The 54,500-nt window shown below is 48.1% G+C and overlaps 1 protein-coding gene across 1 annotated transcript; it reads left to right on the top strand.

Annotated features, from left to right (window-relative positions):
* The first annotated feature begins 10,727 nt into the window (after positions 1–10,727).
* Positions 10,728–36,426, top strand: LOC119941887 (zinc finger protein 485-like). The gene is given in 7 exon segments (XM_038762417.1): positions 10,728–11,137; positions 14,763–14,859; positions 23,512–23,603; positions 23,908–24,034; positions 25,953–26,072; positions 34,819–36,070; positions 36,072–36,426. Coding segments are annotated over 7 exon segments (2,154 nt in total). The 5' UTR covers positions 10,728–10,765; the 3' UTR covers positions 36,166–36,426.
* The last annotated feature ends 18,074 nt before the right edge of the window (positions 36,427–54,500 follow it).

The raw sequence follows: 54,500 nt of genomic DNA, 5'->3' as shown, positions 1-54,500 counted from the left end.
TAGTTGCTTAGGCCAGTGATCTGCCTGATGCAGCATTCATTCAGTCGTATTTATTGAGTGCTTACGGTGTGCGGAGCACTGTACTAAGCGCTTGGGAAGCACAAGTCGGCAACAGATAGAGACGGTCCCTCATCCTCATCAGCAACAGTTTTCCAAGAACAGCATTGCCTCTTTGCTCTTCAGCTCCGTGGCTGGGAACTACAAAGTGAACTTTCCAAACTATTTCTAATTTCTCTATTTTATTTGTACATATTTATTCTATTTATTTTATTTTGTTAGTATGTTTCGTTTCGTTCTCTGTCTCCCCCTTCTAGACTGTGAGCCCGCTGTCGGGGAGGGACCGTCTCTATAGCAATCGTATTTATTGAGCGCTTACTGTGTGCAGAGCACTGTACTAAGCGCTTGGGAAATACAAGTTGGCAACATATAGAGACAGTCCCTTCCCAACAGTGGGCTCACAGTCTGTTGCCAACTTGGACTTCCCAAGCGCTTAGTACAGTGCTCTGCACACAGTAAGCGCTCAATAGATACGATTGAATGAATGAATGAATGAACTAGTGAACATTTAACAGAACAAATCTTCCCTCTGGTAACGCATTATTAATAATGATGGCATTTATTAAGCGCTTATGATGTGCAAAGCACTGTACTAAGCGCTGGGGAGGTTACAAGGTGATCAGGTTGTTCCATGGTGGGGCTCACAGCCTTAATCCCCATTTTACAGATGCGGTAACTGAGGCCCAGAGAATAATAATAATAATGATGATGACATTTCTTAAGCGCTTACTATGTGCAAAGCACTGTTCTAAGCGCTGGGGAGGTTCCAAGGTGATCAGGTTGTCCCACGGGGGGTTTACAGTCTTAATCCCCATTTTACAGATGCGGTAACTGAGGCACACAGGCCTCCAGGAGGCCTTCCCACACTGAGCCCCCTTTTTCCTCTCCTCCTCCCCATCCCCCCGGCCCTATTATTATTATTATAATGGCATTTATTAAGCGCTTACTATGTGCAAAGCCCTGTTCTAAGCGCTGGGGAGGTTACAAGGTGATCAGGTTGTCCCACGGGGGGCCTCACAATCTTAATCCCCATTTTACAGATGAGGGAACTGAGGCCCAGAGAAGTGAAGTCTTACCTCCTTCCCTTCCCCACAGCACCTGTATGTATGTACATATGTTTGTACATATTTATTACTCTATTTATTTATTTTACTTGTACATGTCTATTCTATTTATTTTATTTTGTTAGTATGTTTGGTTTTGTTCTCTGTCTCCCCCTTTTAGACTGGGAGCCCACTGTTGGGTAGGGACTGTCTCTAGATGTTGCCAACTTGTACTTCCCAAGCGCTTAGTACAGTGCTCGGCACACAGTAAGCGCTCAATAAATACGATTGATTGATTGATTGATTGAAGTGGCCCTACCTCCTTCCCCTCCCCACAGCACCTAGGTATGCGTTTGTACAGATTTATTACTCTATTTATTTTACTTGTACATATTTACTATTCTATTTCTTTTGTTAATGACGTGCATTTAGCTTTAATTCTATTTGTTCTGACGATTTTGACACCTGTCTACATGTGTTGTTTTGTTGTCTGTACTCTAGTTATTTATTTATTTATTTATTTTACTTGTACATTTCTATCCTATTTATTTTATTTTGTTGGTATGTTTGGTTCTGTTCTCCGTCTCCCCCTTTTAGACTGTGAGCCCACTGGTGGGTAGGGACTGTATGTGTTGCCAATTTGTACTTCCCAAGCGCTTAGTACAGTGCTCTGCACATAGTAAGCGCTCAATAAATACGATTGATTGATTCATTCATTCATTCGATCGTATTTATTGAGCGCTTACGGTGTGCAGAGCACTGTACTAAGCGCTTGGGAAGTCCAAGTCGGCAACATAGAGAGACGGTTTTCCAAGAACAGCATTGGCTCTTTGGTATTCAACTCCTCGGCTGGAAACTACAAAGTGAACTTTCTAAACTATTTCTGATTTCTTTATTTTATTTGTACATATTTATTCTATTTATTTTATTTTGTTAATATGTTTCGTACCGTTCCCTGTCTCCCCCTTCTAGACGGTGAGCCCGTTGCCGGGTAGGGACCGTCTCTACACGTCGCAGCGTGGCTCAGTGGAAAGAGCCCGGGCTTTGGAGTCGGGGGTCCTGGGTTCAAATCCCGGCTCTGCCACTCGTCAGCTGGGTGACTTTGGGCGAGTCGCTTCACTTCTCTGGGCCTCAGTGACCTCACCTGGAAAATGGGGATTAAAACCGTGAGCCCCCCGTGGGACAACCTGATCACCTTGTAATCTCCCCGGCGCTTAGAACAGTGCTTTGCACAGAGTAAGCACTTCTAGACTGTGTTTTATTTATTTTATTTTACTTTTACATATCTATTCTATTTATTTTATTTTGTTAATATGTTTTGTTTTGTTCTCTGTCTCCCCCTTCTAGACTGTGAGCCCGCTGTTGGGTGGGGACCGGCTCTCTATGTTGCCAACTTGGACTTCCCAAGCGCTTAGTACAGTGCTCTGCACACAGTAAGCGCTCAGTAAATAGGACTGAACGAATGAATGGAGGTTGAAGCTGCTGTGAGGAAAAGGCGCTTGCGCATGCGCAGCTTGAGGGCGGGTGTGGGGGGGGGCAGGCACATAGTAATCAATCAATCAAGCGTATTTATTGAGCGCTTACTGTGCGCAGAGCACTGTACTAAGCGCTTGGGAAGTCCAAGTTGGCAACATATAGAGACAGTCCCTACCCAACAGTGGGCTTACAGTCTAAAAGGGGGAGACAGAGAACAAAACCAAACATACTAACAAAATAAAATAAATAGAATAGATATGTACAAGTAAAGTAAGTTATATAGTTAAGTAATCGCTTATCTATCATTATTATTGTTGTTAATTATTTGTAGTATTATTGCGCAGTACTTCCCAAGCGCTTAGTACAGTGCTCTGCACACAGTAAGCGCTCAGTAAATACGACTGAACGAATGAATGGAGGCCGAAGCTGCTGTGAGGGAAAGGCGCGTGCGCATGCGCAGATTGAGGGCGGGTGGGGGGGCAGGCACATAGTAATCGCTTTATTATCATTATTATTATTGTCATAATTAGTAGTGCTATTGCGCAGTACTTCCCAAGCGCTTAGTACAGTGCTCTGCACACAGTAAGCGTTCAGTAAATAGGACTGAACGAATGAAGGGGGGTTGAAGCCGTGAGGGAAAGGCGCTTGCGCATGCGCAGATTGAGGGCGGGTGTGGGGGGGCAGGCACATAGTAATCAATCAATCAATCGTGTTTATTGAGCGCTTACTGTGCGCAGAGCACTGTACTAAGCGCTTGGGAAGTCCAAGTTGGCAACATATAGAGACAGTCCCTACCCAACAGTGGGCTCACAGTCTAAAAGGGGGAGACGAAGAACAAAACCATACTAACAAAAATAAATAGAATAGATAAGTACAAGTAAAGTAAGTTAGATAAAGTCATCGCTTAACTATCATTATTATTGTCGTTATAATTAGTAGTACTACTGCGCAGTACTTTCCAAGCGCTTAGTACAGCGCTCTGCACACAGTAAGCGCTCAGTAAATACGACTGAACGAATGAATGGAGGCCGAAGCTGCTGTGAGGGAAAGGCGCTTGCGCATGCGCAGATTGAGGGCGGGTGTGGGGGGGGCAGGCACATAGTAATCTATTAACTATCATTATTATTGTTGTTATAATTAGTAGTACTATTGCGCAGTACTTCCCAAGCGCTTAGTACAGCGCTCTGCACACAGTAAACGTTCAGTAAATACGACTGAACGAATGAATGAAGGTTGAGGCTGCTGTGAGGAAAAGGCACTTGCGCATGCGCAGATTGAGGGCGGGTGGGGGGGGCAGGCGCAGCCGGGACATGCGCAGGGAGAGGGAGGTTGGGAGGGGGGCCGGGCGCAGCCGGGTCATGCGCAGAGAGAGGGCGGGCGTGGGAGGGGCCGGGAGCAGCCGGGACATGCGCAGAGAGAGGGCGGGCATGGGAGGGGCCGGGAGCAGCCGGGACATGCGCAGAGAGAAGGCGAGTGGGTGGGGGGGGCCGGGAGGAGCCGGGACATGCGCAGAGAGAGCGCGGGTGGGGGGGGGGCGAGCGCAGCCGGGACATGCGCAGAGAGAGCGCGGGTGGACGGGGCCGGGCGCAGACGGGACATGCGCAGAGACAGAGCGTGTGTGGAAGGGGCCGGACGCAGACGGGACATGCGCAGAGAGAAGGCGAGTGGAGGGGGGGGGGGCCGGGAGCAGCCGGGACATGCGCAGAGAGAGCGCGGGTGGGGGGGGGCGGGCGCAGACGGGACATGCGCAGGGAGAGCGCGGTGGGGGGGGGCGGGCGCAGACGGGACATGCGCAGAGAGAGGACGGGTGGGGAGGCGGGACATGCGCAGAGAGAGGACGGGTGGGGGGGCCGGGCATGCGCAGAGAGAGGACGGGGGGGGGCGGGACATGCGCAGAGAGAGGACGGGTGGGGAGCGGGACATGCGCAGAGAGGGCGTGTCCCTCCTCCCCATAATAATAATAATAATGGCATTTGTTAAGCGCTTACTATGTGCAAAGCAGTGCTCTAAGCGCTGGGGGGGGATATAGGGATTATGACCGTGAGCCCCATGCGGGGCAGGGGCTGTGTTCAACCCGATTTGCTTCGATCCATCCCAGCGCTTAGTACGGTGCCTGGCACGCAGTCAACACTTACGCTTTTGGGGAGGGACCGTCTCTATATGTTGCCAACTGGCACTTCCCAAGCGCTTAGTACAATGCTCTGCACACAGTAAAAGCCCGATAAATACGATTGAATGAATGAATGGGGGGGCGGGAGCATCCGGGACATGCGCAGAGAGAGGGCGGGTTCCTCTTCCCATCCCCCCCGCCCTACCTCCTAGCCCCTCCCCATAGCACCTGTATTTATGTTTATACAGATTAATTGCTCTATTTTATTTGTACATATTTACTATTCTATTCATTTTATTTCGTTAATGATGTGCATCTAGCTTTACTTCTATTTATGCTGATGATTTGTTTTGTTGTCTGTCTCCCCTTCCTAGACTGTGAGCCCGTTGTCGGGTAGGAACCGTCTCTCTATGTTGCCGACTTGGACTTCCCAAGCGCTTAGTACAGTGCTGTGCACACAGTAAGCGCCCAATAAGTACGAATGAATGAATGAATGCGGGGGGGGGGGCGGGCGTAGCCGGGACATGCGCAGAGAGGGGGCGGGTGTGGGTGGGGCCGGGCTCAGCAGGAGCATGCGCAGAAAGAGGGAGGGGGGGCTCATCCGGAGCATGCGCAGAGACACGGCGGGTGTGGGAGGGGCCGGGCACAGCGGGGACATGCGCAGAGAGAGGGCGGGTGGGGGGGGGCCGGGCTCAGCAGGTGCATGCGCAGAGAGAGAGGGAGGTTGGGGGGGCGGGCTCAGCAGGAGCATGCGCAGAGAGAAGGCGGGTGTGGGAGGGGCCGGGCGCAGCCGGGACATGCGCAGAGAGAGGGCGGGTGTGGGAGGGGCCGGGCTCAGCAGGAGCATGCGCAGAGAGAGAGGGAGGTTGGGGGGGGCGGGCTCAGCAGGAGCATGCGCAGAGAGAAGGCGGGTGTGGGAGGGGCCGGGCGCAGCAGGGACATGCGCAGAGAGAGGGCGGGTGTGGGAGGGGCCGGGCTCAGCAGGAGCATGCGCAGAGAGAGGGAGGTGGGGGGCTCATCTGGAGCATGCGCAGAGACAAGGCGGGTGGGGGGGGGGGCCGGGCGCAGCCGGGACATGCGCAGAGAGAGGGAGGTGGGGGGGGCGGGCTCAGCAGGAGCATGCGCAGAGAGAGGGCATGTGTGGGTGGGGCCGGGCGTAGCCGGGCATGCGCAGAAAGAGGGCGGCCGTGAGGAGAGCGAGTACCACCGAGTGGGCGAACCCTCCGGCCGCCTAGAGAGACCCCGGAAGTGGCGGGCGGGGCTGCCTTCCGGTGGCCAGCGAGAGTCTGCGAGTCGCCTCAGGCCGGGGGTCTCCAAACAATAGCCCCCTGTTTGTCTTTTTTTTTTCTATTTCCCGGTAGTAAGCGCCTCCTCAGGCACTGTACTAAGCGTTGGGGGGGACACAAGCTTATTCAGTCGTATTTATTGAGCGCTGTACTATATATATATATATATATATGTACTGTATATATGTTAGTACATATTTATTACTCTAATGATTGATTTATTTTACTTATACATATCTATTCTATTTATTTTATTTTGTTAGTATTTTTGGTTTTGTTGTCTGTCTCCCCCTTTTAGACTGTAAGCCCACTGTTGGGTAGGGACTGTCTCTTTATTCTATTTATTTTATTTTATTAATAATGTTTTGTTGTCTGTCTCCCTCTTTTAGACTGTAAGCCCACTGTTGGGTAGGGACCCTTTATTCTATTTATTTTATTTTGTTAATAATGTTTTGTTTTGTTCTCTATCTCCCCCTTTTAGACTGTAAGCCCACTGTTGGGTAGGGACTGTCTCTTTATTCTATTTATTTTATTTTATTAATAATGTTTTGTTGTCTGTCTCCCTCTTTTAGACTGTAAGCCCACTGTTGGGTAGGGGCTGTCTCTTTATTCTATTTATTTTATTAATAATGTTTTGTTGTCTGTCTCCCTCTTTTAGACTGTAAGCCCACTGTTGGGTAGGGACTCTTTATTCTATTTATTTTATTTTGTTAATAATGTTTTGTTTTGTTCTCTATCTCCCCCTTTTAGACTGTAAGCCCACTGTTGGGTAGGGACTGTCTCTTTATTCTATTTGTTTTATTTTATTAATAATGTTTTGTCTGTCTCCCTCTTTTAGACTGTGAGCACACTGTTGGGTAGGGACTGTCTCTTTATTCTATTTGTTTTATTTTATTAATAATGTTTTGTTGTCTGTCTCCCTCTTTTAGACTGTAAGCCCACTGTTGGGTAGGGACTGTCTCTCTATTCTATTTATTTTATTTTGTTAATAATATTTTGTTTTGTTCTCTATCTCCCCCTTTTAGACTGTAAGCCCACTGTTGGGTAGGGACTCTTTATTCTATTTATTTTATTTTGTTAATAATGTTTTATTCTCTGTCTCCCCCTTTTAGACTGTAAGCCCACTGTTGGGTAGGGACTCTTTATTCTATTTATTTTATTTTGTTAGTATGTTTGGTTTTGTTGTCTGTCTCCCCCTTCTAGACTGTGAGCCCGCTGTTGGGTAGGGACCGTCTCTATAGGTTGCCAACTTGGACTTCCCAAGCGCTTAGTACAGTGCTCTGCACACAGTGAGCGCCCAATAAATACGATTGATTGATTGTACTAAGCGCCAATCAGGTCGGACCCAGTCCCCTGCCCCCCATGGGCCTCAACAGTCTCAATCCCAGCGTTTAGAACAGTGCTTGGCCCGTAGTAAGCGCTTAGCAAATACCACTATTACTATTAATCCCCATTTGACAGCCGAGGCAGCCCAGAGAGGGGAAGTGACCTGCCTCAGGTCACACAGCAGGCAGGCGTCCACTACAGCCTCCCACGGTGGCCCAGAGCGTGCGATTCCAGGCCTTTTTGGGGGGGCCGAAGACCGGCCTCGGCGGGAAATTGGGGTTCGTTGGCTTTCCTGTACCTGGGGTTGCATGCCTGACACCGACACCCCTTCTGCATGGGGGGCTCTCCCCATCCCATCGTTTTTAATAATAAATAAAAATAATGATGGCATTTGGTAAGCACTTATGTGCAGAGCACTGTCCTAAGCACTGGGCGGATGCAAGGTGATCAGGTTGTTCCATGTGGGGCTCACAGTCTTCATCCCCATTTTACAGATGAGGTCACTGAGGCTCAGAGAAATTAAGTGACTTGCCCGAGGTCACACAGCAGACATCATCATAATAATAATGATTGCATTTATTAAGCACTTACTGCGTGCAAAGCACTGTTCTAAGCGCTGGGCGGATGCAAGGTGATCAGGTTGTTCCACGTGGGGCTCACAGTCTTAATCCCCATTTTACAGATGAGGTCACTGAGGCTTGGAGACATTAAGTGACTTGCCTGAGGTCACGCAGCAGACATAATAATAATAGTGATGGCATTTATTTTCCCCATCCATTGTTTTTAATAATAAATAATGATGCCATTTGGTAAGCGTTTACTATGTGCAGAGCACTGTTCTAAGCGCTGGGCGGATGCAAGGTGATCAGGTGGTTCCACGTGGGGCTCACAGTCTTCATCCCCATTTTACAGATGAGGTCACTGAGGCTCAGAGAAGTGACTAGTCCGAGGTCACGCAGCAGACATAATAATAATAATAATAGTGATGGCATTTATTAAGTGCTTCCTATGCGCAAAGCACTGTTCTAAGCACTGGGTGGATACAAGGTGATCAAGTTGTTCCACGTGGGGCTCACAGTCTTCATCCCCATTTTACAGAGGAGGTCACTGAGGCTTGGAGACATTAAGTGACTTGCCCGAGGTCACGCAGCAGACATAATAATAATAATAATAATAATAATGATGGCATTTATTAAGCGCTTACTATGTGTGTGTGTGTGTGTATATATATGTATATATATATATGTATATATATATGCCAACGACGTTGGTAGGTATGTTCCCTGTCCAAAACGAACTTATAGTCCAGAAGACAAGTGTACACCAGCCTCGTTGAGGCACCCTAGACCCTGGATTACCCTTTCCAATTATCCCGGATTATCCTGAGAAGCCGCGTGGCTCAGCGGAAAGAGCCCGGGCTTTGGAGCCAACGGTCGTGGGTTCAAACCCCGGCCCCGCCACTTGTCCGCCGGGTGACTTTGGGCAAGTCACTTTAACTTCCCTGGGCCTCAGTGACCTCATCTTTAAAATGGGGGTGAAGACTGTGAGCCCCCCCGTGGGCCAACCCGATCACCTTGTAATCAGCTTAGTCCAGTGCTCTGCACACAGTAAGCGCTCAATAAATACGATTGATTGATTGTAACCCCCCCAGCCTCTTAGAACAGGGCTTTGCCCATAGTAAGTGCTGAATCAGTGCCATTACTATTATTGTTATTTCCGTCAATCAATCAATCGTATTTACTGAGCGCTTACTGTGTGCAGAGCACTGGACTAAGCGCTTGGGAAGTCCATCATCATCATCATCATCATCAATCGTATTTACTGAGCGCTTACTATGTGCAGAGCACTGGACTAAGCGCTTGGGAAGTCCATCATCATCATCATCATCATCAATCGTATTTACTGAGCGCTTACTATGTGCAGAGCACTGGACTAAGCGCTTGGGAAGTCCAAGTTGGCAACATCTAGAGACGGTCCCTACCCGACAGCGGGCTCACGGTCTAAAAGGAAATGTTTTGGATCGGAGCTAGACAGTCTAAATCATCCGCGATTGCCGTCCGGCTCCTCTCTGCTTCAAGTCCATCCTCTCTGCGGCGCCGGAAGCGCGGATGCCCACGAGGCCCCGTGGCGTTTGCGGAAAACCGCCTCCCGACGGGGACGGGGATCCTGTCGTCGCACCCGGAAGAGAATTCCCACTTTTGGAACGCCAACATGGTGTAAAGGAGAGGGGCCGCCGTGGGGACGGGCCAGGAGCAGCACGGGTCTCGGGTTCTAATCCCGGCCCTACCACTCATCTGCTGGGCGCCCCTGGGCGAGTCACTTCCCTGCTGTGGGCCTCGGTTCCCTCATCTATAAAATGGGGATAGGGACCGTGTCCAACCTGATTACCGTCTATCTACCCCGGCGTGGCTCAGCGGCAACAGCCCCGGCTTGGGAGTCCGAGGCCGTGGGTTCTAATCCGGCTCCGCCACTCGCCCGCTGGGTGACTTTGGGCAAGTCGCTTCGCTTCTCGGCGCCTCAGTGGCCTCATCTGGAAAATGGGGATTAAGACTGTGAGCCCACCGTTGGGTAGGGACTGTCTCTATATGTTGCCAACTTGGACTTCCCAAGCGCTTAGTACAGCGCTCTGCACACAGTAAGCGCTCGATAAATACGATTGATTGATTGATCACCTTGTATCCCCCCCACCAGTGCGTAGAACAGTGCTTTGCACATAGTAAGAGCTTAATACCTTCATTATTATTATTACCCCAGTGCTTAGTACAGTGCCTGGCACATAGTAAGCACTTAACAAATGCCATTACAAACAAACAAACTGGGGATGGAGGATGTAACTGATTGGGGGGGGGGGGCTCTGTCAATCAATCAGTGGTATAAATAGAGCACTTACCCCAGTGCTTAGTACAGTGCCTGGCACATAGTAAGCACTTAACAAATGCCATTACAAACAAACAAACTGGGGATGGAGGATGTAACTGATTGTGGGGGGGGGGCTCTGTCAATCAATCAGTGGTATAAATAGAGCACTTACCCCAGTGCTTAGTACAGTGCCTGGCACATAGTAAGCACTTAACAAATGCCATTACAAACAAACAAACTGGGGATGGAGGATGTAACTGATTGGGGGGGGGGGGGGCTCTGTCAATCAATCAGTGGTATAAATAGAGCACTTACTGTGTGCAAAATACTAAGTGCTTTGGAAAATAATCATATTATTTTCACAGCGGACCGCGAGCCCACTGTTGGGTAGGGACCGTCTCTATATGTTGCCAACTCGTACTCCCCAAGCGCTTAGTACAGTGCTCTGCACACAGTAAGCGCTCGATAAAGACGACTGATTGATTGATTGACGGGTGTCGCGAGCGGTCATCCTCCTCGGCCGTCTCTGGTTCCCGAAAAAGAGTTTCCATTCTCCCCTCAGCTCCTCGAAGGGAATCTCCAGCGACCCGAGCAGCGGCCCGTGGACCATGAGCGCGGAATCGAGGTGGACGGCGGCCCCGGTCCAGACTCCCAAGACGGAGGGCCGGATCCGGGAGGGCCAACCCGGCCGGGACGAGGACGGCGAGCTTCCCGCCCGGCGCTTCCGCCGGTTCCGCTACCGGGAGGCTCCCGGCCCCCACGAGGCCCTGGGCCGGCTCCGGGAGCTGTGCCGCCGGTGGCTGAGGCCGGAGGAGCGCACCAAGGAGCAGATCCTGGAGCTGCTCGTGCTGGACCGGTTCCTGGCCATCCTGCCCGGGGAGATCCAGGCCTGGGTGCGGCTCCAGGAACCGGAGAGCGGAGAGGAAGCGGCGACCCTGGTGGAGGACTTGGAGCGCGAGCTGGATGCGTCGGAGCGGCCGGTAAAGCGGGCGAACCTCCGAAGCGAGGCGCGTGTGGGAAGCGTCGGGTACGGAAAGGCCATTTCGGGCCCCGCCTTTCGTTCTCCGTCTCCCCCTTCTAGACTGCGAGCCCACCGTTGGGTCGGGACCGTCTCTAGACGTTGCCAACTTGGACTTCCCAGGCGCTTAGTACAGTGCGCTGCCCACAGGAAGCGCTCAGTAAATACGATTGATTGATTGACCGGGCTGTAACTGGGCCCGTGGATCGTGGGAGTCGTTCTGCGAGCCATGGCTAGTAGGCCGGGACGGTGTCCCGGTGCTCTCACCTCCTCTGCGGGGAGGAGTAACCCAGGGATAGGCTCAGGATCTGTGTTGCCCTGTAGATGATTCTGGAAGGAAATCCAGAGATAATAATAATAATAATTAATAATAATAATGGCATTTGTTAAGCACTTACTATGTGCAAAGCACTGTCTAAGCGCTGGGGAGGTTACAAGGTGATCAGGTTGGCCCACGGGGGGCTCACAGAGAATAATAATAATAATAATGGCATTTGTTAAGCGCTTACTCCGTGCAAAGCACTGTCTAAGCACTGGGGAGGTTACAAGGTGATGAGGTGGTCCCACGGGGGGCTCACAGTCTTCATCCCCGTTTTACAGATGAGGTAAATGAGGCTCAGAGAATAATAATAATAATAATCATGATGGTGTTTGTTAAGCACTTACTATGTGCAAAGCACCGTTCTAAGTGCTGGGGAGGTTACAAGGTGATCAGGTGGTCCCACGGGGGGCTCACAGTCTTCATCCCTGTTTTACAGATGAGGTAAATGAGGCTCAGAGAATAATAATACTAATAATAATGGCATTTGTTAAGCACTTACTATGTGCAAAGCACTGTTCTAAGCACTGGGGGTTACAAGATGATCAGGTTGTCCTACGGGGGGCTCACAGAGAATAATAATAATAATAATGGCATTTGTTAAGCACTTACTATGTGCAAAGCACTGTTCTAAGTGCTGGGGAGGTTACAAGGTGATCAGGTTGTCCCACGGGGGGCTCACAGTCTTCATCCCCGTTTTACAGAGGAGGTAAATGAGGCTCAGAGAATAATAATAATAATAATAATGGCATTTGTTAAGTACTTACTATGTGCAAAGCACTGTTCTAAGCACTGGGGGTTACAAGATGATCAGGTTGTCCCACGGGGGGCTCACAGAGAATAATAATAATAATAATAATAATGGCATTTGTTAAGCACTTACTATGTGCAAAGCACTGTTCTAAGCGCTGGGGAGGTTACAAGGTGATCAGGTTGTCCCACGGGGGGCTCACAGTCTTCATCCCCGTTTTACAGAGGAGGTAGATGAGGCTCAGAGAATAATAATAATAATAATAATGGCATTTGTTAAGCACTTACTATGTGCAAAGCACTGTTCTAAGCGCTGGGGAGGTTACAAGGTGATCAGGTTGTCCCACGGGGGGCTCACAGAGAATAATAATAACAATAATAATGGCATTTGTTAAGCACTTACTATGTGCAAAGCACTGTTGTAAGCGCTGGGGAGGTTACAAGGTGAACAGGTTGTCCCACGGGGGGCTCACAGTCTTCATCCCCATTTTACAGAGGAGGTAAATGAGGCTCAGAGAATAATAATAATAATAATGATGGCATTTTTTAAGCGCTTACTATGTGCAAAGCACTGTTCTAAGCGCTGGGGAGGTTACAGGGTGATCAGGTTGTCCCACGGGGGGCTCACAGAGAATAATAATAATAATAATAATAATAATGGCATTTGTTAAGCACTTCCTATGTGCAAAGCACAGTTCTAAGTGCCGGGGTGGTTACAAGGTGATCAGGTTGTCCCACGGGGGGCTCACAGTCTTCACCCCCGTTTTACAGATGAGATGAATGAGGCTCAGAGAATAATAATAATAATAATAATAATAATAATGATGGCATTTGTTAAGTGCTTACTATGTGCAAAGCACTGTTTTAAGCGCGGGAGGGGGGGGATACAGTGGGATCAAGTTGTCCCACGTGGGGCTCACAGTCTTAATCCCCATTTTACAGATGAGGTAAATCAATCAATCAATCGTATTTAATGAGTGCTTACTGTGTGCAGAGCACTGTACTAAGCGCTTGGGAAGTACAAGCTGGCAACATATAGAGACGGCCCCTACCCAACAGCGGGCTCACAGTCTAGAAGGGGGAGACAGAGAACAGAACCAAACATACTAACAAAATAAAATAAATAGAATAGATAGGCTCAGAGAAGTGAAGTGACTTGCCCAGGGTCACACAGCAGACACGTGGCGGAGCTGGGATTCGAACCCGTGACCTCCGACTCCAAAGCCCGGGGCTCTTTCCACTGAGCCTCTCAGGTCAACATCAGTGGGGAGTCTTTGCTCAGAGAAAGTCCCGGAGGGGGAAGAGATGGACGAGGGAGCGGGAGAAGAGTAGATAAGGGCCAAGAGCCGGGTTCGTTTCCAAGGAGTCGGTCTTTGGTCTGTAGAGTTGTCTCTCTTTGGCCTCCCGAAGCCCTGCTCCTTGCTCCCAGAATAATAATGATGGCATTAATTAAGCACTTACTATGTGCCAAGCACTGTTCTAAGCGCTGAGGGGTGGTTACAAGGTGATCAGGTTGTCCCACGGGGGGCTCACAGACTTAATCCCCATTTGACAGATGAGGGAACTGAGGCCCGGAGAAGTGAAGCGACTTGCCCCAAGTCACCCAGCTGACAGTCGGCGAAGCTGGGATTTGAACCCATCATCATCATCAATCGTATTTATTGAGCGCTTACTGTGTGCAGAGCACTGGACTAAGCGCTTGGGAAGTACAAATTGGCAACCTATAGAGACAGTCCCTACCCAGCAGTGGGCTCCCAGTCTCAAAGGGGGAGACAGAGAACAAAACCAAACATACTAACAAAAGAAAATAAATAGAATAGATATGGACAAGTAAAATAAATAGAGTAATAAATATCATCATCATCATCAATCGCATTTATTGAGCGCTTACTGTGTGCAGAGCACTGGACTAAGCGCTTGGGAAGTCCAAGTTGGCAACATCTAGAGACAGTCCCTACCCAGCAGTGGGCTCACAGTCTAAAAGGGGGAGACAGAGAACAAAACCAAACATACTAACAAAATAAAATAAATAGAATAGATATGTACAAGTAAAATAGAGTATCTAAAAGGGGAACAAAACCAAACATACTAACAAAATAAAATGAATAGATATGTACAAGTAAAATAAATAAATAAATAGAGTAATAAATATGTACAAACATATACACAGGTGCTATGGGGAAGGGAAGGAGGGAAGATGGGGGGGGATGGAGAGGGGGAGAGGAAGGAAGGGGCTCAGTCTGGGAAGGCCTCCTGGAGGAGGTGAGCTCTCAGTAGGGTGAAGCGACTTGCCCCAAGTCACCCAGCTGACAATCGGTGAAGCTGGGATTTGAACCCATGACCTCTGTCTCCAAAGCCCGGGCTCTTTCCCCGGAGCCACGCTGCTTCTCCGGAGTGACTGGGGCTCGGGATCTCCCTCCTGCAGCCGATCTCCCGTCTCTGAGGTCTTAAATTTGATGGCCGGGGGACTTCTCTCACCGTGCCAACCCTTCTTCGCCGTGATGTTCTCCGTCCCCAGGTTCCCACCGGAGAGGAAATGCTGCGGGAAGATTCAATAACCTCGGGAGCAGCCCAAGAGTCACTTGGTATTCCTCACGCCGGCTCTTCCCCGCAAGGTATACAGTCGGATCCCCTTCGGCTCGAGGAGCCACCCCGCTGCCCTCAATCTCACCCATTTCTCTGCCCTTATTTATTCTACTTATACCTATCTATTCGATTTATTTTATTTTGTTGGTACGTTTGGTTTTGTTCTCCGTCTCCCCCTTTTAGACTGGGAGCCCACTGTTGGGTAGGGACTGTCTCAACTTGGACTTCCCAAGCGCTTAGTCCAGTGCTCTGCACACAGTAAGCGCTCAATAAATACGACTGATTGATTGATTGGGAAGGTACAACAGAACAGACTGCCTACCCATGTTCATTACTCTATTTATTTTACTTGTACATATTTATTCTATTTATTTCATCTTGTTTACATGTTTGGTTTTGTTCTCTGTCTCCCCCTTTTAGACTGGGAGCCCACCGTTGGGTAGGGACCGTCTCTACATGTTGCCAACTTGGACTTCCCAAGCGCTTAGTCCAGTGCTCTGCACACAGTAAGCGCTCAATAAATACGATTGATTGATTGATCTATTTTATTTATTTCATCTTGTTTATATGTTTGGTTTTGTTGTCTGTCTCCCCCTTTTAGACTGTGAGCCCGCCGTTGGGTAGGGACTGTCTCTAGATGTTGCCAACTTGGACTTCCCAAGCGCTTAGTCCAGTGCTCTGCACACAGTAAGCGCTCAAGAAATACGACTGATTGATTGATTGGGAAGGTACAACAGAACAGACTGCCTACCCATGTTTATTACTCTATTTATTTTACTTGTACATATTTATTCTATTTATTTCATCTTGTTTATATGTTTGGTTTTGTTCTCTGTCTCCCCCTTTTAGACTGTGAGCCCGCTGTTGGGTAGGGACCGTCTCTAGATGTTGCCAACTTGGACTTCCCAAGCGCTTAGCCCAGTGCTCTGCACACAGTAAGCGCTCAATAAATACGATTGATTGATTGATCTATTCTATTTATTTCATCTTGTTTATATGTTTGGTTTTGTTCTCTGTCTCCCCCTTTTAGACTGTGAGCCCGCCGTTGGGTAGGGACTGTCTCTAGATGTTGCCAACTTGGACTTCCCAAGCGCTTAGTCCAGTGCTCTGCACACAGTAAGCGCTCAATAAATACGACTGATTGATTGATTGATTGGGAAGGTACAACAGAACAGACTGCCTACCCATGTTCATTACTCTATTTATTTTACTTGTACATATTTATTCTATTTATTTCATCTTGTTTATATGTTTGGTTTTGTTGTCTGTCTCCCCCTTTTAGACTGTGAGCCCGCCGTTGGGTAGGGACCGTCTCTATAGGTTGCCAACTTGGACTTCCCAAGCGCTTAGTCCAGTGCTTTGCACACAGTAAGCGCTCAATAAATATGATTGATTGATCTATTCTATTTATTTCATCTTGTTTATATGTTTGGTTTTGTTCTCTGTCTCCCCCTTCTAGACTGTGAGCCCGTTTGTTGGGTAGGGACCGTCTCTATAGGTTGCCAACTTGGACTTCCCAAGTGCTTAGTCCAGTGCCCTGCACACAGTAAGCGCTCAGTAAATACGATTGATTGATTGATTGATTGATTGATTCTCTCCAGTCCCCAGAATCTGCTCTCACTCACGTCACCAGTGGACATTTAGCCAAATCGAATGGTGTCGTCTCTGCCCTTTCGACCGTGCTGCTGCTTTGAACCTTGTTGACGACGCTCCCCGGCCACTGGTTCTCTCCTGGCCCCGCTTACGTGTCTTTTTTTACCGGCCTCAGTTTCCTTTTCACTGGCCGTCCTTCCCTGGCCCATTAAGTAGGTGGGGGAAATCCCAAGCTTCATCCCGGCCCCTCCCTGCGTATTTCCTCACTCGCCGGGGAATCCGTCATCCCCCAAGACGTCCGCTGCCACCTGTAAAAGCCTACAACCCCCAGAGTCCCGTCTCTGATCGTGACTTCTCTCCCTCTCTCTGGTTCCGTAGTTCAATCAATCAATCAGTCATATTTATTGAGCGCTTACTGTGTGCAGAGCACTGTACTATGCGCTTGGGAAGAACAAGATGGCAACATATAGAGACAGTCCCTACCCAACAGTGGGCTCCCAGTCTAGAAGGGGGAGACAGACAACCAAACATAGTAACAAAAGAAAATAAATAGAATAAATATGTACAAATAAAATGAATAAATTCATTCATTCATTCAATCGTATTTATTGAGCGCTTACTGCGTGCAGAGCACTGTATTAAGCGCTTGGGAAGTCCAAGTTGGCCACATATAGAGGCAGTCCCGACCCAACGGTGGGCTCACAGTCTAAAAGGGGGAGACGGAGAACAGAACCAAACATACTAACAAAATAAAATAAATAGAATAGATATGTACAAGTAAAATAAATAAATAAATAGAGTAATAAATATGTACAGACATATATACATATATACAACATATGTACATAGTTCTCCCTGCCCTCTGGTTGTCATCATCATCAATCGTATTTATTGAGCGCTTACTATGTGCAGAGCACTGTACTAAGCGCTTGGGAAGTACAAATTGGCAACATCTAGAGACAGTCCCTACCCAACAGTGGGCTCACAGTCTAAAAGGGGGAGACAGAGAACAAAACCAAACATACTAACAAAATAAAATAAATAGAATAGATATGTACAAGTAAAATAAATAGATAAATAGAGTAATAAATATGTACAGACATATATACATATATACAACATATATACATAGTTCTCCCTGCCCTGTGGTTGTCATCATCATCAATCGTATTTATTGAGCGCTTACTATGTGCAGAGCACTGTACTAAGCGCTTGGGAAGTACAAATTGGCAACATAATTGTCCCTCTCTGCCACCTTGATGGAAACCCATCCTAAGGAGGTGGGAAATCCTAGGCCCGATTACAAGGGAATTAAGAGGAGTACTGGTAATAATAATAATAATGATGGCATTTATTAAGCGCTTACTAGGTGCAAAGCACTGTTCTAAGCGCTGGGGAGGTTACAGGGTGATCAGGTTGGCCCACGGGGGGCTCACAGTCTTCATCCCCATTTTCCAGATGAGGGAACTGAGGCCTAGAGAAGTGAAATGACTCGCCCAAAGTCACACAGCTGACAAGTGGTGGAGCCGGGATTCGAACCCATGACCTCTGACTCCAAAGCCCGGGCTCCTTCCACTGAGCCACGCTGCTTCTCTAGTAATAATAATAATGATGGTATACGTTAAGCGCTCACTATGTGTCAGGCTCTGTACTAAGTACTGGGGTTGGAACAAGATAATCAAGTTGGACACAGTCCACGTTGCACATGGGGCTTACCTTAGATGAGGCACTTGAAGCACAGAGACCTTAAGTGACTTGCCCAAGGTCACACAGCAGAGAAGTGGCAGAGCCGGGTTTGGAACCCAGGTCCCCTGACTCCCTCTTTATTCTGATGCGGTAGACAGACATTTGGAGATACAGTTGAACAATCCTACATACGTAATAATAATAATAATGTCATTTATTAAGCGCTTACTAGGTGCAAAGCACCGTTCTAAGCGCTGGGGAGGTTACAAGGTGATCAGGTTGTCCCACGGCGGGGGCTCACAGTCTTCATCCCCATTTTACAGGTGGGGGAACTGAGGCCCAGAGAAGGGAAGTGACTTGCCCAAAGTCACCCAGCTGACAAGTGGCGGAGCCGGGATTCGAACCCATGACCTCTGACGCCAAAGCCCGGGCTCTTTCCACTGAGCCACGCTGTGGGCGGGGACCATGTCTGCCGACTCTGTTATTTTGTCCTCTCCCAAGCGCTTCATACAGTGCTCTGCGCTCAGGAAGTGCTCAATAAATGCTACTGATGGATTGATACGGGTAGAAATAAATGCATAATGATAGCTAATTAAGCTCCTTGCGCTGGGCTAAATGCGGAGGGGTGGATAAAAGGTTGTCAGATCCCACACGAGACTCACAATCTATTGTAGTCCCATTTGACAGGTGAGGAACTGAGGCTCAGAGAGGTCAGAGTCTCTATATGTTGCCAACTTGTACTGCCCAAGCGCTTAGTACAGTGCTCTGCACACAGGAAGTGCTCAATAAATGCTACTGATGGATTGCTACGGGTAGAAATTAATGCATAATGATCGCTAATTAAGCTCCTTGCTCTGGGCTAAATGCGGAGGGGTGGATAAAAGGTTGTCAGATCCCACACGAAACTCACAATCTATTGTAGTCCCATTTGACAGGTGAGGAACTGAGGCTCAGAGAGGTTAGAGTCTCTATATGTTGCCAACTTGTACTGCCCAAGCGCTTAGTACAGTGCTCTGCACACAGGAAGTGCTCAATAAATGCTACTGATGGATTGCTACGGGTAGAAATTAATGCATAATGATCGCTAATTAAGCTCCTTGCTCTGGGCTAAATGCGGAGGGGTGGATAAAAGGTTGTCAGATCCCACACGAGACTCACAATCTATTGTAGTCCCATTTGACAGGTGAGGAACTGAGGCTCAGAGAGGTCAGAGTCTCTATATGTTGCCAACTTGTACTGCCCAAGCGCTTAGTACAGTGCTCTGCACACAGGAAGTGCTCAATAAATGCTACTGATGGATTGCTACGGGTAGAAATTAATGCATAATGATCGCTAATTAAGCTCCTTGCTCTGGGCTAAATGCGGAGGGGTGGATAAAAGGTTGTCAGATCCCACACGAAACTCACAATCTATTGTAGTCCCATTTGACAGGTGAGGAACTGAGGCTCAGAGAGGTTAGAGTCTCTATATGTTGCCAACTTGTACTGCCCAAGCGCTTAGTCCAGTGCTCTGCACACAGTAAACGCTCAATAAATACGATTGATTGATTGATTGATGAGAGTGACTTGCCCAAAGTCACACAGCAGGCTGTTGTTACTCTATTTATTTTACTTGCACATATCCTATTTTATTTTGTTAATATGTTTTGTTTTGTTCTCTGTCTCCCCTTTCTAGACTGTGAGCCCACTGTTGGGTAGGGACCGTCTCTATATGTTGCCAACTTGGACTTCCCAAGCGCTTAGTACAGTGCTCTGCACACAGTAAGCGCTCAATAAACACAATTGATTGATTGATTGATTGTTGGCAGAGATGGGACATATCTATTCTATTTTATTTTGTTAATAAGTTTGGTTTTGTTCTCTGTCTCCCCCTTCTAGACTGTGAGCCCACTGTTGGGTAGGGACTGTCTCTATATGTTGCCAACTTGGACTTCCCAGGCACTTAGTACAGTGCTCTGCACACAGTAAGTGCTCAATAAATACGATTGATTGATTGATTGATTGTTGGCAGAGATGAGACATATCTATTCTATTTTATTTTGTTAATATGCTTGGTTTTGTTCTCTGTCTCCCCCTTCTAGACTGTGAGCCCACTGTTGGGTAGGGACCGTCCCTATATGTTGCCAACTTGGACTTCCCAAGCGCTTAGTCCAGTGTTCTGCACACAGTAAGCGCTCAATAAATATGATTGATTGTTGGCAGAGATGGGACATATCTATTCTATTTTATTTTGTTAATATGTTTTGTTTTGTCGTCTGTCTCCCCCTTTTAGACTGTGAGCCCGCTGTTGGGTAGGGACCGTCTCTAGAGGTTGCCAACTTGGACTTCCCAAGCGCTTAGTCCAGTGCTCTGCACACTGTAAGTGCTCAATAAACAAGATTGATTGATCGATTGTTGGCAGAGATGGGACCAGAACCCGGATTTTCTCACTTCCAGGCACGTGCGCTGCCCACCGCACCACGCGCGCCCGGAATAGCCGAGGCCGATGATTCGGGATGCCGGGAATTAACCGGGGGAGGCCTGTCGGGGGAGATGGGCTCTCGGGAGGATGTTAAATACGGAAGGGCTGCGGCCTACGGGATTTGTGGTGGGAGGGAGTTCTAAATCGGGAGAGCAGCGTGAACCGGGGGTGGAGACGGGAGAGTCGTGAATGAGGTACAGTCAGCTTTGGAGGAACAGAGAGGGGGCTGCGCAGAGAAGATAGGCGCGGCGGGGTAAATGAAGCTCGAAATGAATTATGAGCTATTTTTACTTCGATGCAGAGGAAGGAGAGAAGCCGGTGGAGATCCGAGAAGGGCGGGGAGCGCCGTGGGCCGAGCGGCGCTTCGGAAAAGAGGCGGTCGAGGCCGCGAACGGCCAGAGATCGGGCGGCCGGCGAGGGGCCGATGGAGGCCTAGAATTTGGACCCGATTTGGTCGGAGACGAAGGGGTTGTTGAGTTGCAGAAGGCAGGGCGGCCTTGGACGGGCAGAAGTTGCCCGCTTGGGCTTCCCAAGCGCTTAGCGCAGTGCTCTGCACACAGTAAGCGCTCAATAAATCCGGTTGAATGCTCAGCACACAGTAAGCGCTCAGTAAATCCGGTTAAGGCCCTGCTGAGAGCTCACCTCCTCCAGGAGGCCTTCCCAGACTGAGCCCCTTCCCTCCTCTCCCCCTCGTCCCCCTCTCCATCCCCCCATCTTACCTCCTTCCCTTCCCCACAGCACCTGTATATATGGTTGTACATATTTATTACTCTATTCATTTATTTATTTATTTATTTTACTTGTACATTTCTATCCTATTTATTTAATTTTGTTGGTATGTTTGGTTCTGTTCTCTGTCTCCCCCTTTTAGACTGTGAGCCCACCGTTGGGTAGGGACTGTCTCTAGATGTTGCCAATTTGTACTTCCCAAGCGCTTAGTACAGCGCTCTGCACATAGTAAACGCTCAATAAATACGATTGATGATGATGATGATTGCCAACTTGTACTTCCCAAGCGCTTAGTACAGTGCTCTGCACATAGTAAGCGCTCAATAAATACGATTGATTGATTGATTGATTGATTGAAGGAATGAACGGGTGAAGCCGGAGCCTGGGAGCGGGAGCGGAGGAAGGGGACAGTGCGGGGGGGTCACCCGGGGCTGCGGCTTTTGCAAGGACAAGTACAAGTATTTGTACTTCCCAAGCGCTTAGTCCAGTGCTCTGCACGTAGTAAGCGCTCAATAAACACGATTGATGATGGTGGTGACACTGAAGGGGAGAGAGAGGCAGGAGAGTCGAGACCGACGGGTTTTTATGTATCGTCACATCCAGGGACGGGGACCGGGATTTTGGAAGGGCGTAATAATAATAATAATGGCATTTATTATTTGTACTTTATTTATTTATCATTTATTTATTTGTACTTCCCAAGCGCTTAGTGCAGTGCTCTGCACACAGTAAGCGCTCAATAAATACGATTGATTGATTCTTAAGCGCTTACTGTGTGCGAAGCGCCGTTGGAAGCGCTGGGGAGGTTACAGGGTGATCAGGTTGGCCCAAGGGGGGCTTGTCACATCAAGGGAGGGGGCCGGGGGACTGGGATTTTGGAAGGGAATAATAATAATAATAATAATGGCATTTATTAAGCGCTTACTATGTGCAAAGCACCATTCTAAGCGCTGGGGAGGTTACAAGGTGATCAGGTTGGCCCAAGCGGGGCTCACAGTCTTCATCCCCATTTTACAGATGAGGTAACTGAGGCCCAGAGAAGCCAAGTGACTTGCCCAAAGTCACACAGCTGATAGTTGGCAGAGCTGGGATTTGAACCCATGACCTCTGACTCCAAAGCCCGGGCTCTTTCCACTGAGCCACGCTGCTTCTCTGTATCGTCACATCAAGGGAGGGGACCGGGGGACTGGGATTTTGGAAGGGCATAGTAATAATGGTATTTATTAAGCGCTTACTCTGTGCAAAGCACTGTTCTAAGCGCTGGGGAGGTTACAAGGTGATCAGGTTGTCCCACGGGGGGCTCACAGTCTTCATCCCCATTTTACATATGAGGGAACTGAGGCCCAGAGAAGTTGTGACTTGTCCACCGTCACACAGCTGACAATTGGCGGAGCCGGAATTTGAACCCATGACCTCTGACTTCAGAGCCCGGGCTCTTTTCCACTGAGCCACGCTGCTTCTCGGTCATGAGTTTACATCCCAGCTCTGCCAACTGTCAGCTGTGTGACTTTGGACAAGTCACTTGACTTCTCTGGGCCTCAGTTCCCTCATCTGTAAAATGGGGATGAAGACTGTGAGCCCCACGTGGGACAACCTGATCACCTTGTAACCTCCCCAGCGCTTAGAACAGTGTTTTGCACCTAGTAAGCGTTTAACAAATACCATCATTATTATTGTTATTATTAAGTCCTTTAGACTGTGAGCCCACTGTTGGGTAGGGACCGTCTCTATATGTTGCCAACTTGCACTTCCCAAGCGCTTAGTCCAGTGCTCTGCACACAGTAAGCGCTCAATAAATACGATTGATTGCAGAGCACTGTACTAAGCGCTTGGGAAGTCCAAAGTGGCAACATCTTGAGACGGTCCCTACCCGACAGCGGGCTCACAGTCTAAAAGGGGGAGACAGAGAACAAAACCAAGCATACTAACAAAATAAAATAAATGGAATAGATAGGTACAAGTAAAATAAATAGAGTAGTAAATATGTACAAACATATATCCATATATCCAGGTGCTGTGGGGAAGGGAAGGAGGTAAGATGGGATGGAGAGGGGGAGAGGAAGGAGGGGGCTCAGTCTGGGAAGGCCTCCTTCCCTCACTTAACTACAGAGGGGCAGGGATTCCCAGTCCCGAGTGGAACGGAGTCTGGAGAGGGAATGGCGGGAAGAGGGGATGGGGATGGTCCTACTCATAACGCTTTTCCCCTCCCTCAGCTCTTCCCGCTCCCCAGATCCCGGCCTTTCCCCAGGAGGAGACCCCAGGAGTCCGGACAACGGTAGCTGGACTTCCCGAGGCCAGGGCTCAGGTGAGCTGGGGTTCCCTCCGTCCTTCCCGAGTTCTTCTTGCTTCTTCCCAAGGGTGGGCTCGGCTGCTTCCCTCATCCCGGGGTTTCTTCGGCCAACTCCCACCCGGGAAGCATCAGCCCGTCTCCTCTGCCCTTCCCGGTCTGCTCCACTTGCCCCCGGCCTCGGTTTCCATCTTCCTCGCCCCGTTTCCGCGGTCAGCGCCCCGGGAATCGCCGCGTTTTCCGGCAGCGGCTCCCCCGCCGCGGGTCGGGAATGGTGGGCCGGTTCCTGGGACGGCAGCGGGAAATCAACGTGATGTCCCAGGGATTGGTGGCATTCGAGGATGTAGCCGTAACCTTCACCCGGGCAGAGTGGGAGCGTCTGGACGCCCCTCAGTGCGGCTTGTACTGGCAAGTGACGCTGGAAAATTACAGGAACCTCGCCTCACTCCGTGAGTATTCCCTCTTCTCCACTTGGCCTGTTGAAATTCCCCCCCGGGGGGAGGAAAGTTGACCGGAAGCATCCCAGGGGTGTCTTTCCATCCTTTCTACCGGATTGGATGGAGGTGAGAAAGGGGCCCCAGGATTCCAGGATTATTTTCTTAATCAATCAATCAATCAATCGTATCTATCCAGGATTATTTTCTTAATCAATCAATCAATCAATCAATCATATCTATTGAGCGCTTATTGTGTGCAGAGCACTTTACTAAGCGCTTGGGAAGTCCAAGTTGGCAACATATAGAGACGGTCCCTACCCAACAGTGGGCTCACAGTAGAAGGGGTAGACAGAGAACAAAACCGAACATATTAACAAAATAAAATTAATAGAATACATATGTACAAGCAAAATAAATAGAGTAATAAATAACGGTATTCATTAAGTGCTTACTATGCGCCAGGCACTCCATCAATCAATCAGTCAATCAATCGTATTTATTGAGCGCTTACTGTGTGCAGAGCACTGGACTAAGCTCTTGGGAAGTACAAATTGGCAACATATAGAGACGGTCAATCAGTCAATCAATCAATCGTATTTATTGAGCGCTTACTGTGTGCAGAGCACTGGACTAAGCGCTTGGGAAGTACAAGTTGGCAACATATAGAGACAGTCAATCAATCATTCAATCAATCGTATTTATTGAGCGTTTACTGTGTGCAGAGCACTGTACTAAGCGCTTGGGAAGTACAAGTTGGCAACATATACAGACAGTCAATCAATCATTCAGTCAATCGTATTTATTGAGCGCTTACTGTGTGCAGAGCACTGGACTAAGCGCTTGGGAAGTCCAAGTTCGCAACATCTAGAGACGGTCCCTACCCAACAGTGGGCAGGGTACAGGTAATGTACAGGTAAAATAAATAAATAAATAGAGTAATAACTATGTACAAACATATATACATATATGCAGGTGCTGTGGGGACGGTCCCTACCCAACAGTGGGCTCACAGTCTAAAAGGGGGAGAAGGAGAACAAAACCAAACATACTAACAAAATAAAATAAATAGAATAGATATGTACAAGTAAAATAAATAGAGTAATAACTATGTACAAACATATATACATATATACAGGTGCTGTGGGGATGGTCCCGTCCCAACAGTGGGCTCACAGTCTAAAAGGGGGAGACGGAGAACAAAACCAAACATATTAGCAAAATAAAATAAATAGAATGGATATGTACAAGTAAAATAAATAGAGTAATAACTATGTAGAAACATATATACATATATACAGGTGCTGTGGGGACGGTCCCTACCCAACAGGGGGCTCACAGTCTAAAAGGGGGAGACGGAGAACAAAACCAAACATATTAGCAAAATAAAATAAATAGAATGGATATGTACAAGTAAAATAAATAAATAGAGTAATAACTATGTACAAACATATCTACATATATACAGGTGTTGTGGGGAAGGGAAGGAGGTAAGATGGGAGGGATGGAGAGGGGGACGAGGGGGAGAGGAAGGAAGGGGCTCAGTGTGGGAAGGCCTCCTGGAGGAGGTGAGCTCTCAGTAGGGCCTTGAAGGGAGGAAGAGAGCCAGCTTGGCGGAGGGGCAGAGGGATTGGGGGCATTCCAGGCCCGGGGGATGACGTGGGCCGGGGGTCGATGGCGGGACAGGCGAGAACGAGGCCTAACGGTGAGGAGATTAGCGGCGGAGGAGCGGAGGGTGCGGGCCGGGCTGGAGAAGGACAGAAGGGAGGTGAGGTAGGAGGGGGCCAGGGGATGGATGGACAGCCTTGAAGCCCAGGGTGAGGAGCTTCTGCCTGATGCGTAGGTTGATTGGTAGCCACTGGAGATTTTTGAGGAGGGGAGTAACATGCCCAGAGCGTTTCTGCACAAAGAAACCCCCTTTCCCCACAACCAGAATGTCCAGTTCCCAAGCCTGATGCCATCTTCCCGCCGGAGGAAGGGAAAGACGCCCGCCGTCCGGACGAGCAGGAAACCGAGGACGGAGAGACCCCGAGAAACCCCGGCAGGTCCCCAGGTGAGTGGATGACAGTAAATTGAAGCACAAATTCCTCTCTTCCCTCTCCATTCTCTCCTCCCGCTACCCTCCACCCCCATCCCAGTTTCTTCTTCTTCCTGGTCCGTGCTCTTTAACTTTCCTGCCTCCTTCTCACCCCCTTCCTCCCGCTTAGAGCATCTTCTCCCCCTTCTTTTCTGCCGGACTTCAGCTCTCCCCACCCGTTGGAGCCCGGCCGATTTGGGAAGGAGAATAATAATAATAATGACGATGGCATTTGTTAAGCTCCTGCTATGTGCCGAGCACCGTCCTAAGCGCTGGGGGGGATACAAGGTGATCAGGTTGTCCCACGTGGGGCTCACACTCTTAATCCCCATTTTGCAGATGAGGGAACTGAGGCACAGAGAAGTCAAGTGGCTTGCCCACGACCTCTGACTCTCAAGCCCGGGCTCTTTCCACTGTGCCACGCTGCTTCTCATTATCAGTCAATCAATCCATCCATCCATCGTATTTATTGAGCGCTTACTGTGTGCAGAGCACTGGACTAAGCGCTTGGGAAGTCCAAGTCGGCAACATCTAGAGAAGGTCCCTACCCAACAGCGGGCTCACAGTCTAGAAGGGGGAGACAGACAACAAAACCAAACATACTAACAAAATAAAATAAATAGAATAGATATGTACAAGTAAAATAAATAAATAGAGTAATAAATATCAATCAATCAATCGATCGTATTTATTGAGCGCTTACTGTGTGCAGAGCACTGTACTAAGCACTTGGGAAGTCCAAGTTGGCAACATCTAGAGACGGTCCCTACCCAACAGCGGGCTCACGGTCTAGAAGGGGGAGACAGGGAACAAAACAAAACATTATTAACAAAATAAAATAAATAGGATATGTACAAGTAAAATAAATAAATAGAGTAATAAAGTCTATTAAATAGAGTAATAAATAGTAAATAAATAGAGTAATAGAGTAATAAATACTTACAAATGTATACATATATTTCCAAGTTGGCAGCATATAGAGACGGTCCCTACCCAACAGCGGGCTCACAGTCTAGAAGGGGGAGACAGGGAACAAAACAAAACATATTAACAAAATAAAATAAATAGGGTATGTACAAGTAAAATAAATAAATAGACTAATAAAGTCTATTAAATAGAGCAATGAATAGTAAATAAATAGAGTAATAGAGTAATAAATACTTACAAATGTATACATGTATTTCCAAGTTGGCAACATATAGAGACGGTCCCTACCCAACAGCGGGCTCACAGTCTAGAAGGGGGAGACAGAGAACAAAACAAAACATTCTTAACAAAATAAAATAAATAGGATATGTACAAGTAAAATAAATAAATAAATAGACTAATAAAGTCTATTAAATAGAGCAATGAATAGTAAGTAAATAGAGTAATAGAGTAATAAATACAAATGTATACATGTATTTCCAAGTTGGCAACATATAGAGACGGTCCCTACCCAACAGCGGGCTCACAGTCTAGAAGGGGGAGACAGAGAAAATAAATAAATAAATAGACCAATAAAGTCTATTAAATAGAGCAATGAATAGTAAATAAATAGAGTAATAGAGTAATAAATACTTACAAATGTATACATATATTTCCAAGTTGGCAACATATAGAGACGGTCCCTACCCAACAGCGGGCTCACAGTCTAGAAGGGGGAGACAGACAACAAAACATATTAACAAACTAAAATAAATAGGATACGTACAAGTAAAATAAATAAATAAATAGAGTAATAAAGTCTATTAAATAGAGTAATAAATAGTAAATAAATAGAGTAATAAATACGTACAAATGTATACATGTATATTAGGCTGCACAATAAGCACAGAATATGTGAGGCTACATAAAGTTAATAGGATAATTGGAACGAAATAGGTTTAGAGTCAAAGGGCTAAGCCGCTCAACACGGTATAAGCGCTTAGTACAGTGCTCTGCACACAGTAAGCGCTCAATAAATACGATTGATTGATTGATCGATCGATTGTTTGATATAAGGTCTTTGGTGGTCTCAGTGGCACGACCTCTGACTCTCACCCTGTGCCACGCTGCTTCTCATTAGGCGGCACAATAAGCGCAGAATACAGAATATGTAAGGCTACATAAAATTAATAGGATAATTGGAACGAAATAGGTTAAAGTTCAAAGGGCTAAGCCGCTTAACACGATATAAGAAGGTCTTTGGTGGTCTCAGTGGAGTGAGAGGGGCAGGAACTGGATTGTAAAGCGTCAGGAAGGGACTGGAGGAGAGGAAGTAGACGCAATGGGCTTATGTCTATATCTGTGATTTATTTATATCGATGTTGGCATCCCCCTCTAGACTGCAAGCTCGCTGTGGGCAGGGAACATATCTATCTTCATTCATTCATTCATTCATTCAATCGTATTTATTGAGCGCTTACTGTGTGCAGAGCACTGGACTAAGCGCTTGGGAAGTCCAAGGCGGCAACATCTAGAGACGGTCCCTACCCACCAGTGGGCTCCCAGTCTAGACGGGGGAGACAGAGAACAAAACATAGTAACAAAATAAAAGAAATAGAATAAATAGGTACAAGTAAAATGAATAGAGTAATAAATACGTGCAAACAGTAAGCGCTTAATAAATGCCATTATTGTTATTACTATTAAAGCGCTTAGTACAGCGCATTGCCCACTGTAAGCGTGTAATAAATACGATCGACTGGGCATGGGCAACCATTTAAAGAAGTTAGGACGGGAATAGAGGAGGGAGTGAGGAGGGTGCCTTGGGAATCCCAGATTATTTTTTATGAATGAGCATGTTTCAATCAGTCAATCAATCAATCAATCGTACTGCGGCCTAGCGGTTAGAGCCCGGGCTTGGGAGTCAGAAGGCCATGGGTTCAAATCCCGGCTCTGCCCGTTGTCAGCTGGGTGACTGTGGGCAGGCAACTTCACTTCTCTGGGCCTCAGTTCCCTCATCTGGAAAATGGGGATGAAGACTGGGAGCCCCCCGGGGGACAACCTGATCACCTTGTCACCTCCCCCAGCGCTTAGAACAGTGCTTGGCACATAGTAAGCGCTTAATAAACGCCATTATTATTATTATTATCAACCTCCGCATCAGACATAAACGCCCCAACATTGGTTTCAGCGCCGTCCATCACCTCGCCCCCTCCTACCTCACCTCGGTAGTCTCCCGTTATAACCCAGCCCGCAGACTTCGGTCCTCTAATGCTTTCCTTCTCCCCGCGCCTCGATTTCTTCTATCGAAGAAAGCAGCGTGGCTCAGTGGAAAGAGCCCGGGCTTTGGAGTCCGAGGTCGTGGGTTCAAATCCCGGCTGTGCCACTTCTCAGCTGGGTGACTTCGGGCGAGTCACTTCACTTCTCTGGGCCTCAGTTCCCTCATCCGGAAAATGAGGGTGAAGACCGGGAGCCCCCCGTGGGACAACCGGATCACCTTGTATCTACCCCAGCGCTTAGAACAGTGCTTGGCACATAGTAAGCGCTTAACAAATGCCGTCATTATTATTATTATTATTATTATTACGAAGGGGTAGGGAGTGGGCAGGGGATTGGCGGCGAGATGGAGGTGCAGTGAGTAGGTTGGCGTCAGAGTGCTTGGGCGGAGTTTTAGTGGGAAATCAGGGAGGTAAGAGGAAGGGGAGAGCTGTCTGAGCGCCCTAAATCTGATGGGAAGGCATTTTCGGGTGATGCCGAGGTTCTCGAGGAGCGGGGAAGCGCGGACCGTCCGGCAGATTGAAGTGGGGACGGGAGTGGGGAGAAACAGGAGGCATCATCATCATCATCAATCGTATTTATTGAGCGCTTACTATGTGCAGAGCGCTGTACTGAGCGCTTGGGAAGTACAAGTTGGCAACATAAAGGCAGAGCATTCCCCATTCCTTCCCCAGTCTTCCTCGTTCCTGCAGGAATATTTCACACACCTACACCCCCCCCGCCCCAAGAGGAGCATTTCCAGATGGAGCGTCCCGGGAACAGGGACACCATCATCATCAATCGTATTGATTGAGCGCTTACTGTGTGCAGAGCACTGTACTAAGCGCTTGGGAAGCACAAGTTGGCAACATATAGAGACAGTCCCTACCCACCAGTGGGCTCACAGTCTAAAAGGGGGAGACGGAGAACAAAACCAAAAAGCCACATGTGTGTACTTCCCAAGTGCTTAGTACAGTGCTCTGCACACAGTAAGCGCTCAGTAAATACGATTGATTGATTGGGGAGGCAGATTGGCCGTTCACAGTGGCATGACCTGCCCCCATCTGTCAGTCTTTTGGGAAACGCTAACGATGTCCGTTGGGGTGACGTATCATCATCAATCGTATTTATTGAGCGCTTACTGTGTGCAGAGCACTGTACTAAGCGCTTGGGAAGTCCAAATTGGCAACATAGAGAGACAGTCCCTACCCAACAGTGGGCTCACAGTCTAAAAGGGGGAGACAAAACCAAACATACCAACAAAATAAAATAACGTAGCTAGGAAGAGCGAAAATTAGCCGGTCTGAGAGCGATTTGCGTTTGTAATTACTAGGGAAATGCGTTTAATCCACGTTTCCCTCAAGGAAACACAGTTTGCTTGCCACGGTTTTTTCCTGCCTTATTTTTTTTCCACCTCGGTTCTTTCCCTCATCCGACACCCGGTTCCCTTGATTGCCGTCGAATCCGAAGCGTAAATTTCCCTCCGGCGCTATGGAAACCGGTATTTAGCTCAACCCCATTTTGGGAAGCCGATCTGCATCCTTTAGAATCCAGAACCTCCTCATTCACGCTGGTTTCACTTGGATCCCTTCCCCACAGCACCTGTATAGATGTATATATGTTTGTACATATTTATTACTCTATTTATTTATTTTACTTGTACCTATCTATTCTATTTATTTTATTTTGTTAGTATGTTTGGTTTTGTTCTCTGTCTCCCCCCTTCTAAACTGTGAGCCCACTCTTGGGTAGGGACCGTCTCTATATGTTGCCAATCTGTACTTCCCAAGCGCTTAGTCCAGTGCTCTGCACACAGTAAGCGCTCAATAAATACGACTGATGATGATGATGATGATCAGCCTGCGCGTTTCCTAACGATTTTATCATTTCCAGCTTAGGGACTGGGCAGGGACTAGATGGCAGAAGGGCTGGGGGGCCAGTTGGACGAGGTGGAGTCTCCCCAGTGATCTGGGGAAAAGCGGAGGGGTCCCCAGTGTGTCACTGGTGAAGCCCGAGTCTCTTGAGAGGCTAATAAATAATTATTAATTATCATATATTATAATAAATATCATAGTAATAATATATTTATAATTAATCAATCGATTAATATATGATTATTAATAATATATAATGATACACTCTAATATAATTATCATCTAATATATTACACATTATAATATAATTATATATTATGATATATAATAATGTTATTGATGATAATTATATTATAATGTAATTATATATTATAATATTATTATGTATTATAATATATGATAATATTATCAGTGATAATTATAATATAATTATATTACAATATAAAATAATATTATTAATAATAATCATATATTAATCTATTGGTTTGTTATAATATTGGTTATAATTGATATTAATATAATATTAATTTATAATATGTGATAATATCATTGATAACAATCATAAATAATAATTCTATTATAATATAATTATATTATAATATAAAATAACATCATTAATGATTGTCATATATTAATCGATCGATTAATTCTCATATTAATTATAATTAATATGAATATAATATTAATTAATATAATGTGTTATAATGTGTAATTATATGTTTTAATATATAATGATATTATTAAAAATAATTATGATAATGTAATTATAATTGATCAATCAATCATATGTATTGAGTGCTTACTGTGTGCAGAGCACTGGACTAAGCGCTTGGGAAGTCCAAGTTGGCAACATATGGAGACAGTCCCTACCCAACAGCGGGCTCACAGTCTAAAAGAGGCAAGAAGGGCCATACATCATCATCATCAACCGTATTTATTGAGCGCTTACTATGTGCAGAGCACTGGACTAAGCGCTCGGGAAGTACAAATTGGCAACATCTAGAGACGGTCCCTTCCCAACAGTGGGCTCACAGTCTAAAAGAGACTGTCTCATACAGAGAGCCCGTTGCCCCAAACAGCGTGGCCCAGTGGAAAGAATACCAGCTTGGGAGTCAGAGGAGCTGGGTTCTAATCCTGACCCCCCCCCCCCCCCCCCAACTTGTCTGGGTCATTTCACTTCTGCGCCTCAGTTTCCTCAGCTGTAAAATGGAAATGAAGTCTTAGCCTTTTTACCATCTGGGGGACAGGGGCTGTTGTGTCCAACCTGATTACCTTTTAAGTGCCCACGGGCCGACGCGGTCCCCCGGGGGTGGAGGGGTGGGGGGTCCCCCCGGGTGGCCGGGACCCAGGGCAGCCCCTCGCCTGGGCCGTGTAACAGCGGGGCATCTCCGTGGAACCGGGCGCCGAGCGCTGGGGATCCCTCGGTGCTATTTACTGAGCGCTTCCTAAGCACCGGATTGAGCGCTTGGGGCAGTCCGGTCGAGTTGGCAGACGCGACTCCTGCCCTCCAGGAGCTGAGCGGCTACTAGAGAAGCAGTAGAAAGAGCCCGGGCTTTGGAGTCGGAGGTCATGGGTTCAGATCCCGGCCCCGCCACTCATCAGCTGTGTGACCTGGGGCAAGTCACTTCGCGTCTCTGGGCCTCAGTGACCTCATCTGGAAAATGGGGATGAAGACTGGGAGCCCCAAGTGGGACAACCTGATCACCTTGTATCCTCCCCAGCGCTTAGAACAGTGCTTTCTATATACCGTCTCTATATGTTGCAACATCTCTATATGTTGCCAACTTGTACTTCCCAAGCGCTCAGTACAGTGCTCTGCACACAGTAAGTGCTCACCTTGTATCCTCCCCGGCACTTAGAACAGTGCTTTCTATATACTGTCTCTATATGTTGCAACTGTCTCTATATGTTGCCAGCTTGTACTTCCCAAGCGCTTAGTACAGTGCTCTGCACACAGTAAGTGCTCAATAAATACGATTGATTGATTGATTGCTTTGCACATAGGAAGCGCTTAACAAATGCCATCATTATCATTATTAGAACATTATTATTATATCATCATTACATATTATTATATATTATGATATATAATATGCTATATATAATATATTACACTGTTATATATTATACATATTATATTATATATAATGTATTATATATTGTATTATATATTATACATTATATTATGATATATTATATAATTATAGCAGTATAATATATTATATATTATATTATGACATTATAATATATAATTATAACAGTATGATATATCATATATTATATTATGACATTATAATATATAATTATAACAGTATGATATATTATATATTATATTATGACATATAATATATAATTATAACAGTATAATATATTATATATTATATTATGATATATTATAATATATAATTATAACAGTATGATGTATTATATATTATATTATGACATTATAATATATAATTATAACAGTAGGATATATATTATATTATGACATTATAATATATAATTATAACAGTATAATATATTATATATTATATTATGACATATCATAATGTATAATTATAACAGTATAATATATTATATATTATGACATTATAATATATAACTACAACAGTATAATATATTATATATTATATTATGATATATTATAATATATAATTATAACCGTATGATATAGTATATATTATATTATGACATTATGATATATAATTATAACAGTATGATATATTATGTATTATATTATGACATTATAATATATAATTATAACAGTATAATATATTATATATTATATTATGACATATTATAATGTATAATTATAACAGTATAATATATTATATTATGATGTGTTATAATGTAATTATAATAATATAATATATTTTATGTTATGATGTTACATACGATTATAATAACATAATATATTATATTAATACACATTATTATTATGTGTCGAACAGCGGTAGATGCATGACGCGCTCATAACAGATACCCGTAAAAAAACCAAAGCCCTTTAGCCTCTTTTCCCCGGTTCTGAAAATCGAAGGCTGGACGAGACGGACTTATTTGGCTCGAGGCCGGTCGTAGGTCACCAGAACCTGATTCATCTTTATCCCCTCGGTTCCCTTCCCAACGCCTAGAGAGTGCACCGACCATCCCATTTAATTCTTTCACCGGGATTGGTATGGAATGTCCAGCAAGACTCCTGGCGAGCGAAGACTACTTTCCCCCCTTCCCTAAACTCCCGCCCGGTCTCTGTGAGTCACTGGGAAGTTGCCTCTCCTTCGGCATTCAGGGGCATCTAATCGGGTAGCGGGAATAATCTGGCCGGAGGGGATTTCGTTGGGTAGGGACCGTCTCTCTACGTTGCCGACTTGTACTTCCCAAGCGCTTAGTCCAGCGCCCTGCACACAGTAAGCGCCCAATAAATACGACTGAACGGGCGAATGATCCTTCGCTGCCTGGAAAAGCCAATAGCTGGGAGCGCGGATATTTTCGGAAAAGAAAATCTCCTGATATGTTTGTTTTGTTGAGCCCCGGTCCTGCCTCCTCCGGCAGACAAGCCGGCAACCCCGAGTTGGGGGTTAGGCCGGGAAAAACCGTCTCCGCCGCCAGCCTGGATTACTGACTTTTCCGGTTCTTCGTGTTACGGGAGCAAACTGAAGGGTGAAGTCTGTACTGTCTGTTCATTCCAGCCGGTAAGAGCGGGACCGAGATCGAGTCAACTCCCTCAAAGCGGGACGGAGTTGGAGAAGCCGATTTGCCTAGGGTGTTGTTGGGAAGCCTCCAGCAGAATATCCTCACAGCTTCTGAGGATGGAAGGACCCGGGACGCCGAAGGTCGGTCAGGAAAGCCAGGCAGGAACCCCGCGGCCCGAAGACGGAGCAGATTCCCCGACCGGGGCGGGGATTTCAAGGACCTCAAAGAACTTAAGCGGAAAACCGCCGCTGAAAAGGGATCCAGCGGCGGCGAGAAAGCCTCCGTATGGAGGGCGTACCTCACCCGGCGGCCTGAAGTTCATCCCGGAGAGAAGCCCCACAAATGCAGTGAATGCGGGAAGGCCTTCAGGTGGAGCTCGGGCCTGACCGAACATCGGAGAATCCACACCGGAGAGAAGCCGTACAAGTGTAACGAGTGCGGGAAAGCCTTCAGCTGTAGCTCGACCTTCATCGGACACCAGAGGATTCACACGGGAGAGAGGCCCTACCGGTGTAGCGAATGCGGGAAGGCTTTCAGTCACCACTCAGCCCTCGTTCGGCATCAGAGAATTCACACGGGAGAGAAGCCCTTCAAGTGCGCCGAATGCGGCAAGGTCTTCAGCCGTCACTCGACCCTCATTCAGCATCGGAGAATTCATACCGGAGAGAGGCCCTTCCAGTGCAGCGACTGCGGGAAGGCCTTCGGCCAACACTCGGCCCTCATCGGGCATCAGAGAATTCACACCGGAGAGATACCCTACAAATGCAGCGAATGCGGGAAAGCTTTCAGTTACCAGTCGGTTCTCATTAGGCACCAGATCATCCACACCGGGGAGAGGCCGTACCGGTGTAACGACTGCGGGAAGGCGTTCAGTCACCACTCGGCCCTGATCACCCATCAGAGGATTCATACCGGAGAGAAGCCCTACAAATGCAGCGAGTGCGGCAGGGCGTTCGGTCAGCACTCGGTCCTCATTAATCACCGGCGAATCCATACCGGAGAGAAACCGTACCGGTGCAACGAGTGCGGGAAGGCCTACCGTCAGCACTCGGCCCTCATTGGCCATCAGAGGATCCACACGGGCGAGAAACCCTACAAATGTAACGAGTGCGGGAAGGCCTTTAGCCTCCTCTCGCCGCTCATCGGGCATCAGAGGATTCACACCGGAGAGAAGCCTTACAAATGTAACGAGTGCGGGAAAGCCTTCAGTCAGCACTCGCACCTAAATAATCATCAGAGAACTCATACCAGAGAGACCGCACAAGTGTAAGGAAATCCGGAGACACCCTCTCGGCGTTGGCAAGCTGTTCGTCGGCAGGAAACGCGTTCTGGAGAAACACTAGGCACGGGTTGGACGGGAAAGCGCCTCCGGGAATTACTGGTTAGAGATCGGAATTCCGAAAGGGATGTTAACCGTATAAATGTAGTCAATGGAGAAGAGTCTTCATTCGGGGCCGAGTCCCTGTCCGATCTCATACTGGGGACGGACTCTGTAAAGCTCAGGGTTTCAAGCCTATTTCTCTGAGGTAAAACACTGTATTTAAACCCAATATCTAAAAATCACTAGGGCTTCAATGTAGAAGAGTCTTCATTCGGGGCCGAGTCCCCGTTCGATCTCATACTGGGGGCGGACTCTATAAAGCTCAGGGTTTCAAGCCTATTTCTCGGAGGTAAAAGGCTCTAACACCGTATTTAAACCCAATATCTAAAAATCACTAGGGCTTCAATGTAGAAGAGTCTTCATTCGGGGCCGAGTCCCTGTCCGATCTCATACTGGGGACGGACTCTGTAAAGCTCAGGGTTTCAAGCCTATTTCTCTGAGGTAAAACACTGTATTTAAACCCAATATCTAAAAATCACTAGGGCTTCAATGTAGAAGAGTCTTCATTCGGGGCCGAGTCCCCGTTCGATCTCATACTGGGGACGGACTCTATAAAGCTCAGGGTTTCAAGCCTATTTCTCGGAGGTAAAAGGCTCTAACACCGTATTTAAACCCAATATCTAAAAATCACTAGGGCTTCAATGTAGAAGAGTCTTCATTCGGGGCCGAGTCCCTGTTCGATCTCATACTGGGGACGGACTCCATGAAGCTCAGGGTTTCAAGCCTATTTCTCTGAGGTAAAAGACCGTATTTAAACCCAATATCTAAAAATCACTAGGGCTTCAATGTAGAAGAGTCTTCATTCGGTACCGAGTCCGTATTCGATCTCATACTGGGGACGGACTCTATAAAGTTCAGGGTTTCAAGCCTATTTTTCTGAGGTAAATGGCTCTAACACCGTATTTAAACCCAATATCTTAAAATCACTAGGGCTTCAATGTAGAAGAGTCTTCATGCGGGGCCGAGTCCCTGTTCGATCTCATACTGGGGACGGACTCTATAAAGCTTAGGGTTTCAAGCCTATTTCTCTGAGGTAAAAGGCTCCAACACCGTATTTAAGCCCAATATCTAAAAATCACTAGGGCTTCAATGGAGAAGAATCTTCATTCGGGGCCGAGTCCCTGTTCGATCTCGTACTGGGGACGGACTCTATAAAGCTCAGGGTTTCAAGCCTATTTCTCTGAGGTAAAACACCGTATTTAAACCCAATATCTAAAAATCACTAGGGCTTTAATGTAGAAGAGTCTTCATTCGGTGCCGAGTCCCTGTTCGATCTCATACTGGGGACGGACTCTATAAAGCTCAGGGTTTCAAGCCTATTTCTCGGAGGTAAAAGGCTCTAACACCGTATTTAAACCCAGTATCTAAAAATCACTAGGGCTTCAATGTAGAAGAGTCTTCATTCGGGGCCGAGTCCCTGTTCGATCTCATACTGGGGACGGACTCTATAAAGCTCAGGGTTTCAAGCCTATTTTTCTGAGGTAAAACACCGTATTTAAACCCAATATCTAAAAATCACTAGGGCTTCAATGTAGAAGAGTCTTCATTCGGGGCCGAGTCCCTATTCGATCTAATACTTGGGACGGACTCTATAAAGCTTAGGTTTTCAAGCCTATTTCTCTGAGGTAAAACACCGTATTTAAACCCAATATCTAAAAATCACTAGGGCTTTAATGTAGAAGAGTCTTCATTCGGGGCTGAGTCCCTGTTCGATCTCATACTGGGGACGGACTCTATAAAGCTCAGGGTTTCAAGCCTATTTCTCGGAGGTAAAAGGCTCCAACACCGTATTTAAACCCAATATCTAAAAATCACTAGGGCTTCAATGGAGAAGAGTCTTCATTCGGGGCCGAGTCCCTGTTCGATCTCATACTGGGGACGGACTCTATAAAGCTCAGGATTTCAAGCCTATTTCTCGGAGGTAAAAGGCTCCAACACCGTATTTAAACCCAATATCTAAAAATGGGAACCTTGTGGGGTGCAGCTCTCTCGCCTAAGATTCCCCTCTCTCACTCTGAGCGATTCCTTGCTTTCTCCGAGGCAGCCAAGAGATGAGTGGTAATGAAATTCCGTCTTTTCTCCGGATTCGTATCAGAGCAACGTCGGCATCTCTAGTTGGGAGAGCCCTCGGGCCCGTGTCAGAAATTTTTTTTCCACAGAAAAATTCACATTACACAGAAGCGGTTTATTTAAATAGGGCCAGTTCTTCAATCGCTGCTCTTTTTTTTTTTTTTGGTATGCATGTATGTTAAAAATACCATGACATGCATGCCCCAGATCACGCCCGTCATCATGATACCGCCCCAGTCACACACTAAACATCCTGGCCGGGCGTAAGGGAATTCCTCCCTTTGGTGATCAACAACGAACGGGTCTTAGAAGAAGCTGCGCACATCGTGCTGGTTGGAACAGCGCTAAGCGCTTAGTACAGTGCTCTGCACACAGTAAGCGCTCAATAAATACGATTGATTGATTGATTGATTGAACTGGGGAGGCCTCGGCTGATAGAAATGCAAGACGTAGATGTCGGAGAGTTCAGCCCTTTCCACGCGGAAGAATCATCCACGCGTGGGGAAGCAAGCGTGGCTCAGTGGAAAGAGCCCGGCCTTTGGAGTCGGAGGTCATGGGTTCAAATCCCGACTCCACCACTTAGCTGTGCGACTTTGGGCGAGTCGCTTCACTTCTCTGGGCCTCAGTTCCCTCCTCTGTAAAATGGGGATGAAGACCGTGAGCCCCACGTGGGACAACCTGGTTACCTTGTATCTACCCCAGCGCTTAGAACAGTGCTTGGCACATAGTAAGCGCTTAATAAATGCCAACATTATTATTATTATTATTATTATTATTATTATTATTATTATTATTATTATTATTATTATCCAACAGAGACTCCGCTAAACTTCGACAATCCGTTGCACCACAGTGCTTTGTGAAGCTGTGGTTTCTCTACCACCGTCGCGGAGTTTGGTGGTTAGGTTTTGTGTTGCTTTTTCAAGAAAATGGAGGTAGAAATAAAACAGGACTGAAGATGGCCCTTCTGGAGGGGCGATACTCTTCGATAAGGAGCTCTAGTAAAAAGACTGTTCTTCAGCCTGTTTTTACTAACATTGAAAAATCAATACCACATTCAGTGGGACGACACCCGGCGCGTTACAGTTTCTAATTTAAGATTGTGATTCAAAATCAATACCGCATTCAGCGGGACGACACCCGGCGCGTTACAGTTTCTAATTTAAGATTGTGATTCAAAATCAATACCACATTCAGTGGGACGACACCCGTCGCGTTACAGTTTCTAATTTAAGATTGTGATTCAAAATCAATACCGCATTCAGCGGGACGACGCCCGTCGTGTTACAGTTTCTAATTTAAGATTGTGATTCAAAATCAATACCGTATTCAGCGGGACGACACCCGGCGCGCTACAATTTCTAATTTAAGATTGTGATTCAAAATCAATACCGCATTCAGCGGGACGACACCCGTCGCGCTACAGTTTCTAATTTAAGATTGTGATTCAAAATCAATACCGCATTCCGCGGGACGACACCCGGCGCGTTACAATTTCTAATTTAAGATTGTGATTTTATGCCTCGGGTTACTTTAATAAAGAGGAAATTGTGGTCCAGCAATGAGTCAGAGGACGTGGTTTCTAATCCCGGCTCCGCCACTTGCCTGCTGTGTGACCCTGGGCAAGTCACTTCACTTCTCTGGGCCTCAGTTCCCTCTTCTGGAAAATGGGGATGAAGCCTGTGAGCCCCCCGTGGGACAATCTGATCACCTTGTAACCTCCCCAGCGCTTAGAACAGTGCTTTGCACATAGTAAGCGCTTAATAAATGCCATCATTATTATTATTATTACCTCATCTGTAAAATGGGGATAAAGACTGTGAGCCCCCCGTGGGACAACCTGATCACCTAGTAACCTCCCCAGCGCTTAGTACAGTGCTTTGCACATAGTAAGCGCTTAATAAATGCCATTATTATTATTATTATTATTATTATTATTATTATTATTATTACCAGGCCACGCTGCTTCTCTAGGTGTAAGAATAATGTGTTGAGCAGAGTTGTCCATTCTTTCTAAACCTCCGCGTTTTCATTCCAAGAGGCTTGTCAGTCAATCAATCAATCGTATTTATTGAGCACTTACTGAGTGCAGAGCACTGTACTAAGCGCTTGGGAAGTACAAGTTGGCAACATCACTTATTATGTCCCAATAACTCCGTGTATAGCTTTACAAATTCTATTTATTTTATTTTGTTAGTACGTTTGGTTTTGTTCTCTGTCTCCCCTTTTAGACTGTGAGCCCACTGTTGGGTAGGGACCGCCTCTAGATGTTGCCAACTTGGACTTCCCAAGCGCTTAGTCCAGTGCTCTGCACACAGTAAGCGCTCAATAAATACGATTGATTGATTGATCGATTGTATACCACGCTTAATGGGCCGCCTCCTTCTTTATTCCCAAAACCAGAGACCTGTTTCTGACAAGTCACTCTGATTAGGGTAGGGACCGTCTCTACGTGTTGCCGACTTGGACTTCCCAAGCGCTTAGTCCAGTGCTCTGCACACAGTAAGCGCTCAATAAATACGATTGATTGATTGATTAAAACTCACCGCGTGAATCAGAGGCGACAGCCTCCCAAGCACCGTTGACGAAGGCGCAAACTGCACATTTCCTATAATATTGAAATACAGCGACGGTTAATACGCCCACTGATTAATGAGCAGCGCCGCACATCTCCGCTGACGTGTAGCAGCGTGGCTCAGCGGAAAGAGCCCGGGCTTTGGAGTCAGAGGTCGTGGGTTCGAATCCCGGCTCCGCCACATGTCTGCTGGGTGACCTTGGGCAAGTCACTTCACTTCTCTGGGCCTCAGTTCCCTCATCTGGAAAATGGGGATGAAGACTGGGAGCCCCACGTGGGACACCTTGATCCCATTGTTTCCCCCCCAGCGCTTAGAACAGTGCTTTGCAACGTGGTAAGCGCTTAACAAATGCCATTATTAGTATTATTAGTTTTGCCCTGGGCCGTTATTCATCATCATCAATCGTATTTATTGAGCGCTTACTATGTGCAGAGCACTGCACTAAGCGCTTGGGAAGTCCAAATTGGCAACATATAGAGACAGTCCCTACCCACCAGTGGGCTCCCAGTCTAAAAGGGGGAGACAGAGAACAAAACCAAACATACTAACAAAATAAAATAAATAGAATAGATATGTACAAGTAAAATAGAGTAATAAACATCATCATCATCATCAATCGTATTTATTGAGCGCTTACTGTGTGCAGAGCACTGTACTAAGCGCTTGGGAAGTACAAATTGGCAACATCTAGAGACAGTCCCTACCCAACAGTGGGCTCACAGTCTCAAAGGGGGAGACAGAGAACAAAACCAAGCATACTAACAAAATAAAATAAATAGAATAGATATGTACAAGTAGAATAAATAGAGTAATAAATATCATCATCATCATCAATCGTATTTATTGAGCGCTTACTGTGTGCAGAGCACTGCACTAAGCGCTTGGGAAGTACAAATTGGCAACATCTAGAGACAGTCCCTACCCAACAGTGGGCTCCCAGTCTCAAAGGGGGAGACAGAGACCAAAACCAAACATACTAACAAAATAAAATAAATAGAATAGATAGGTACAAGTAAAATAAATAAATAAATAGAGTAATAAATATGCACAAACATATATACATATATACAGGTTATTCTTCTACCTTGCTCAGGGGGTGAGTTGTGAGGAAGCTTTAAAGAGCCGTTCGCCTTCTATATTAATTGTTCCCGTATACACATCGGTTCAAAATCGCAACCGCCGCGGCGCTTCCGAGCTATAGTTTTTCCCATTTTGTACCTTCATTCAGTCGTATTTACTGAGCGCTTACTGATGATGATGATGAGCTGAAGGTTTTCCCGTTTTGTACATTCATTCAGTCGTATTTATTGAGCGCTTACTGATGATGATGATGAGCTGAAGGTTTTCCCGTTTTGTACATTCATTCAGTCGTATTTACTGAGTGCTTACTGATGATGATGATGAGCTGAAGGTTTTCCCGTTTTGTACATTCATTCAGTCGTATTTACTGAGTGCTTACTGATGATGATGATGAGCTAAAGGTTTTCCCGTTTTGTACATTCATTGTCATATTTACTGAGCGCTTACTGATGATGTGATGAGCTGAAGTTTTTCCCATTTTGTACATTCATTCAGTCGTATTTATTGAGCGCTTACTGATGATGATGATGAGCTGAAGGTTTTCCCGTTTTGTACATTCATTCAGTTGTATTTATTGAGCGCTTACTGATGATGATGATGAGCTGAAGGTTTTCCCATTTTGTACGTTCATTCAGTCGTATTTATTGAGCGCTTACTGATGATGATGATGAGCTAAAGGTTTTCCCGTTTTGTACATTCATTCAGTCGTATTTACTGAGCGCTTACTGATGATGATGATGAGCTGAAGGTTTTCTCGTTTTGTACATTTATTCAGTCGTATTTATTGAGCGCTCACTGATGATGATGATGAGCTGAAGGTTTTCCCATTTTGTACATTCATTCAGTCGTATTTACTGAGCGCTTACTGGTGACGATGATGAGCTGAAGGTTTTCCCGTTTTGTACATTCATTCAGTCGTATTTATTGAGCGCTTACTGATGATGATGATGAGCTAAAGGTTTTCCCGTTTTGTACATTCATTCAGTCGTATTTACTGAGCGCTTACTGGTGATGATGATGAGCTGAAGGTTTTCCCGTGTTGTACATTCATTCAGTCATATTTATTGAGCGCTCACTGATGATGATGATGAGCTGAAGGTTTTCCTGTTTTGTACATTCATTCAGTCGTATTTCCTGAGCGCTTACTGATGATGATGATGAGCCGAAGGTTTTCCCGTTTTGTACATTCATTCAGTCGTATTTATTGAGCGCTTACTGATGATGATGATGAGCTAAAGGTTTTCCGTTTTGTACATTCATTCAGTCGTATTTATTGAGCGCTTACTGATGATGATGATGAGCCGAAGGTTTTCCCGTTTTGTACATTCATTCAGTCGTATTTATTGAGCGCTTACTGATGATGATGATGAGCTGAAGGTTTTCCCGTTTTGTACATTCATTCAGTCGTATTTACTGAGCGCTTACTGATGATGATGATGAGCTGAAGGTTTTCCCGTTTTGTACATTCATTCAGTCGTATTTATTGAGCGCTTACTGATGATGATGATGGCATTTATTAAGCGCTTACTATGTGCAAAGCACCGTTCTAAGCGCTGGGGAGGTGACGAGGTGATCAGGTTGTCCCCCGGGGGGCTCACGGTCTTCATCCCCATTTTCCAGATGAGGGAACTGAGGCCCAGAGAAGTGAAGTGACTTGCCCAAAGTCACACAGCTAATTGGCGGAGCCGGGATTTGAACCCCTGACCTCTGACTCCAAAGCCCGGGCTCTTTCCACTGAGCCATGCTGCTTACGATGTATATGTATACGTACATATATATATACACACACACACATATATATATACATGTATATACACACACATGCATATATGTATATGTATACATATATATGTGTATATATGCTTGTACTCAATTTATTTTACTTGTACATATCTATTCTATTTATTTTATTTTGTTAGTATGTTTAGTTTCGTTCTCTGTCTCCCCCTTCTAGACTGTGAGCCCGCTGTTGGGTAGGGACTGTCTCTAGATGTTTCCAACTTGGACTTCCCAAGCGCTTAGTCCAGTGCTCTGCACACAGTAAGCGCTCAATAAATACGATTGATTGATTGATTGATTGATTGATTACGGTGTGCAGAGCACTGGACTAAGCGCTATTCCGGCAACAGGGACCCCAGGAATGGTGAAGCGGCGTGGCTCAGCGGAAAAGAGCCCGGGCTTTGGAGTCCGAGGTCATGGGTTCAAACCCCGGCACCACCAATTGTCAGCTGGGTGACTTTGGCCAAGTCACTTCACTTCTCTGGGCCTCAGTTCCCTCATCTGTAAAATGGGGATTAAGGCTGGGAGCCGCACATGGGACAACCCGATCGCCTTGTAACCTCCCCAGCGCTTAGAACAGTGCTTTGCACATACTAAATGCTTAATAAACGCCACCATTATTATTATTTTTCTAATCTTGACTCCGCCACTTGCCTGCCGCATGACGTGGAGCAAATCTCTTAACGTCTCCCGTGCCTCAGTTTCCTCATCTGCTAAATGGGGATTCAAGGCCTGTTCTCCCTCCTCCTTAGGCTCTGAGTTCCAGAGTCGCACAGCCGACAGTTGGTGGAGCCGGGAGCTCATTGTGGGCAGGGAATGTGTCTGTCTGTTGTTGTTTTGTTTTGTTTTGTTTTTTAATGGCATTTATTAAGCGCTTACTATGTGCCAAGCACTGTTCTAAGCGCTGGGGAGGTTACAAGGGGATCAGGTGGTCCCAGGTGAGGCTCACAGTCTTAATCCAGTCTCCAGTCCCTGACCCGATTACCTTGTGCTCAACAAAATGCTCGGCACCTCCCCGCCAAACAATCGATCGTATTTATTGAGCGCTTACTGTGTGCAGAGCACTGTACTAAGCGCTTAGCACTGTACTAACGATGCAAATACCCACAGCTTGCTCCCACTCACCCTCCCTCCGCTTCTCCCTCCCCTCCCCAATTTCGAGCTGTCATTGTGGAGGGGCAGGGGAGGGTGATAAGCGTTTAGTACAAGTGCTCTGCACACAGTAAGCGCTCAATAAATACGATTGATTGATTGATTGATATTTATTACTCTATTTTACTTGTACATATCTATTCTATTTATTTTATTTTGTTAATATGTTTGGTTTTGTTCTCGGTCTCCCCCTTCTAGACTGTTGGGTAGGGACCGTCTCTAGATGTTGCCAACTTGTGCTTCCCAAGCGCATAGTACAGTGCTCTGCACACAGTAAGCGCTCAATAAATACGATTGATTGATTGATATTTATTACTCTATTTTTTTTACTTGTACATGTCGATTTTATTTATTTTATTTTGTTAGTATGTTCGGTTTTGTTCTCTGTCTCCCCCTTCTAGACTATGAGCCCACTGTTGGATAGGGACCGTCTCTATATGTTGCCAACTTGTGCTTCCCAAGCACTTAGTGCAGTGCTCTACACACAGTAAGCGCTCAATAAATACGATTGATTGATTGGTATTTATTACTCTATATTTATTTTACTTGTACATATCTATTCTACTTATTTTATTTTGTTAATATGTTTGGTTTTGTTCTCTGTCTCCCCCTTCTAGACTGTGAGCCCGCTGGTGGGTAGGGACCGTCTCTAGATGTTGCCAACTGGTGCTTCCCAAGCGCTTAGTACAGAGCTCTGCACACAGTAAGCGCTCAATAAATACAATTGATTGATTGATTGAATACTTCCCAAGCACTTAGTCCAGTGCTCTGCACACAGTAGGCGCTCAGTAAATACGATTGATTGATTGATTGATGGATTGAATCCGACAGGCGCACAGCAGAGACGTTTCCGTGACCTGATGCGGGGGGTTTTTTTTGTTTGTTTGTTTCCCTTCGACGAGAAATCCAGCCCCCATTCCCCTCCCCAAACATCATCTTCCCCGACAGCCGAAAACTCGGCTTCCTACTGATCCCGCAGCCGAGCTAAAAATAACCACCGGCTCTTTAGCCGGAGCCGGGAAAAATATCCCATCGCTAGGAGACCGGCATTGCTAGGCGACGCAGGTTGCCCCGGCAACGGCTGGGGCCTGAGTCATCTTTGGTACCACCTGCTCCTGAGGAGGGGCTCAATGATAGCGATGGCATGTATTAAGCGCTTACTATGTGCAAAGCACTGTTCTAAGCGCTTGGGGGGGGTTACAAGGTGATCAGGTTGCTCACAGTCTTCATCCCCATTTTCCAGATGAGGCAACTGAGGCCTGGAGAAAGGAAGGGACGGGCCCAAAGTCACCCAGCTGACAAGTGGCGGAGCGGGATTTGAACCCGTGACCTTCGACTCCAAAGCCCGGGCTCTTTCCGCTGAGCCCCGCTGCTTCCCCAGGGGGCTCACTCACAGTCTTCATCCCCATTTTCCAGATGAGGCAACTGAGGCCCGGAGAAGTGAAGGGACGGGCCCAAAGTCACCCAGCTGACAAGTGGCGGAGCGGGATTTGAACCCGTGACCTCCGACTCCGAAGCCTGGGCTCTTTCCGCTGAGCCCCGCTGCTTCCCCAGGGGGCTCACTCAAAGTCTTCATCCCCGTTTTCCAGATGAGGCAACTGAGGCCCGGAGAAGTGAAGGGACGGGCCCGAGGTCACCCGGCTGACAAGTGGCGGAGGCGGGATTTGAACCTGTGACCTCCGACTCCAAAGCCCAGGCTCTTTCCGCTGAGCCCCGCTGCTTCTCCAGGGGGCTCACTCACAGTCTTCATCCCCGTTTTCCAGATGAGGCAACTGAGGCCTGGAGAAGTGAAGGGACGGGCCCAAGGTCACCCGGCTGACAAGTGGTGAAGGCGGGATTTGAACCCGTGACCTCCGACTCCGAAGCCCGGGCTCTTTCCGCCGAGCCCCGCTGCTTCTCCCGGGGGCTCACTCACAGTCTTCATCCCCGTTTTCCAGATGAGGCAACTGAGGCCCGGAGAAGTGAAGGGACGGGCCCAAGGTCACCCGGCTGACAAGTGGCGGAGGCGGGATTTGAACCCGTGACCTCCGACTCCAAAGCCCGGGCTCTTTCCGCCGAGCCCCGCTGCTTCTCCAGGGGGCTCACTCACAGTCTTCATCCCCATTTTCCAGATGAGGCAGCTGAGGCCCGGAGAAGTGAAGGGACGGGCCCAAGGTCACCCGGCTGACAAGTGGCGGAGGCGGGATTTGAACCCGTGACCTCCGACTCCAAAGCCCGGGCTCTTTCCGCCGAGCCCCGCTGCTTCTCCAGGGGGCTCACTCACAGTCTTCATCCCCATTTTCCAGATGAGGCAGCTGAGGCCCGGAGAAGTGAAGGGACGGGCCCAAAGTCACCCGGCTGACAAGTGGCGGGGGCGGGATTTGAACCCGTGACCTCCGACTCCAAAGCCCGGGCTCTGGCCTGTCCCCCACCCCAACCCCAGCCTCCATCTGGGCCCAGGGGGGAGGGAGGGGGTGGCCCAAAGAGGGAAAGGAGCCTACTTTGTTAGATGCGGATCAGGCCATGGATTCCGGTGGGAGACGTGGAAGGGAGCCAAAGCTCAGTTTGTCCCACGGAGGGGCTCCCAGTCTCCATCCCCATTTTACAGACGAGGGAACTGAGGCCCAGAGAAGTGACTTGCCCAAAGTCACACAGCTGACAAGCGGCAGAGCGGGGATTAGAACCCGTGACCTCCGACTTCCAAGCCCGTGCGGAAGAACAGAGTTGGTGGACACGAACCCTACTTGCCACGAGCTTACAGTCTAGAGGAGATGGTAATTGCCTAATAATAATAGTAATAATAATGATAGCATTATTATTATTAATAATTAGCTGCTTGTCTGCCGTGTGACTTTGGCCAAGTCACTTGACCTCTCTGTGCCTCAGTGACCTCCTCTGTCAAATGGGGATGAAGACTGTCAGCCCCCTGTGGGACAACCTGATCACCTTGTATCCTCCCCAGCGCTTAAAACAGTGCTTTGCACATAGTAAGCACTCAATAAGTGCCATCATTATTATTAGTATTCATGTCTCTGTGCCTCAGCGACCTCATCTGTAAAATGGGGGTGAAGACTGTGAGCCCCATGTGGGACAACCTGATCACTTTGTATCCTCCCCAGCGCTTAGAACAGTGTTTTGCACATAGTAAGCGCTTAACAAAAGCCATTATCATTATTATTATTCACATCTCTGTGCCTCAGTTCCCTCATCTGTAAAATGGGAATGAAGACTGTGAGCCCCACCTGGGCCAACCTAATCACCTTGTATCCTCCCCAGCGCTTAGAACAGTGTTTTGCACATAGTAAGCGCTTAACAAATGCCATTATTATTATTATTATTATTCACGTCTCTTTGCCTCAGTTCCCTCATCAGTAAAATGGGGGTGAAGACTGTGAGCCCCACGTGGGCCAACCTGATCACCTTGTATCCTCCCCAGCGCTTAGAACAGTGTTTTGCACTAGTAAGCGCTTAACAAAATCCATTATTATTATTATTATTACTATTATTATTATTAGTGGGGATGGCCCTGCGCTGCCCACTGTTGCACTCTCCCCGGCCGTCATCAGGGGGCGCTGTGAGGAAGTGGTCGCCAAGGCAACGGGAGCGCCCGCCCCCTGCGGGCAGAAAGAGGAAGTGCAGCCATAAAGCAGCCAAGGCTACTGCTGGTCATCATCATCATTCATTCATTCATTCATTCATTCATTCATTCAATCGTATTTATTGAGCGCTTACTGTGTGCAGAGCACTGTACTAAGCGCTTGGGAAAGAACAATACAACAATAGTGACAATCCCTGCCCACAGTGAGCTCACAGTCTACAGTGGGGGAAACACTGGATGCTGTGCAAACCCTAACAGGATTCATTCATTCAATCGTATTTACTGAGCGCTCGTCATCATGGTATTTGTTAAGCGCTTACTATGTGCCAAGCACTGTTCTAAGCGCTGGGATGTGAAGTGACTCGCCCAGGGTGACTTGCTGCTGCTGCTGCACACAGTCCTTAACTCCCATGGGATTCAACAAAAAGTCCACTGTTGGGTGGGGACCGTCTCTCTATGTCGCCAACTTGGACTTCCCAAGCGCTTAGTACAGTGCTCTGCACACAGTAAGCGCTCAATAAATACGATTGAATGAATGAATGGGAGGGGGCGGGGAAAGGATGAGAGGGAGGAGGGAGGGGGAGCGCTTAGTCCAGTGCTCTGCACACAGTAAGCGCTGAATAAATATGAATGAATGACAGGGAGGGGGCGGAGCGCTTAGTACAGTGCTCTGCACACAGTAAGCGCTCAATACGACTGAATGAATGAATGGGAGGGGGCGGGGGAAGCGCTTAGTACAGCGCTCTGCACACTGTAAGCGCTCAGTAAATGTGAATGAATGACAGGGAGGGGCGGGGGGCGGAAGCGCTTAGTCCAGTGCTCTGCACACAGTAAGCGCTCAATAAGTATGAATAAATGACGGGGGGGAAGCGCTTAGTCCAGTGCTCTGCACACAGTAAGCGCTCAATAAGTATGAATAAATGACGGGGGGGAAGCGCTTAGTCCAGTGCTCTGTACACAGTAAGCGCTCAATAAATATGAATGAATGAATGACAGGGAGGGACGGGGGGGGAAGCGCTTAGTCCAGTGCTCTGCACACAGTAAGCGCTCAATAAGTATGAATAAATGACGGGGGGGAAGCGCTTAGTCCAGTGCTCTGCACACAGTAAGCGCTCAATAAATATGAATGAATGACAGGGAGGGACGGGGGGGGAAGCGCTTAGTCCAGTGCTCTGCACACAGTAAGCGCTCAATAAATACGATTGAATGAATGAATGAATGAATGAATGAATGAGGGGAGAGGGAGGGAGGACGGGAGAGGGAGGAGGGGGGAGAGAGAGGAGGGAGGGAGGGGGAAGAGGGGAGAGGGAGGAGGGAGGGAGGGGGAAGAGGGGAGGGAGGAGGGAAGGAGGAGGGGGGAGAGGGAAGAGGGAGGAGGGAAGGAGGAGGAGGGAGAGGGAGGAGGGAGGGGGAAGAGGGAGAAGGAGGAGGGAGGAAGGGAGAGAAGGAGGAAGGGAGAGGGAGGAGGGAGGGAGGAGGGGAGAGGGAAGGGGGAGGAGGGGAGAGGGAAGGGGGAGGAGGGAGAGGGAGGGGGAAGGGAGAGAGGGAGGGGGGAGGAAGGGAGGGAGGGAGGGAGGAGGAGGAGAGGGAGAGGGAGGAGGGAGGAGAGGAAGGGAGAGGGGGGAGGAGGGGGGGAAGAGGGAAGGGAGGGGGAGAGGGAGGGTGGAGGGGGAGAGGGAGGAGGGAGGGGGAAGAGGGAGGGGGAGGAGGGAGAGGGAGGGAGCAGGGGGAGGAGGGAGAGGGAGGGAGGAGGGGGAGAGGGAAGGGGGAGGAGGGAGAGGGAGGAGGGAGGGAGAGGGAGGGGGAAGAGGGAGAGGGAGGAGGGAGGAAGGGAGAGAAGGAGGAAGGGAGAGAGGGAGGAGGGAGGGAGGAGGGGAGAGGGGAGGAGGGAGGAGGGGAGAGGGAAGGGGGAGGGGGGAGGGGGGGGGGAAGGGAGAGAGGGAGGGGGGAGGGAGGGAGGAGGGGGAGGAGGGAGGAGAGGAAGGGAGGGGGGAGGAGGGGGGGAAGAGGGAAGGGAGGAGGGAGAGGGAGGGTGGAGGGGAAGAGGGAGGAGGGAGGGAGGAGGGGAGGGGGAAGAGGGAGGGGGACAGGGAGGGGGGGAGGAAGGGAGAGAGGGAGGAGGGAGGGAGGGAAGGGTCGGGGTCGTTTGTGGGGCGCCGCTATTTTGAGGGCGCTGGGCGGCTCCGGGGCCCCTCCCCCTTTCTCCTCAGGGCCCTGGGGGAGAGCGCGCGCGCGCGCGCCAGGACAAACGGGCGCGCGCGCGCGGCCCGGCGGGGGCGGGAGGGGTGAGGGGCGGGGCCCACCGTGAGTTACCTCAGCCCGCCCCCTCCCTCCCCTCAGGCAGGCAGTCCGTCAGCCCGTCAATCCTCCTACCTATTGAGCGCCTACAGCAGTGTGCGCCGTTAGTTACCTCAGCCCGTCCCCTCCCTCCCCTCAGTCAGTCGTCAGTCCTCCTACTTATTGAGCGCCTACAGCAGTGTGCGGGGCCCACTGTTAGTTACCTCAGCCCGTCCCCTCCCTCCCCGCATCCAGTCAGTCCGTCAATCCTCATACTTATTGAGCGCCTACGGTGTGCGGGGCCTACCCTTAGTTACCTCAGCCCATCCCCTCCCTCCCCACATTGTCAGTCCGTCAATCCTCCTACTTATTGAGCGCCTACAGCAGTGTGCGGGGCCTACCGTTAGTTACCTCAGCCCGTCCCCTCCCTCCCCGCAGTCAGTCAGTCCGTCCGTCAATCTTCATACTTATTGAGCGCCTACAGTGTGCGGGGCCTACCGTTAGTTACCTCAGCCTTTCCTCTCCCTCTCCGCAGTCAATCAGTCCGTCAATCCTCCTACTTATTGAGCGCCTCTAGCAGTGTGCGGGGCCTACCGTTAGTTACCTCAGCCCGTCCCCTCCCTCCCTGCAGTCAATCAGTCCGTCAATCCTCCTACTTATTGAGCGCCTACAGCAGTGTGCGGGGCCCACCGTTAGTTACCTCAGCCCGTCCCCTCCCTCCCCGCAACCAGTCAGTCCGTCAATCCTCCTACTTATTGAGCGCCTACAGCAGTGTGCGGGGCCTACCGCTAGTTACCTCAGCCCGTCCCCTCCCTCCCTGCAGTCAGTCAATCAGTCCGTCAATCCTCCTACTTATTGAGCGCCTACAGCAGTGTGCGGGGCCCACCGTTAGTTACCTCAGCCCGTCCCCTCCCTCCCCGCAACCAGTCAGTCCGTCAATCCTCCTACTTATTGAGCGCCTACAGCAGTGTGCGGGGCCTACCGTTAGTTACCTCAGCCCGTCCCCTCCCTCCCCGCATTCAGTCCGTCAATCCTCCTACTTATTGAGCGCCTACAGCAGTGTGCGGGACCTACCGTTAGTTACCTCAGCCCGCCCCCTCCCTCCCCTCAGTCAGCCAGTCCGTCAATCCTCCTACTTATTGAGCGCCTACAGCAGTGTGCGGGACCTACCGTTAGTTACCTCAGCCCGCCCCCTCCCTCCCCTCAGTCAGCCAGTCCGTCAATCCTCCTACTTATTGAGCGCCTACAGCAGTGTGTGGGGCCTACCGTTGGTTACCTCTGCCCGTCCCCTCCCTCCCCGCATTCATTCAGTTAGTCCGTCAATCCTCCTACTTATTGAGCGCCTACAGCAGTGTGCGGGACCTACCGTTAGTTACCTCAGCCCGTCCCCTCCCTCCCCGCATTGTCATTCAGTCAGTCCGTCAATCCTCGTACTTACTGAGCGCCTATAGCAGTGTGCGGGGTTCTGCCGTTAGTTACCTCAGCCCGTCCCCTCCCTACCCGCATTGTCAGTCAATCTTCATACTTATTGAGCGCCTAAAGCAGTGTGCGGGGCCTACCGTTAGTTACCTCAGCCCGCCCCCTCCCTCCCTGCATTGTCAGTCCTTCAATCCTCATACTTATTGAGCACTTACAGTATGCGGGGCCTACCGTTAGTTGCCTCAGCCCGTCCCCTCCCTCCCCACATTCAGTCAGTCAGTCCGTCAATCCTCCTACTTATTGAGCGCCTACAGTGTGCGGGGCCTACCCTTAGTTACCTCAGCCGGTCCCCTCCCTCCCCGCATTCAGTCATTCATTCAGTCAGTGCGTCAATCCTCATACTTATTGAGCGCCTACAGTGTGCGGGGCCTACCCTTAGTTACCTCAGCCGGTTCCCTCCCTCCCCACATTCAGTCATTCATTCAGTCAGTTCGCCAATCCTCATACTTATTGAGCGCCTACAGTGTGCGGAGCCTACCCTTAGTTACCTCAGCCGGTCCCCTCCCTCCCCGCATTGTCATTCATTCAGTCAGTGCGTCAATCCTCCTACTTATTGAGCGCCTACAGTGTGCAGGGCCTACCCTTAGTTACCTCAGCCCATCCCCTCCCTCCCCGCATTCAGTCAGTCAGTCCGTCCGTCAATCCTCCTACTTATTGAGCGCTTACAGTGTGCGGGGCCTACCCTTAGTTACCTCAGCCCGACCCTCCCTCCCCGCATTCATTCATTCAGTCTGTCAATCCTCATACTTATTGAGCGCCTACTGTGTACGGGGCCTACCGTTAGTTACCTCAGCCCGTCCCCTCCCTCCCCGCATCCAGTCAGTCCATCAATCCTCCTACTTATTGAGCGCCTACAGTGTGCGGGGCCTACCCTTAGTTACCTCAGCCCATCCCCTCCCTCCCCGCATTCAGTCAGTCAGTCCGTCCATCAATCCTCCTACTTATTGAGCGCTTACAGTGTGCAGGGCCTACCCTTAGTTACCTCAGCCCGACCCTCCCTCCTCACATTCATTCATTCATTCAATCTGTCAATCCTCCTACTTATTGAGCGCCTACAGTGTGCGGGGCCTACCGTTAGTTACCTCAGCCCGTCCCCTCCCCGCATCCAGTCAGTCCATCAATCCTCCTACTTATTGAGCGCCTACAGCAGTGTGCGGGGCCTACCGTTAGTTACCTCAGCCCGTCCCCTCCCTCCCCGCAGTCAGTCAGTCAGTCCGTCCATCAATAATAATAATAATAATAATAATGGCATTTGTTAAGCGCTTACTACGTGCAAAGCACTGTTCTAAGCGCTGGGGGCTACAAGGTGATCAGGTTGTCCCGCGCAGGGCTCACAGTCACCATCCCCATTTTACAGATGAGAAGTGAAGTGACTTGCCCAAGGTCACACAGCAGACCTGTGGCGGAGCTGGGATTCGAACCCACGGCCTCTGACTGCAAAGCCCGGGCTCTTTCCACTGAGCCAAGCCGCTTCTCTCCTCGTACTTATTGAGCGCTCACAGTGTGCGGGGCCTACCCTTAGTTACCTCAGCCCGTCCCCTCCCTCCCCGCGGTTAGTCCGGCAATCTTCGTACTTATTGAGCGCTCACAGTGTGCGGACCACTGTGCTAAGCGCTCGGGAAGCCGACAGGGCCGGTCCCTTCCCAACCACGGGCTCCACGGCTGGAAGGGGGGAGGAAGACTTCACTTCAGTCGTATTTATTGGGCGCTTACTGTGCGCGGAGCACTGTACTAAGCGCTTGGGAAGTCCAAGGTGGCAACATCTACAGCCCAACAGCGGGCTCACCGTCTAAAAGAGGAGACGACAAAACCCAACAGGTAAGACAGGTGTCACGACGGGGGTGGGGGGTCCCCAACCCCCCAGTCATCCATTCATTCAATCGTATTTATTGAGCGCCTACTATGTGCAGAGCACTGTACTAAGCGCTTAGGAAGTCCAAGTTGGCAACATCTAGAGACGGTCCCTACCCAACAGCGGGCGGGAGGTCAGAGGTCAGCAAAGCCCCCGTGCAGCCCGGTGACAGGATTGCATTCATTCATCCATAATATAATAATATTTTGGCATTTGTTAAGCGCTTACTATGTGCCAAGTACCGTTCTAAACGCTGGGTAGATAGAAGGTAAACAGGTTGTTAATCCCCATTTTACAGATGAGGGAACTGAGGCTCAGAGAAGTGAAGGGACTCATTCATTCAATCGTATTTATTGAGCACTTACTGTGTGCAGATAATAATAATAATGATGGCATTTATTAAGCACTTAGTATGTGCCAAGTACCGTTCTAAACGCTGGGTAGATAGAGGGTAA

This window comes from Tachyglossus aculeatus, chromosome 21 (assembly GCF_015852505.1).
Source record: "Tachyglossus aculeatus isolate mTacAcu1 chromosome 21, mTacAcu1.pri, whole genome shotgun sequence".
Lineage (NCBI taxonomy): Eukaryota > Metazoa > Chordata > Mammalia > Monotremata > Tachyglossidae > Tachyglossus > Tachyglossus aculeatus.
The sequence above is the reverse complement of the archived record's forward strand: the minus strand, read 5'-3'. Positions and strand labels throughout refer to the sequence as shown.